The 72089-nt window shown below is 41.2% G+C and overlaps 1 non-coding gene across 1 annotated transcript; it reads left to right on the forward strand.

Moving 5' to 3' along the window:
• The first annotated feature begins 21034 nt into the window (after window positions 1–21034).
• On the forward strand, window positions 21035–21165 carry LOC115029150 (small nucleolar RNA SNORA17). The gene has a single exon (XR_003834717.1). It is a non-coding gene; the product is annotated as a small nucleolar RNA SNORA17 (small nucleolar RNA).
• Window positions 21166–72089: the final 50924 nt, after the last annotated feature.

The raw sequence follows: 72089 nt of genomic DNA on the forward strand, positions 1-72089 counted from the left end.
TCTAGCCTCCTAGGTGGAAATGCAGACTGCTTATTTCATGTCTTTCTTTTGTCTTATATATGTTCCCAATGCTATGAATTCCCCTCTAGGCATGGATTTCAGTCTACACTCCACATATTTGACTCACTTAATTTAAAGTATTTAACATTTATTTTAAGATTATAATATCCAAATAGTTTGGCCAGTTCCAGCTACTTTTCTGCTATTGACTTGTAGATCAATTCACTGTAGTTTGAAAAAATATTTTGCATGGTTGCTATTATTTTAATGATCTTAGGGATTTGTGATCCAGGAGGTGGTCTACCTTGGTATATGTTTTATGTGAACTTAAGAATGTATATTCTGCTCTTGTGTGAAGTAGTAGACAAATGTTAATAAGGTTTAGTTAATTGGTAGTGAAGCTGAGCTATCTATATCCTTACTGAATTTCTGCCACCATGTCTGTTAATTACACATTGATGGAGTTTTGGTCTGCAACTCTCATATCTTGTGGTTCTAATTCACATATTTTTAAACACTACTTGGCCCTGTATGCATCAAGGATTGCTGTTATCTTTGACAACTGGCCCCTTTATTACTCTGTAATGCTGCTTTTTGTCTGAACTAAATACAGATGCTTTGAATTCTTTTTAAAAAGTCTATATTATTTATTTTTATGTATTAGTGTGTTTTACCAACATATATGTCTGATTAACAGATGCACACAAGGCCTAAGGATGCCAGAAAGGGGTGTTGAATCTTCTGGGACTGGAGTTCCAGATAGTCATGAGCAACCATGTGAGTGTTGAGAAGCAAAACCTGAGCCTCTGGAAGAGCAGCCAGTGATCTCATCCACTGAGCCATCTCCTGATTTTTGTCAGCTATCTCTCAAATTTGTTTTCTCTTTTTAATTGTTGTTGTTGTTGTTGTTGTTGTTGGTGGTGGTGGTGGTGGTGGTGGTGGTGTTGTTGTTGGTGGTGGTAGAGGGTGTATGGGTGTGTTTCTAAATATATCAACACAATCTACTCAGTCTATATAATGTTACTTGTATGTATACAACTTCATGGGTGACCACTTGGTATTAGATAACTAATTGGGGGGCTCTTCCCAGAGGAAGATTATATCTCCTAGTCTTAACATTCTTTAGTTGCCTGTTGTTCTTTATCTAGGGTTGGAGTCTGGGTGAGATTGTCTACTACCATGTTAGCATGACTATTGATATTGTCCTGGTTCCAGTCTTTCTTAGCAGCTGTGTTGTTGAGCCTTCTTGGGTCTAGCTGCCCTGTCATTTCGAGGAGACTCAGTTTTACAGAAGATCTCCCATTCTTCTGGCTCTTAGAATCTTTTGACCTCTTTTTCTGAGATGTTTCTGAGCCTTAGGTGCAAGAGATAGGTTGTATTCATTGTGGCTGAACAACACGTGGTAAGGGGTTCTCTTCATTTTATCAGTTGTGCTCTTCTGTCATGGTCTCTGTCTGCTGCAAAGAGGAGCATCTTAGGTGAGAGATGGGAGCCACATGCATTATAGAGGCAAACATTTAAATGCAACTGGGAATTATGCTAGTTTGGTAAGGTACCAGTCACAGAATTTTCTCCAAGGTCCTCCTCACTTGCCCCTGATAGTTGACTAGGTCTCCAGTGTCAGGTACGATTTTACTCTTGAGTACATCTTAAGTCTAATTAGTGGGTGCCACTATTTCATCCTTTTAATATCATGGCAAGATGGTGATTATTGTGATTCATAGACATTGTAGCTAGATAGGCCTACTGCTTGCTTCCCTTCCTTGGAAGCTTACGTGGCATCTTTGGGTATCATGAAAGCTAAGCTCAAGAATGAGGCTTTCAGGTCAGATCTAGCTTCAATCCTCATGGCCCTGGGTTCAAAGTGCATGTATCTTCAGCAATAGAGACTCACCTCTAACCTCTGACAGGCAACCAAGGGGACAACAATGGCCCATAATGGTTTGGGCATTTCTTCTACTTCTCTGAAGAATAACTCAAAAGGTTGTTTTTTGTTTGTTTGTTTGTTTTTTGAGGGAGATTGGGGTTTTTGTTAGATAGTATGCCTCTAATGAGGAGAATTGTCAATCTAGTTGGGTAGATTTTATTTAAAATGTATGTGTAGGTATATGTGTATGTATGTATGTGCATACATATGTATGTATGTGCATATATAGTGGGTTTCTTGTAGATTCAACTAGAGATCTGCCAATCTCAGAAAGACACATGCTAGATGTTTTCTCTTATTTTTGATTCCTAGATTTTAGGTAGCCACATAAAATCAGATATGTACAAATTTAACAAAAATGGAGGTGAAATTGTCAAAAGAACAAGAGAGATTTTTGAAAATGGAGAGTAGGGGGAGAGTAGGGAGGGGTATTCAAAACAAACAATATATACCTTGAGAAAATGTTTTTGAAAATTAAATGGGTTTCTTGCAAATGTACATAGTCAGATCTTAATTTTTGAATTCACTATGGCACCCTTTGTCTTTTGTTTGTTGTATTTAGACCATTTATACTTAAAGTAATTATTAATCTTTGTTATTTTTCCTAACTACATATCCTTATGTTCTTTTCCTTTCCTTCTTTTTCTGCTTATGATTTTAATTGAATATTTTATGAGATTTTATTTTCTAGGCTCTTTTATCATACCAATGATACTTGAAAATGTTTAGCATGTTTCCCAAGAGTTCGCAGTATGTATTCACAACCAATTTAAGCTGGCTTTCATATGTCACCCTACTGTGTCATGAGTGATGCAGGATATCAGAGGGAGTGCTACTGTTTCACTCCTTAGAGCTTGCTGCCACTTTCTGTGCTTACCCATGTTATTATGATCTAAGGCATTGCAGTTACCATTACTTTATGCCAACTGTTGGATATTAGAAATACAATGAAAAGATATTTTATTCTAGCCTCATTTATTTCCACTTTGACACACCTCCTTTCTTGAGAGGTATATAAAGGTGCTCGCTAAAACAATTGCCAAACGAACCTGGGAAGAAAATGGTTTATTTGTCTTCTAGGTAACAGTCCATCATTGAGGGAAGCCAAGTCTGGAACTCTTGGCAGAAATATGGAGGCAAGAACCAAACCAAGAATGTACTTACTGATTTGCTTCTCCTGTTGCTCAGCTACCTTTTTTTTTTTTTTTTAATTTATTTTTTTTAATTAGGTAATTTCTTCATTTACATTTCAAATGCTATCCCAAAAGTCCCTGAGACCCTCCCTCTCACTCCTTTCCCCTCCCCACTCCCACTTTTTGGCCCTGGCGTTCCCCCGTACTGGGGCATATAAAGTTTGCAAGACCAAGGGACATCTCTTCCCATTGATGGGCGACTAGGCTATCTTCTGCTACATATGCAGCTAGAGACACAAGCTCTGGGGGTATTGATTAATTCATATTGTTGTTTTACTTACAGGTTTGCAAACCCCTTTAGCTCCTTGGGTACTTTCTCTAGCTTCTCCATTGGGGGCCCTGTGTCCTATCCAATAGCTGACTGTGAGCATCCACTTCTGTGTTTGCTAGGCCCCAGCATAGTCTCACAAGAGACAGCTATATCAGGGTCCTTTCAGCAAAATCTTGCTGGTGTATGCAATGGTGTCAGAGTTTGGAGGCTGATTATGGGATGGATCCCCGGGTATGGCAGTCTCTAGTTGGTCCATCCTTTCATCTCAGCTCCAAACTTTGTCTCTGTAACTCCTTCCATGGGTGTTTTGTTCCCAATTATAAGAAGGGGCAAAGTGTCCATACTTTGGTCTTCGTTCTTCTTGAGTTTCATGTGTTTTGCAAATTGTATCTTGTATCTTAGGTATTCTAAGACGGTGGACTCCAGAAAATCAAATGACCCCATTAAAAAATGGGGCTCAGAGCTAAACAAAAAATTCTCAACTGAGGAATACCGAATGGCTGAGAAGCACCTCAAAAAATGTTCAGCATCCTTAGTCATCAGGGAAATGCAAATCAAAACAACCCTGAGATTCAACCTCACACCAGTCAGAATGGCTAAGATCAAAAATTCAGGAGGCAGCAGATGCTGTCAAGGATGTGGAGAAAGAGGAACACTCCTCCATTGTTGGTGGGATTGCAAGCCTGTACAACCACTCTGGAAATCAGTCTGGCGGTTCCTCAGAAAATTGGACATAGTACTACCGGAGGATCCAGCAATACCTCTCCTGGGCATATATCCAGAAGATATTCCAACTGGTAAGAAGGACACATGCTCCACTATGTTCAATAGCAGCCTTATTTATTTATTTATTTATTTATTTCCAGAAGCTGGAAAGAACCCAGATGTCCCTCAAAAGAGGAATGGATACAAAAAATGTGGTACATTTACACAATGGAGTACTACTCAGCTATTAAAAAGAATGAATTTATGAAATTCCTAGGCAAACGGATGGACCTGGAGGGCATCATCCTGAGTAAGATAACCCAATCACAAAAGAACTCACATGATATGTACTCACTGATAAGTGGACATTAGCTCAGCTACCTTTATACAGCCCAGGCCCAATTGGCTCAGCATGGGACTGCTCATGATAGGCTGGGCCATCTTACATCAATTAGTACTCAGGAAAATTCCCCACAACCATGCCTACAAGCCACTATGACTGAGATAAACAGAAACAACAGATAGAAAATATCATCAAATTGGAATTTTTTACACTACTTGGAAGACTCAATTGCAAACCAAAGTGATGTCTCCAAATTGCAGACTTACAAACCTCTAGCAAAAATTGACCAGGAAAGTCAGGACTGTGAGTAAGTTTAGAGTGAGCTTTCTCCCCATGGCTGAGCTTCTGGGTTTTTGTTCACATTGCAGTACTTTTGCACTATGGGATGAAAGTAACCTCTGTTGGCAATGGTCACTTTCCAGATTATCTTAAGAAATGAGGTTTTTACTCTTCGGTTGCTCTGCTATTCTTTTTCTCATGGTCATAGGACCAAAGAGTCAACCTGTCCCTGGAAAACAAGCCTTGAATGAGAATTTGAGACAAGCACTTTATGGTCTAGAAAAGGAGAAAGTCTATTCTGCTTTTGGAATGAGCTTCTCAGTAAGCTTAAACAGCATGTTAAAAGTTACCAATAGAATGTATATCACAGCTTCCTACTAAGTCCTTCTCAGTGATTGTGTGTCTTACCCACTTGCATATAAAGCTTTGACTCTGCTTACCAATTTCCATTAAGATTTCCACTAGTATTTTTATTATGTCGTGAGTTAATAGTCGAAGAGAATTAAGGATTTTTCAGTATGTCTTCCTAACAACCAACATGGCTGATCACTGTACTTTTTCAGGCTTTAATTCTTCATGGCGTTTTATAGTTTTCCATAGAGTGCACAAACACATCCGAGATTCATCCCTTGGTGTTTGCTGTTTTGACTGCATCATTTCAATTGCATTTGTATTTGTTGTTGAAGTATAAAGATCCAGTTAAGCATCATGTAGTGACACTGTAGTCTTCTCCTTTCTAATTTTGTTTGTTAATGTCAAGTCTTATTGATATATATTTTTGGATTAAAAAAAATACATGTATGCCTGTGGGACAATGGACCATGCTAGGAAACTTGGTACGGTTGAGCAGTTTCAGAATCCTTGACATCCAGGCACCCACCTGAGACCGTAGGCAGTTCTCTGCTCCCTACTAGATTCCTGGCCTAGAACACTTGCCACATTTCTCACATAGGAAATGTGACCCGTGGTCACATGGTTCTCCACGCTAATGAAGTATCTAGAGGTCCTGGCAGTTTAGCCAATTAGCTTCCCTTCTTGGACATTTTCCCTGCAAAAGGTATTTACTCTCTGATCCCCTGTGAGGGGTTGGTATGCACCCATTTTCCATGATGAACAGTCAATAAGCTGTATGGATAAACATGGACTGTCACTTCCATCGAAACTTCTGGGGAGAACATGGAGAAGACCTTCCCCTACAGATCCCCAGCTTAAGTCTCCTGTAGGACTTAAGGCTTCTCTGTACTCTCAGACAGCCACTGCTAAGCTAAGGACCTTGACTGATGAGCTAAGCCAGAGTTCCCCATTCCCTTAGCCCTGGGCTTGTCTTTATCCTCACCCAGAGGGCCCCCAAGTTGTTTCCAACTCCATGTGACCCAGTGGTGCCTGGATGTCCAAGAATTTGGGAGCTTTTGGTCCAGGCTTCACCATGGTCCCTAGACGCCTGACTCTTCTTTATGGTTTTCCAACTTTTCTGTGTCATTTTCCAGTGGCAACTGGATGCACTGGAGCTTGGGAACCCCAGCTTTGGTCTCCCACATCTTGGACTGCATTTTTCCACACCCTGATTGTCACAGGGTAAATACAGTCAAGCTACACTTGTTCTGCCTCCCCAGCAGCAGGGTGGACCCACGTATGCCATCATGCCATTTGCAAGCAGTGATAATTTTAATTCTCACTATTTCCAATGTGTACAGCTTTTGCTAATTTTCTCCCTTGTTTTTGCAACTTTTAAATATAATGTTAAACAGAACATTAGATTCTGGTAAATTATGCTTTCTGAAATTTTCTCATTCCATTTCTATTTTTCAAGTTGTTATCTGCAAAATTACCCACAATGCTCCCTTCTTCCTGATAATTTAGAAGGATGTTTTTTGCATCCTTGATTCATGAATGCAAGAAAAAAAATTTCAATATTTCACCAATATTTCTAGAGGATTTCTCCTTAATTCCATGATCAGTTTAAGATAAGAATGTTACCTTTCAATCTCACTGTGTTGGATAGTTTTATGTCAACGTGACACAAGCTAAAGTCATCTGAGAGGAGGGAACCCCAATTATGAAAATGCCTTCATATTATCAAACTGTGGGCAAGCCTGTAGGGGATTTTAATTAGTGACTGGTGGAGGAATATCCAACCCCTTGCAGGTGGTGCCATTCCTGGCTGGTGGTCCTGGATTCTATAAGAAAGTAGGCTGATCAAGACAGGGGGAGCAATCTAGCAAGCAGCATCCTTCCAAGGTCTCTGCATTAGCTCCTGCCTCCAGTTTCTCACCTTGCTTGAATTCCTACCCTAATTTCCCTCAGTGATGGTCTATTAATTAGAAGTGTAAACTAAATAAACCTTTAAATTTCCAAGTTGCTTCATTCATGGTGTTTCCTCAGAGCAATTAATAATAATCCTAACTAGGACAGAATTTTGTACCAGGAGTAGAGTATTTCTTTGACAGACCTGACTTTGGGGTGTTTGTTTGTTTGTTTTCATTGTGGAATAACTTTGGAACTTTGGGCTAGAGTTACTGAGTGTTGAAAGCTCATTAAGATGTTCTTTTGGAGCTTGGAAGATAAGAATGTTGAAAGAAAAGTAGATGATAGAGTCCTGGCTTATAAGTTTCAGAGGGACATTATTCTTCACAGACCATTGCTGTTAAAAATCTGTGGTCTCTGGTCTCCTGGAGTTGAAGAATCAGCTGTGAATAACAAAAGATCACAACCACTAAAGTAAAGTTTTGATTTGGTGGGACAATGGATGCTGATCAGCTGGCACTGAAGAATTAGCTGTGATTAAGAAGAGACCAGCATCACTGAGGTAAAATCTTCTGGGAAATATTTCCTGAGAGTCAGCACAAAGAGGCTGAATTCCAGATGCACCCACAGTTGTTCCTTGTGCTGGCAGCCTAATTTGGTTGTGTAAGAGTTATCCAGGTGGTACTGGTTTTGAAGGTGTAAAGAGGTCATGGAGAGTGGCTGACAGTTGTCATTGTGTGGCAATATTAGAGTCCCTGAAGAGATCCCAGGAAGGCTCCAATGGAAGTGCATCTCAGTTGTAGCAGAAGACTCCAGTATTTTGGAGATGCCAGTACAATGGGATGACTACCAAGAATAGTATCAGCTGAAGAATGGAGCCTGCCTATGTTTAGAAGAGAAGCTGTGCATGATACATAAGGTGGAGTTGGTGAAGTGGCCCAAGCCCCTTAAAGGAGCCAGAAGATTGTGAATGAATTCCAGATATTGGATACTGAATTATTTATTCCCATTGCTGGAATTTTGTTTTGCTTTGTTCTAATTATTATTATGTCCAGGTCCTTCTATCTTGAAGTAAGAAAGTTTTTAATTTCTTTTTGATTTTATAGGAGCCCACAGTTGAAAGTCTTTTGATTTAGAAAGAGTCTTTGGATTTTTTAAAAAAGAAACTGAATTTTTAAAGTGTTTGAATTTATAAGATTATGTGGGGTTTTTTAAGTTTATAGAATATGATACGTGGTGTGTGTGTGTGTGTGTGTGTGTGTGTGTGTGTGTGTGTGTGAATGTGTGATCTTGGGGTGAACAATGAAGAAAATGTTATGGCTTTGTAGTGATGTGCGTTTATGTCAAACTGACAAGGGTGCAGTTGTGTTGGATAGTTTTCTCTCAACTTGACACAAGCTAAAGTCATCTAAGAGGAAGAAACCTTCAACTAAGAAAATGCTTCCATAAGATCAGGCTATAGACAAGCCTGTAAGGCATTTTCTTAGTGAGTTGTGGAGGAGGATCTAGCCCATTGTGGATGATGCCATCTTCAGGTGATAGTCCTGGGTTCTAAAAGAAAATAGGCTAAATAAGCCAGGGAAAGCAAGCCAGGAAGCAGCACTCTTCTGTAGCCTCCTTAACAGAGCCTACATCCATGTTCTTGCTCTGTGTGAGTTCCTGCCTGTGGTATTTTGAAAGAAAATGCCCCCTGTAGGCCAATAAGGAGTTTCACTATATCCTTTTGAAGTAGGTACGTGTTTTTGAAGGAGGTGTGTGTGTGTGACTAGAAGGTGGGCTTCCAGGTCTCAGAAGTTCAAGCCAATTCACTTCTGATTGTTGATCCAGATGTAGAACTTTCAGCTTTCTCTAGCACTATGTCTGCTTGCATGTTGCCATGCTTCTCACTATGATGATAATGGAGTAAACCTCTGAAACTAAGCCAGCCCCAATTTAAAGTTTTATTTATAAGAGTTGCCGTAGTCATGGTGTCTCTTCACAGCAATAGAACCCTAAGACACTGACTTCACAGGTTTTGGTAGTGAACTATTTGTGGAACTGTGAGTGAAATAAACTCCTTACTCCCCAAGTTGCTTTGTCAGTATTTTTTTTATCACAGCAATAGTAACTCTAGCTAAGATATTTACTCTAAGAGCTTTCTTTTATGTGATGAATAGCCACTAAATTTTATTGGATTATTTTTCTGTATTTATTTAGACAACTAAATGATTTTCCTTTATTGTCTTATTGTGGTGAATTATATTGACTCACTTTTGGTCACTGAATCAACCTGGTATTGGTAGAATACAGCCAATTCATTTTTGCTTTATTACCATTCTTGCTAGCTCCTAGATTTGACTAGTGATGTTTTATATTTCCCCTTTATATTGTGAGAGAGGTAGAATCATAAGATTTTAGTTTTGTTGTTAATGTTGGCATGGAGGATAGTTTTCCCTGTTACATGAACTGAAAAATGGTTTCTCTTTTTTAGCCACTGGGTGAGTTTACAAAAGATCAGTAATTCATTTCCTTCTTGACCATTTGTAAGACACATCAGCAGAGGATCTGGGACCTGAGGTTTATTTGGGGTAGAGTTAAATGACAGTTTAAATGTCCTTAATACATGTGTGGCGATTTAGATTTTCTACTTCAGGCTGTGTTCGTTTTGGTAAATTATGCTTTCTAAAAATTTCTCATTCCATTTCTATATTTCAATCTATTGCTTGTAAAATTACCCACAATGCTCTTCTTCCTGTAACTTCTGTATTCTTTTGTTGCTCATTTTGCCATTATTTATCCATCCTACTAGCTTTTTTCCCCCAAAAGAAAAGAGTTATTTTTTAAAATTAATGCATTTATATTTCATGTGAAACATATTAAAGCCAATATGCACATCAAATTAAATTATGTTAGAACATTAGGGGAACAAATCAGGACGGAGACTGTCAGCTGGTTCTATTTTCTTGTTCCTGTGTCTAACAGGGTTACCAGGTTTACACACACACACACACACACACACACACTCCATAGTGCTAGTTTGGGCCCATGGCTCTATAAAGCCTAAAAGTTATGTACTTCCTCCAGGAAGGCTCCATCTCTTAAAAGATACACATCTTTCACAGACAGCTGAACCAAGGTTTGAAACACATGAGCCAATGGGGGACATTTCAGCTTTAATCACAACACATTTCATGTGGGCATCTCTGTAAACACCAGCACCAGCAAAATAATGATCACCAAGAGGCAAGAGGGTAACTCGGGTTCAACAAGACTTAATTAGCCAGGTTGGTTCAAACTTGTAGAGTCTGACCTGGGAACAGTACAGTTTGGGGGGAAAAGTTTTCTGAGGGTAATTAACGTAAAGATTTAAGACATGTTTACATTGAAGTTCTTTATAAAGCACACATGTCATCTTCCATAAAGATTGGTTCTGTTGAGTCAGAAACAATGCTCAAGATAAGGGTCTAGGAAGAATGCCTGAGACAAATATCATAGTGTATGAGAGTCCTAGTTGGCATGGCCCTAGAGATAGCGTAAAAGTAACGTAGGCTGTTGTAAAATACAAGTAACATCTCCTATAAAGATGGATTCTATTGACTGAAAAACAATTCGAGGAAGAGTCTGGGATAAACAAACATAATAATCTTGGGATTCAAGTGTAGCCTGGTCCTACAGATAACTCAGATTACAAGGCTATTAGCAACATTCTTTCCCAGCTTTCCAGGTGGAAAATAGGTATACGTTTCCTCCCTTTGACGAGACAACCCTGTGTGTTTAACAGTCATGGTTTCCTTCATGCTTGTGAGCACAAGGACTTCATGTCCTTTACAATTTCAATTCTTATCTTAAATTTTCTACATAGAATTTTAGGTGTCATGGTTTTCAGCCTTTAAATTATCATTTATGCCCCCCCTCTCTGTGTGTGTGTGTGTGTGTAAGAAGCCTTCAGAAGTCAGAAAAGGTATCAGATTCCATTGAATTGAAATTACAGACACTTATGACCCAGTGTGTGGGTGCTGGGAATTGAAACCAGGCCTTCTGCAAGAGCTTTAAGTGCTCTTAACCACTGAGACATCTTTCTGGCCCTACACAGTCAAATTTCCAAATACCCCACTTTTGTGGCTTTAGCCCATACATTTTGGTGCCTTCCTTTCAGGGTAGCTGTTCAAAAAAAAAATCTGTGTTATCTCTTTCTCCTCTGTGAATTATTTAGAAGTATATGAGGCACGTACATTTTTATTTCCTAAATCTATCTTACCCAGAGATTACATTCTATATGGTTTCAATCCTCTGATTTCAAATAATTGAATTATTCCCTTCCTGATCTAGATACTTTTTGTGGCTGTTTCAATTGCAGTTAAGATGTCATGGACTGTTGGTTTGTGGTTCAGATGGGGTTCTCCATCTGTCACTATGCCAACTATCTAAAAGTCATGATGTACAAGACTTTTATATAATTATAGTTTTTTTTCCTTTAACCCTCAAAAAAAAAAAAACCACCTCCCCTGCTGGTTTTTATTGTTTTTCAGTGGTTGTACTAACTATGGGAGATATTAAATCCATTGTGATTATGAATTTGAATAATTAATTTTAATTTCTGACTTACAAATTTTCAACTGTGTTTGAAGTGCATCCAAACTTAGGATTGTTATATATTCTTGAGTTCTTTTATTGTTATTAAAATGTCTTCTTTATTTTAAGTAGGGCTTTCTCAGATAACTGCATAGCATCTTTCATTAAATTCACTTTTACTAGGTTAGTATTTTTGTTTTATTCATTTCCATATTTTAAAGAACTTTAACACATATTAATTGTACAAATAATGTGCTTCATTTTATTTTCAGATATGTAAACAATATATTACGGTCTCATTGGTCCTTACCCCACTGCTCTCATGTCTTTTCCATTTGCTTACAGGTGACCTGCTCTGCTTTCATGGATTTTCCCCTTTATATATAGGTTCTGCATATGAGATAAAAACAAAACAAAACAAACGAAACAAAACAAACAAAATTAGTCTCCCTGAGATTTGAGGTATTACCCAATGTGATCTCAAGTTTCATCAATTTCCCTGCAAATGCCATTCTATTCTTTTTCTGAATTACTACATAATACATAGCTACCATGTTTTCTTTATCTGCTTATCTGCTGATGGACATACAGGCTGATTCTATAATATAGTTATTGCGACTAGTGCCACAATAAACCTCAGTGTGCTGATATCTCGATGAATTTCCCACTTTCACCTTTTAGTGTAAACAACTCAAAGTAGATACAGCTACTGCTTTATGGTAGTTCTCCTCTTAGATTTGAGGACCCTCCATACTATTTTTTATTATGTTTTTTTCAGTGGCCACAATAACTTATGTTTCTGCATCTTGCCAGCATGGGCTGGCTTTGTTTTCTTAATGATATATCATTATGACCAGAGTGAAGAGAAATATTAGTATTGTGACAGCTAAAGATATTGCGTATGCTTTTATTTGCTATTTGCTCTGCTTTTGAGAAATACTAACTTCATTCAACCATTTCTGGAGTATATTAGCTTTTGGCATTTACTTTTTGAATTGTTTATATTCTGGATACTATTCCCCTGTTAGTTAAATAGTTAGAAGATCTGTCACTAATTCTATGGGCTATAGTTTCACTCTTGACATAGTTTCCTTTACTGTCCAGCACCTATTTAATTTGATGTAGTCCCATTTGTCAATTCTGGGTGCTATTTCTTGAGCTACTTGTTTCTTAGAAGGTTGTTACCTGCATCTCCCTGTTCTTGAAGTGTTTTCTTCTAGGGGCTTCAGAATTTCAGGCTTTACACTAAGGTCTATGGGCTGTTTTTAGCTTATCTCTGTTCACGATGAGGAATGGGGATCAAGTTTCATTCTTTGATATGTGGATACTTCTTTTTCCATCAACATTGGTTTAAGAGACTTGTCTTTTTCTCTGATGCATGTTTTTGTCACATTTTAATATCACGAGTCTGTGGATGGGTAGGTTTATTTCTGAGGCCTCTATTTTTAACATGGGTTGATGTGTCTTTCTGTGGCATGACCAAATTTCTTTTATTTGTTTGATTTTAAAATTATTCTTATTATGCCTCTATATTATTTGAAGTCAGGTGTTTTGATACTTTCAGCTTCACTGGTTTTGCTCAAGATGGTTTAGCATCTTTTGTGTTTTTTGCATAAATTTTAGGACTTTGTGTATATTTGTGTGTGTGTGTGTGTTTGAAAAATGTCACAGGGCTTCACTGAATATATAGATCACTTTAGGCAAAATTGTCATTTCACAAGATTGATTCTGCTGATCCTTCCCCATCTCTTAATGTACTGTCTAAGACCTCTGATGTTTTTTTTTAATATTTTTTATTACATACTTTCCTCAATTACATTTCCAATGCTATCCCAAAAGGCCCCCATACCGTCCCCACTTCCCTACCCACCCATTCCCATTCTTTTAGCCCTGGCATTCCCCAATATTGGGGCATATAAAGTTTGCAAGTCCAATGGGCCTCTCTTTCCAGTGATGGCCGACTTTCGATACATATGCAGCTAGAGACAAGAGCTCCGGGGTACTGGTTAGTTCATCATGTTGTTCCAACTATAGGGTTGCAGATCCCTTTAGCTCCTTGGGTACTTTCTCTAGCTTCTCCATTGGGAGCCCTGTGATACATCCAATAGCTGACTGTGAGCATCCACTCCTGTGTTTGCTAGGCCCCGGCATAGTCTCACAAGAGACAGCTATATTTGGGTCCTTTCAGCAAAATCTTGCTAGTGTATGCAATGGTGTCAGTGTTTAGAAGCTGATTATGGGATGGATCCCTGGATATGGCAGTCTCTAGATGGTCCATCCTTTCATCACAGCTCAAAACTTTGTCTCTGTAACTCCTTCCATGGGTGTTTTGTTCCCAATTCTAAGAAGGGGCATATTGTCCACATTTTGGTCTTCATTCTTCTTGAGTTTCATGCGTTTAGCAAATTGTATCTTATATCTTGGGTATCCTAAGTTTTGGGCTAATATCCACTTATCAGTGAATACATATTGTGTGAGTTCCTTTGTAATTGTGTTACCTCACTCAAGATGATGCCCTCCAGGTCCATCCATTTGGCTAGGAATTTCATAAATTCATTCTTTTTAATAGCTGAGTAGTACTCCATTGTGTAAATGTACCATAACTTCTGTATCCATTCCTCTGTTGAGGGACATCTGGGTTCTTTCCAGCTTCTGGCTATTATAAATAGGGCTGCTATGAACATAGTGGAGCATGTGTCCTTCTTACCGGTTGGGACATCTTCTGGATATATGCCCAGGAGAGGTATTGCTGGATCCTCTGGTAGTACTATGTCCAATTTTCTGAGGAACCGCCAGACTGACTTCCAGAGTGGTTGTACAAGCTTTCAATCCCACCAACAATGGAGGAGTGTTCCTCTTTCTCCACATCCTCGCCAGCATCTGCTGTCACCTGAATTTTTGATCTTAGCCATTCTGACTGGTGTGAGGTGGAATCTCAGGGTTGTTTTGATTTGCATTTCCCTGATGATTAAGGATGTTGAACATTTTTTTCAGGTGCTTCTCTGCCACTCGGTATTCCTCAGGTGAGAATTCTTTGTTCAGTTCTGAGCCCCATTTTTTAATGGGGTTATTTGACTTTCTGGAGTCCACCTTCTTGAGTTCTTTATATATATTGGATATTAGTCCCTTATCTGATTTAGGATAGGTAAAGATCCTTTCTCAATCTGTTGGTGGTTTTTTTGTCTTATTGATGGTGTCTTTTGCCTTGCAGAAGCTTTGCAGTTTCATGAGGTCCCACTTGTCAATTCTCGATCTTACAGCACAAGCCATTGCTGTTCTATTCAAGAATTTTTCCCCTGTGCCCATATCTTCAAGGCTTTTCCCCACTTTCTCCTCTATAAGTTTCAGTGTCTCTGGTTTTATGTGAAGTTCCTTGATCCACTTAGACTTGACCTTAGTACAAGGAGATAGGAATGGATCGATTCGCATTCTTCTACATGTTAACAACCAGTTGTGCCAGCACCATTTGTTGAAAATGCTGTCTTTCTTCCACTGGATGGTTTTAGCTCCCTTGTCGAAGATCAAGTGACCGAAGGTGTGTGGGTTCATTTCTGGGTCTTCAATTCTATTCCATTGGTCTATTTGTCTGTCACTATACCAGTACCATGCAGTTTTTATCACAATTGCTCTGTAGTAAAGCTTTAGGTCCGGTATGGTGATTCCACCAGAGGTTCTTTTATCCTTGAGAAGAGTTTTTGCTATCCTAGGTTTTTTGTTATTCCAGATGAATTTGCAGATTGCACTTTCTAATTCGTTGAAGAATTGATTTGGAATTTTGATGGGGATTGCATTGAATCTGTAGATTGCTTTTGGCAAGATAGCCATTTTTACAATGTTGATCCTGCCAATCCATGAGCATGGGAGATCTTTCCATCTTCTGAGATCTTCTAGAATTTCTTTCTTCAGAGACTTGAAGTTTTTATTATACAGATCTTTCACTTCCTTATTTAGAGTCACGCCAAGATATTTTATATTATTTGTGACTATTGAGAAGGGTGTTGTTTCCCTAATTTCTTTCTCAGCCTGTTTATTCTTTGTGTAGAGAAAGGCCATTGATTTGTTTGAGTTAATTTTATATCCAGCTACTTCACCGAAGCTGTTTATCAGGCTTAGGAGTTCTCTGGTGGAATTTTTAGGGTCACTTAGATATACTATCATATCATCTGCAAAAAGTGATATTTTGACTTCATCTTTTCCAATTTGTATCCCTTTGATCTCCTTTTGTTGTCGAATTGCTCTGGCTAGGACTTCAAGTACAATGTTGAATAGGTATGGAGAAAGTGGACAGCCTTGTCTAGTGCCTGATTTTAGAGGGATTGCTTCAAGCTTCTCACCATTTACTTTGATGTTGGCTACTGGTTTGCTGTAGATTGCTTTTATCATGTTTAGGTATGGGCCTTGAATTCCTGATCTTTCCAAGACTTTTATCATGAATGGGTGTTGGATCTTGTCAAATGCTTTTTCCGCATCTAACGAGATGACCATGTAGTTTTTGTCTTTGAGTTTGTTTATATTCTGGATTACGTTGATGGATTTCCATATATTGAACCATCCCTGCATCCCTGGGATGAAACCTACTTGGTCAGGATAGATGATTGTTTTGATGTGTTCTTGGATTCGGTTAGCAAGAACTTTATTGAGGATTTTTGCATCAATATTCATAAGGGATATTGGTCTGAAGTTTTCTATCTTTGTTGGGTCTTTTTGTGGTTTAGGTATCAGAGTAATTGTGGCTTCATAGAATGAGTTGGGTAGAGTACCTTCTGTTTCTATTTTGTGGAACTTGTAACTCTTTAGCAATGTTCTCCTGTAATTCTTTAAGTGAGTTATTAAAGTCCTTCTTGATGTCCTCTACCATCATCATGAGATATGCTTTTAAATCCAGGTCTAGCTTTTCAGGTGTGTTGGGGTGCCCTGGACTGGGTGAAGTGGGAGTGCTGGGTTCTGATGATGGTGAGTGGTCTTGGTTTCTGTTAGTAAGATTCTTACGTTTACCTTTCGCCATCTGGTAATCTCTGGAGTTGTTATAGTTGTCTCTGTTTAGAGATTGTTCTTCTGGTGATTCTGATTACTGTCTATCAGCAGACCTGGGAGACAGGCTCTCTCCTCTGAGTTTCAGTGGTTAGAGCACTCTCTGCTGACAAGCTCTCCTCTTAAAGGGAAGGTATACAGATATCTGGTGTTTGGACCTCCTCCTGGCCGAAGAAGAAGGCCCAAAACAGGACCTTTCCCAGATGCTGTGTTGCTTTGGCAGGTCACAGAAGCTGTCAGCTTCTGTGGTGCACTCTCTCACCTGTGCAGACTAAGTTCCTAAGTTTGGCGGAGTCTCGGATCCAAGATGGTGCTACCTGCTCCTGAGGCAGAGGGCTCCCGTGCAGGGCAGACCACTGACCTCTGGCTGGGAGGGTGCTGGATGTCTGCGGCCCCAAAAGGGCGCTGCCTCAGCGGCTCTGTGGCTCCCGCCTGTCCCAGAAGCTGTCTGCCTCTGTGGTGCACACTCTCACCTGTGCAGATTAAGTTCCTCCTCTGATGTTTTAAACTGTTCATTGTATGGATTTTGAATCCTTGGGGGGGGGGTCTTTGTTTGTTTTAAGGCTTTGTAGATGAGATTGTTTCCATACATTTTTCTTGTATGTTCATCTTTTAGCATATAGGAAAGTACTAATTAAAATATATAGTATCTTCATTTATTCTTTGATAAAAATCCATTCCATTCCTATTCCCTCTTCCAATTCTTCCTGGAGCTCCTGTTCCATGATGTCCCTCTTCAAAATTAATGTAAGCTTTAAAAAAAACCCAATAAGTCCAGTTAGTGCAGTCCATATGTGCAAGGAATATATCTGTATAGGTATAAGTATACAATATACAGGTATAGGTATAGAGCAGTGTATATATATATATATATATATATATATATATATATATATATATGCAGGAGCATGGGCATTCTACCAAGGGTCATTCCTGAAGAAAAATGACTCTCCCCCCCTTAGTAGCCATCACCTTCCAATAGCTCCCCAGATAAGGATGGGATCTTGTGTGCCCATCCCTCATCCCCACTAGAATGTTGTCTGTCTTGTCCTTGTGCATATCTTATTCAGGTAACCAGGTAACCACATCTTCAGTGAGGTCATGAGTGCAGTAGCCCTGCCATGTCCAGAAGACACTGATCTCCCAATCCTTTGGCTCTTACAAACTTTCTACTGCTTCTTCTGTGATGCTCCCTGACTCTTGGTAAGAGGGTAATATAGATGTCTCCTTATGGCTGAGGACTCACTGTCACTGAGATTCTGTACTTTGACCAGTTGAGAATGTTTGTATTAGCTGCTACTAATTACAAAAAAACCTTCACTGATGATGGCTCAGAGATAACACTAATTTAGGAGAAAAGATAAATATTTAGTAGACATTTTGAAAGTATTTCAGTTTAGCAAAATTATAGTGGTAGGTTTCCCCCTAGGGCTTATGAGACACTAAACATGGGTTCCTGGTTTTACAGATCGAGGAATGAGTTCATTACTGTGTAGTGGCCCTTAAGGTCTAAAATTTAAAAAAAATTGGTTATGCATAAAACATCTATACCACTATTACATGAATGAGGCTATTAATTATTGACTATTGGTTTTGTATTTTGCTATTTCACCAAACACATTGCTCAAGTGTAAATGTCTTCCAATGGAGACTAGGATCTTCAAAGGATTATGCTTTTGTTAAAAAAAAAGGAATAATTTTCATTTTTCTTTTCTTATTTGTATGCCTTTTATTTCTTTTTTTCTTGTCTTACTGCTCTAAGACTTCAAGTACTATGTAAAATAAGAATAGAGAGAACAAATCTCTTAGTTTTGTTCCGAGTTTTGAGGAAGACTTTTCACTTTTTTCCCCATTTCAGTTAGATATAGGCTTGTTGTATATTGCCTTTATTATGTTGCTGTATGGCCTTATTATTTCCAGTTGTTTCAGGGCTTTTATCATAAAGAGGTATTGAATTTCATCAAAAGTGTTTTCTTCATTCATTGAGATGAGAGTATGACTTCTGTCCATGATTGGTTTGTGTGATGCATTGTGTTTATTGGTTTGTATATGTTGCAGTTTCTTGAATCCTGGTAATGAAACCACTTGATCATGATGTACTTTATTAAGGTTTTTTTCCACATCTTTCATTAAGGGAATTTCTGTATAATTTTCTTCTTCATGTTTTATCCTTCCACAGTTTTGGAATCAGGGTAATACTGACTAGATAAATTGAGTTTGGAATCCTCCTTCCCCTTTGTCTTATGGAATGTTTTCTTTATAATATATAAGATTTTCCTTTTTTCTATTTATTAATATTTTTATAGACTAAAAATGTAATCTTTTTTGAAAATGTTTGATGGCATATTTTGATCATTACCTTCTCTTACACACTCCTTTGTAAAGAAGAACCCTCTTCTTCTTTACAATAAATGTTCCTCCTTCGTTCATGTCTTCTTCTTCTTCTTCTTCTTCTTCTCTCTCTCTCTCTCTCTCTCTCTCTCTCTCTCTCTCTCTCTCTCTCTCTGTGTGTGTGTGTGTGTGTGTGTCCCATTGAGGTTTTTAGGGTTGATTTCATGAGAATGAGTCAGGGGTTATTTGCTGAAGCATGGACACTTAACCAGTCCATACTAGTCCATTCTTTCACCACTAGAGAAAACAATTCCCTCCCATACCAGTAGCCATATACTGCTAACAGATCCTGGGGGAATATCCAGGCCCCTCCCCATCCATGGTAGAATGTTGATGGACTCACTATTGTGTAGGAAATCACAGCTTCTATGAGTCCATGAGTACAATAGACACGTCATGTCTAGGAGATAGTATTCTTCAGAGCTTTCTTATCCTCCAGGCCTTACACTCTTTCTCTTCCCTCATCTTTCATGTTCTCTAACCCTTGGATGGTGTGATATACATGTCCCATTTTGTGTTGAGCACTCAACAGTTACTCTCAGCACTTTTTTTGGTATGTGTGTGTATATATGTGTGAATACATGTGTATGTGAGCCTTTTTCCCAGGAGATAATGAGAGATGTTGTGTGTGTGGTTCTCTCTCTCTCTCTCTCTCTCTCTCTTTCTGTGTGTGTGTGTTTGTGTTTGTGTATGTATGTGTATGTTAATGCACATGAACACATACAGAGGCCAGATAAAGACACTGAGAAGTCTATTACTCCTAACTACCTTCTTCGCTAAGAAAGGCTTTATCATTGAGCCTAGAGCTATGTATGTGGCTCAGAATATACTCCCGTTTCTACCTACTCTCTAACTGTGCTGGACCTTTAGGTACTGGCTTTTTATATGGATTCTGATGATTTGAACTTGGGTCCCTATCATTTTGCAAAACAGGACCTATCTATGGTCTGATCTGTATTCTCAGCTCTGTTCTCAGAATTTTGATCAGTTATGAGTTTCTATATTTACTACCACCCAGATTAAAAAGCTATTTTCAGACCAAAACTCACATCAGCATTAATTTATAGCTATAAATGTTTCGAAGGCAAATTGATAACATCTGTTTTGCAAAATTAACAGTAGTAGGACGTATGAGCTCCTTAGCCATAGGTTTTGACCAGGTTATAAGACCCAAAAAAAGTTCCTTCTTGTGGATCAAGTCTCTAATCCAATCACAAATCAGTTATTTATTCACATAGCAATATAATCACTATTGTACCAGTGGTTATATCTTGCCTTGCATATCTGTATTGGAGCACAAAGGAGCAAAATCATAATAAGACTATTAATGATATTTCTCTCCCTTTGAAAAATGTTCTCCAAGAAGAAACTTCCAGCTATGTTCTAGGTTTATTTCTCTATGTCCATTTCTCTATGTCCCACAACCAAAGTATATGGCATCAGTAAAATCTTATTATTCAGGTCTGCTAGGAAAAAAATAACTCAGAAGTTTCTTTAGTTTTCTTCTTTGATAGATCAGTTACTAAATTGTACTTAAACTAAAAAAAGTTTAAGTACAATTTGCCACTTCTGTCTTTCAAACAATGAAATTTTTAGATTCCTTCTCTATCCTCTTTACTCTTGGCATTTTAATTATCATCTGATGTAGAGAATTTATTTTCTGGACACCAGAGTAACACCATCAAAACAAACAAGTTACAGAAATATGACAAAATTTGACTAAACTAAAAGCAAACTTAGTACTTAGTCAATAACTGAAAAAGTGTCAAATGATTAAAGAAGGTAACAATAAGAAAAAATAAAGGGAGAGTTTGGGAAAGGGAAAGAAAAAGTTGAAGCAAAGATAAAAAGAAAAAGAAGGAAAGAGAATGAAAATTATGTGTGAGAAAGAAAAGGAGGAAGAGAAATATCTAATTATAAAATAAATGGAAGGTGACTTAATAAAACTATATAAAGATAAAAAGAGAGAGAGAGAGGGAGAGAGAGGGAGAGAGAGAGAGAAAGAAAGAAAGAAAGAAAGAAAGAAAGAAAGAAAGAAAGAAAGAAAGAAAGGAAGGAAGAAGGGAAGACCTGTCCCTGTCTCTGCCCCTGCCCCTGCCCCTGCCCCTAGAAGCATTGAAAGTATGACTGCTGTGTCACATGTTGTATCAGTAGGTGGCAGAGAAGAGAAGGACTGTCTATACTCAGGGTTCTGACCTATAAACATCTGAGTAATTAATAATCTGAGTGTTAATAGCCTAACATTCCCTGAAATGACCACCAGTCTGGCACTAGGAGACCCAGACAAGAAGTTAGCCTGAGATGGCTACTAGTCTGGCGCAGTATAGGCCCAGATGGACTCCTAGGGTGAGGAGCAAGCCAAAGACTAAAAGAATGATGCCTGAGACCATGGAACCCCTGTGAAAGTAGGCCTGAGACAGATTCATGGGACCACTCAGGCAAGCTGGGTGAGAAGTTAGCCCAAGAGCACCACCACACCTGCACCATGGGGCCCATACAAGGAGCTAGCCTGAGATGAAAACCAGCCTGCCACACAAGCCTTGGGTAGCAGAATATACCCAAGTGCTCATCCCAAACCGATCTGCCTCAGCTTAGAGAGGGGTTTCTGAAGAAGGTGTGTTTGGGAGAGGGGAAAAGAATGACTTGAAGTCAATCATGGGTACAAACTGACAGCTGTATTCTACTCATTCTAGCTCTCCAGACAGCTGTGTAGATATCTCAGCTCTCTCAGATCAAAATCCTGTCTCTTATTTGCATATCAAATCTTTGTTTACCCAGGTTCCCTTTTGATTATCCCACAAATCAGTATTTTATGTCCTTTGCCCCTTGATTCTTAGGAAGAGACAGCAAATACATTTTTTAACACAGCAAATGAACTCAGATCTGCCTGTCTTTGTAAGCACAAGCAATAAGTTTACCTGGGTAGGATCCTATCCTGAGATTACCATTCCTACCATGCTTGGATCTAAACTTGCTTTGTCTCAGGCTGAACTCGAACTCAGAATCAGCCTGCCTATATATCTTTCTGATAAGCTGTCTTATTAGTTCAGCTGCCTTTGTTCTTCTAGGAAAATGAAGCCCCTCATACAATTCATATTGCATCCTTACATTTTGCAAAGTTGAGAAATAATACATTCTTGAACTTGTGTTTCCAGAGTTCTTTCCCACAGCTTTAAGGGCTGTACTGAAGGTCACAGCATTTACCATTTTGCTAAGGAACATATTCTCACCTCCCAGACTTAATGCTGTTTCTAATTATCATGGAGTCATTAACCTTAACAGGGAAAGCATTCCCCAAAGGAGGAACATGAAAATATAAACATGATTATATAAACAAGCCCCATGCTCATAGCAACCATCAGTACTTGTGGAAACTCAAGCCCTGATGGCTCTTCTCCAAGGGTGGGGAACTGTGTTATGCTATCCCTTCTGCAGTGGCCATGCAGGACTTGGAAACCAAGATGACCCCTGCCCAGTGCCATAATGCATGAGCAGGGATTAGAACTCACGAGATGACTCCTGAAGAACCTCAGAAACTCAGAAACCCAGTGAGCCACTAAGAGGAACAAGTAAATGGTGGATAAATGGAAACGAAAGAGAAACAAAAAGATGCTAGCACAACAAAGAGAAGCTTAACTGGAGACTTGAAGGTAGTGAGGAACAGCATCATGTGAGTAGCTGGTGATTTCACCTGGGACCATGATGAAGTCCTGGCCTGTGCTGTCACTAAGGACAATGAGTCAATCTGTGTCCCTGCAGTAGAAGAGTCTGTTACCATCAAAGGCTAGGCAGGCATCCCTGGTCTGGGCTGCCGTCCAGAGACATGTTGATCTTTGAGGGCTGTGCAGAACTGGCCACACCCCCTCATCTGGGAATTCTGGGAAAGCTGATTCAGGGAGCATGAGTGCAGGAACCTGACCTACCTTTAGCAAGCAGCAGTATTCAGTAGGTGCTGGTGATGGATCCCCAAGGATACAAACATGGTAAAGCTGACCCTACCACTGTCTTCCTTGAGTTGGTGTTGTCAAGGGACAGATAGCTTCCTCCCCTCTTTCCCATCACCAACTACACTAGGTGTGAGACCTGGCCCTGGGGTTATGAAAGCCATCCCTGCACCTGACCTACTACAGCACTTAGAACAGTGAGCCCTGCACCTCATCTGGGCAGCACAGTAGAACTGGCCCTGGATGTGGGAGTTGCAGTTGAGCCAGCCCTGAGGGCACAAATTCGGGAAAGCAGGCCCGGCCTCTTGTCAGAATGGGTGAGGGTGACATGCCTCTTCCACTTTCTTGTCCCTCACCATGTATGGCAGGTGGGAAATCTGGATGTGGGGTCATGAAAGTGGGAAAACTGACCTTGTCCCTCACCAGCTGCAACACTTAGAAGAACAGGCTTCTACAGACTTGGGCCAATTGGCAGAGTCATTTCTGCTGACACTGACTCTTGCCGAGTTTTGCTAAGATGGACTCTCGTGCTGAGGCAAGACACCAGGTGAAGCAAGATCCATGGAAGATACATGATGTTTGGAGAGAGTATAAATAGAACTCAACAGACAGTGATAGGGGCTTTCGTCGCTAGCTTTGCAACACATCATTGATCTCTCATTTTGGCTGACTTTCCCTTCCTTGAGAGAGGCAAAGCAGAGAACTTCTCCTGGTGACCCTGTTGGTCATAATCACTCCTACTTTATTTGGTTGAGACCTGGTTGTATCTGCTAGGCTGTGCCACCACTGCTGATACATGTTTGCTATCCCAACGCTACTGAACTGGACTGCTGGTATATCCGTGAAGTGTTTGTGAGTGGACTGAACTGCCACTGCTGACTCCTATGAACTGAACTGCTGATATCTGGCGATGCAGATTGGATTTGCTCCAAAAGACAATTTCTAAACAGGTCCACTTCTCCCATATCCTAATAACCTTTCCCCCTCTACCTCTGGTGGGTTGTAGGGTAGAAGGGAAGTTAAAGCATTTCAGAATTATTAAAATTAGATTTAAGAAGAATTTAAGACTACAGAAAGTAATTAGAAAAACAATCGCATTCACAATTGCCTCAAAAAACTATGTAGAAATAAACCTAGCCAAGGAAGATAAATGCTTCTGTAATAAACACTTGAAAACACAGGAGGAAGAAGTGAAGAAGGTACTACAAAATGAAAAGCTCCCATCCTCATGGATTGGAAAAATTCCATCATGAAAATGGCTGTACTGCTAAAAGCAATCTACAAATTCAACATCAACTTGCATCATGCAGCCCCAACTGTTCAACTTCTACCAAGTGACCCAGCTGTATGACTTCTGGACATTACATTGCAGTGATACTTGTATACCAATGTTCCTTAGAGCGCTGTTCATCAGACCTAAGCTATGGGACCAACCTAGGCATCAGTCAACAGAGGGATGAATAAAGAACAGAATATTTTTCCACCATAAAGAAGAACAAAGTTACATTTGTAGAAAAATGGATAAACATATCAAATGGATTAAGTGGATCTCAGAAAACAAATATTGCCTTGGCTCTCATTTATGGGTTCTTGACTTTATGGACTCATAAATTCATATTTGTACAGATAACTTGAAAGAATTTAAAGTGTTTAGGGAAACAAATGGGACTAATGTGAGGGGTAGGAGAGAGAGAATAAGGAGAGAGGGTATAGCACATATGCTCTTATGCTCAAGTACATTATATGCTTGAATATAAATAGCCTTGTGTAACCCTGTATAACAGAAGAAAGAAAAAGCCCCACAATAGCTAGAATATTCGAAGTTAGCTATTAAATAGAAGTATTGATCTGGAGATATATTTCCAGTATTCACTAGACTCTAGCTCAGTAGGGTTAGATATATAACATTCTATTTCCTTCTTCTAACTTTTATTTGTCTTAGGGAAAGTTACAACCTCCCCACACACACTCAACATATTCTAAGTGTGCAGCAGGATTAAATGTGTGATTGTTGCTCCGGAGGAGGCTTGTGGGGAATTTGTTCTATTGCCTGCTCCTGTACTGTAGAACTCCCAAAATCCTCAGGGCATGTTCTCTTCCATCTTCAAACCCAGCAATGGCTGGCTGAGTAAGTTCCTCACAGTCATCTTCTGGCTCTGACATACTCTCTCCGTCTTCATAGTGGGTGTGTTAGGCCTAGGCCAGAGCAGTAAACAGCTCCCTGGTGAAGCAGCTGTATTAATTCAATCTGTACCCTTAATTCCTCTTTATCCTTGAAAATAATCCATTCTCAAGTTCCAGGATTTAAGACCTATAATCTTGGAGGGTGTGGTGAGAGAGTGCCAGATAAGAAAGAAAGGAAGGAAAAAGTAGAAACCTTACACTATGGGACCAAAGCTGCAAAAGGACCTGTAGACCTGTGCCCTCTGGATGAGCCTGCAGCACAGCCTGATTCTCCATGGGAAAGTAATGGCTTTATTAGACCAGTCTCCATTTCCTGTACCCCTTGCCCATTGTTCTCCACACATGCTAGCTTCTCATGATCTGACTTTGCTGCCCCAAATTTCACTTATGTAAGAGAAACTATTCCTGTAAGTGACTCCCCCCAGAACACATTGATGGGTTCTCATTTTTGACAAAGTGATCAATCCTTTGTTGTTCTGTGGTCCACAAAGGACCACCATAATGTCCAAGTGACCTTGGCCATGCAATCTGACATCACTCACTCCTTCACCTCACCAAAATATGGACAGGGGGTTTTCTGTCTGTTCACAGAAAGATTTTGTTGAGAATCGATGATTTTTGAGAATAAATGATAACACCTTTGCTTAACTGTGAATCTGGGCTAGGCCAAATGTGTACACAAACTCTTCTTGACTATGTGTCACGGACACACTGCCCCTCCCTTCTTCTTTGCTTCTTCTGTGCTAGGGACTCTGACAGTGCCTGGCTCAGAACAGCTGTTCAACAGATACTCATAAGGTAAATGCCCACTGACTTCTGCCATGCTTCAGATGGACAATTGCCCAATTTCATTGCTTGGAATTAGAGTCAGAGACATTAAATTATGGCCTTAGACTGCACAGCAGTAAACCATAGAAATCGCATGCACAGCCAGCTCTGCCTCTACACTCCAGACTATCAGTTGTTTCTGAGCTCATCTGTTTCCCATTCAGTTTCTCATGTACTATAATCTGTGCATCAAATGCATGCTTGAAAAAACACCAACCCAGAGAACGAACATGAGAGTCAGATTAAGATGCTGAGGTCAATAAAAGCTGATGCAAAATCACTAAGGTTATTGACTTGTAGCCATGGTTTGAAGGGGACATTAGCAAGTTCCTACTTTTTCATAGGGGAAAAAACATCATAGCATGTACTTTGACATTTCCCCAAAGTTCATGGGTCGGGGGCTTGGTCTCCAGCTGATAGCACCATTGGGAGGGGACAGAAACTTTAGAAGGTGGGTCATAGTAGTCACTGAAAGTGTGTCCTTGAAGGGGATATTGGGACCTCAGCCCCTTGTCTCTTTGTGCTTCCTGGCCACCAAGAGATAAGCTTCATTATCCTACTATGTTTGCCTTAATACAGGCCCAGAGCAATGAAGCCAAGTGACTGTAGATGAATGGAGTCCTCCAAAGCACTCCACCTCAGAGTTAATCTCCTCAGTTATTTTGTCCTAGTGATAACATCAACTAACACAGAACACAAGCCTACCTTGTCTTTATGTGTAGAACACAGATCTCTCTCTCTCTCTCTCTCTCTCTCCCACTTTGTATACACATATACGCATGTGTACATTAATGTATATATGTGCGAGTGTATGTGAGAATGATGTATATGTGGATGGTGTATGTGTGTATCTACATGTATATGAGGACAGAAGCATGTACTTGTGCACATGATGAAGCTGGAGAAGCACACTGGGTGCTGTGCTGTCATTCTCTGCTCTATTCCCTTGAGGTGGGATCACTCACTGAACCCAGAGCTAAACTGTAGGCTATTCTTAGCCCAGCCCTATATCACTGGACTTATAGGCTAGTGCGACCATTGTGTTACAGCTCTGGGTGGGAAAGGCTTCCCCAGTAGAGGGAGGTGTTACAGCTCTGAAGAAAAAGGTGTCCTGGAAGTTGGGAGCCAAGGAATACCACATAACAAACCACACCCAGAGATTTACTGGGAGAGACACAAGAGGATGGCTACCTCTACTCTAGTGAGAAGCAGCAGGGAACTGAACAGAAGACCAGTCTTATATAGAATTTCTTGGAGGCAGAGGAGTAGTCCCAAGGACTCATTAGATCAGTGTTTGGAAGTGCCCTTCATATAGTATTAATACAGTTGATCATTCCTTTAATTGTCTTTGTAAGTGTCTACAAATATCATTGGTGTCTAAAGAAAGGATGTTTTCATTTCTAGAGCTCTGTTCCAACAATGACTCCCACTCCCATCCCCAGAGCATCAGCCAGGGTTCCTGCAGAACGGAAATCTGCAGCTCATGAAACAGAGAGGGAATGAGCCAGTTCACTCTTGTTGTTAAGTTCTTTATGGAAATCCCAACATCTCTCAGTCTTCAGACCCACATTTATTGCTTGTGCTGTGAATGGGAGCTTTGCCACTGAGGCTTTAGATAGCAAAGGAACAGAGTCCCTGCTGCAGCTGAGAAAGCTGTCAGACTGCTAAAGGGAGCTGCCCCAAACAAGTTGTTGGTAAGAAACAGCCTTTGCCTCCATCTATATCCCAAGTGGATGCCTCATAATTGCCTCTGTTTTTGGTGTGGTCCAGTTGTAAAGTGTGGTCTAAGTGTATTGGATTGGTAGGTGGTAGTGCCAATGAAATCAGAGCAAGATTAACATGTACTTTGTACCTGGCCTTTGTAGCATGGAGTGCCAATGGCTTAGACCTAGAATGAATGCCGAAAGAGGTAGTAAACATGTTGTCCACTGCTTGAGACACTTAACATCTGAGTTTACCTTTTTTTTTTGTGGTGCGATTCCTCTACAACAGCAGTGAATACATTCTTTCAATATAATGCCAGCAGTGATCTGCAAATGTGCTTGTCCTTCCTGTCTTCGACATATTATCTCCTAAAGGGCACAACCCTAATTTCTCTCCTAACAGCTTCAGTATCAGGTGAAATTCCATTTCCTTCAGGTCAGTCCCAATCCTTTTTTTAATTTCATGAAGCTCAAATATTGAATTACATTGTTAACTTGTGATAAAAAATACTTATATAATTTAGCAAAGGAAAGAGGACTAGTAAAAAGAGTTGGTCAGTGTTTAGTATGCAGGAACATACACCCAGAAGAAACAAATAAAATACACTTGTAGCTACTATAATACCAGCTTTTAATAATTAGGCAGAAGTCCATATTTGGTGCTATAAATTACTCCCTCTATTGACTATTCCACTGACATCATTGAAAAATCTATGTTCAGTTTCTTTACCTGTAAATATTGCAGAAAACTATGCAAGCAGAGTATGACTTTTGGCAAACCTATATGACCATTGGAGTTTGAATAAAGAATGTCCCCCTATGTAAAACTGGTCCCTGTTACTGGCACTGCTTGGGGGGAACTTATGGAACCTTTAGAACATGTAGGTTAGGTTTGCTAGAGGAAGCACATATCTAGGTTTGGGCTTTGAGAGTTTATAGCCTACCCAATTTCCAATCTGCTCTCTGCTTCTTCTCTGTGCAGTTGATATGTGGCCTCTCAGTTTCCTGCTTCCTCTACCATACCCTCTCCACCATTATGGACATCTAGTTCTCTAGAGCCTTAAGCTCAAATAAACCTTTCCTTATGTTGCTTTTGGTCATGGTATTTTATCACAGTGACAAAACGTAGTAGTTAATACAATGATCCAGTTGCAAACAGCTTTTAAGAATATAATAAGAACGAGGCATGGAGATGGATGAGTTGGCAACTTTCGTGCCATACAGGCCTGAGGATTTGAATTTGGATCCCCAACACCCATGTAAGAACCCAAATATAAGAGCACTCATTTGCAACTTCAGTTCCAGGAAGAGAGTATGGGCAGAGGAGAGACATGTGACCTTTGAAGTGCATTGGCCAACCAATGTAGTCAGTGTGCCCTAAGTTCAGTAAAAAATCATCTAAAAAAAACCCCAAAACCAAAAACCTAAGGCATAGAACAGTTCAAATCAATGTTGTGTGTTGTGTTCTGTAGAAGTGTAGAAATACTTACACAAATACATATCTTGAGACTATCTACTCCAGCAGGGAGGAGACATAGTCTCCTTGGAGATGAGAGGCATCTAGTGTTAACCAGCTTCAAGGCAAGGGGCTTTCCTTGTAGTGCATCCTAGGAGAGAAACTACCTGGCCTTCATCAAGTGGGCCACCCACCCTATCTAACTGTGATGGTTAATGCTAATTGTCACCTTGATAGAATCAAGAATCACCTGGGGGCTGGACCTGGATATGCCCGTGAGGAATTATTTCGATTGCATTAATTGATATGGAAAGACCAATTTTACTTGTAGGAAGGACCATTCCTGGGTAGGAAAAAGCCATCTGAGCAGCTGCTTCACGGTCCTGTCACTTTAACTTCTCTGCCATGATCAAGTGCCACTGGACCTATATAAAACAAACACCTCTCCCTGACATTGCTTTTGTAGATGTATATTTTCACTGCAATAGTCATGAAACTGAGACAGGGTCTCCTAAAATAACTTGTAGTGAGTAACACGTAAGCCACAAACATCATCATCATCTTCTGTAGCCTTTCCTCTACAAACTGCCTTCAGGAACTTTCTGGTTCTAATGCTCCTTGTTTTGAGCTAAACATTTGGTTTAGCTATGTGGCTAAACATTCAGACATTGTTTTCAAATCAGTGCAATTCATCCACTAAATAATTTCCCTTCCAGATACAGTAGAAAAGTCATATGTAACACTCAAAGTTTTGCTTTTCAGATATCTTCTTTTCTTGTCCACTATACTCCAGGGAATATACCTCCAATTGAGGGCATATGTTCCAGTGGTTCCTCTCTGATTGGAATTCACACAGCATACAGAATTATCTGTAGATTAAAGTTGAATTATTTTCTTGTTCAGTCATCTGGTCCTAGAGACTGTAACATGATGACATAAATATAAGCTGAAAGAGAGAGGCAGTACCATGACAGATGATACTGTGGGAGTTTGCATAAGCTAGGAATGCAAATTACTCATACATTCGGGACTTGCTTAGACACAGCTTGTATATGTCACTGAGAGTGATGATGGAATTTCCTGGGTCATGCATGACCAGTGTGTTGGTAGGTTAGATAAAGAGACTCTAAATACAGCTCTCACTTGCAGTCAGACTCAGTTATCATAGCATAGGGCCAACAGTTTGTTCTCAAAGAGACAGACATATATTTAGTCCCCCATGGTTTGTGCTGTATTCCTCCTCTGTTAGGTCTTGGCACACAGTTCATATAGAATCCTGTTCCATCACGGGCATTTTGAAGTACTGGGTCATTTGGCTTGAGTGAAGAATCTGCTTATGTTGCAGCTTGAACCAGCAAAAAGAACATTCTTTCTCTGAGATTCACACAAAGCCAGCTGCCTTGAGGTTTATTCAGTAGAAGACTTTGATCCATACAACCAAATTTACAATGTCATTTCTATAATACAAACATACTCGCTACGCATGAAAAAGTTGTTTTTATTTATACAGCTGTGTGTGCGTACATATGCATGTGTGCACATACATGCCATATGGTCCACATGTAAAGGTCAGAGGACAACTTAGAGAAATTGGGCCTATTTTCCACTATGTGGGTCCCAGAAATCAAACTCAATCCATCAGCCTTGGCATCAAGCACCCTTATCTATTGAGACATCTCACTGGCCCATTATCTTTAATTTCAAAGAATAAATTCTGTATACCCCCATATGCTTAAACAAACTACCAGACTCTAAAGTTCTTAATTTCTCATATATTCTATTTTTCAACATACATATTTCAAGGTGTCTTACATAGTATTACTATCACTATGGTGAAACAGCAAAGGCAAAGCAACTTAGGGAGGGAAGAGTTTATTTGATTTATACTTTCGTATTACTGATCATCACTGAAGCAAGCCTGGGCAGGAACTCAAACAGGAAAGGAACATTAAGGCAGAAGCTGATGCTGAATCCATAGTGTGGTGCTGCTTGTTGGCTTGCTGCTCATGGCTTGATCAACCTGCATTTTTGTAGAGCCTAGGACCTAAATAGGCTGAACCCTACCCCATCAATTATTAATTAGTAAAATGCCCTACAGACAGATATTATGGAGGCTTTTTTTAATTGATATATATCTTTCCATATAACTCTATTTTGTGTCATACTGACATAATACTAGATAGCATACAAAGTATATAGCTATCTTCTATTTCTGGTTCCCAAGTCCTACCAAGGCAAAATTACCAATGCAGCAGACCAGTGGTGAGATGATCTGTAGGCTAAATATGACAGGGTATAGAACTGACATTGTCTTAAGTTATGCATTAAAGTGTACTTCTGTCATTGTCAGGCAAAATAAAAATGGTTTAGGGGTTGTCTCTTTATTGTAGGAGGACACTGTGTGTGTGTGTGTGTGTGTGTGTGTGTGTGTGTGTGTGTGTGTGTGGCGGAGGTATGTGTGGTGCATGTACATGAGTGTGCCCATGTGTGTACATGCAAGGGTCAAAGGAGGACATTTGGTGTCTTTCTTTATCACTTTCTATTTTATTACTGTTTCGAACTGGTGAGTTGGCCAGTGATCTGTCAGAACTCACCTGTTTCTGTGCCCCAATGCTGGGGTTATAAGCATGGGGAATCATGCCTAACGTTTTACTAGAGTGATGGGATTTAAACTCAGTCTGTCATGCTTTCAGAGCAAGCACTCTTACTCACTGAGCCATCTCTAACACCCCCAAAAGTAGGTTTTCTTTTTATACCATAAATATATAACACAGAGCTCTAGGAGTATATTGATTTTTGTCCTTAAAATTTCTATATCTGGAATAGTACCCATAAAGTCCCTACGTGAATTTATGATGATATACAGTTGTTCTCTGTGTATCAGAGGGACTATAGAAATTGTCACTCATCTATCTAGATGTTGATGACAGTCTTAACTCCCTAGATGGTATACTGCCTTTGATTAATTATTTTAGTAGGGAAGGGGCATATGTTTTTACTTATGTCTTCCTTTTGAATGCCTCTCACATCACTACAGATAATTTAAGGTGCCCTTTGAAAAAATGATTAGTTCTTTGAGAATTCCATACACGCTTTGATCATATTTGCCCTCAGCCCCTCAACTCTTCAACTTAGGGAGTCTTAAATGTCATGTAATCTAGACATCAATTCAAGAATTAACACAACAGCTGTAGACAACCTCACGCACATACTGAAAGTTAGTGAGCTACCCATATGCACATCGTGGAAAGTCAGGCTTCACAAATGAGTGTAGAATGGCCTCTTCTTGTAAGAGCTCAGACATTTGATGAACTATACAATATTTTCATCTTTATTGTCCAATATTGGCCTTCCTAAAATAAATCTCTGTGGCTTCTTTCTTTTGACATACCTTGTGATCATGAATGACATCATCTCTTAACATCTGACCTTTTGTTTCTGTCCAAGCATAGATTATGAGCATTGCTCTAAGCAGAAAGAGCTTCTTTAGTGCTTCTATTTCATCAAGAAAAAATTACAGTGACTTATTAAAAAAGGGAGGCTTCATGTTGTGTGCATCTGTTGCTGGGGTAAAATCTTCCTCCAGAGACACTGCCTCCTACTTTGTCTTGTGTCTCTTAACTGACCATGGGAATGGATTGTGACTTCTGCCATCAACACTAGCCTGAGAGCTTGTGACCATTTAGGTCCAGTGAATGGGTGATTGGCTTATTTCATTTGCATATTTCATTTGGTGGTTATGTGAATTGCCTTATACCTTAGAGGGCTGACTAGAGCTGGTTTAGTTCTGAGGTCCTCGAAGTTACATTCCTCTGTAGCAATTTTAAGGTATAATTTATCAAAATGACATACTGATTTGAGCTCTTGAATTTTTTAGTAGCTGGGAATCATTCTGTCTCCTCATTTAGTTGAATGAATGGGTAACCGGTTGTGTGAAACCAAGCTAGTTTATAAGAAAGTAAATCAATGGTTCTCAACTTACCTGATGCTGTGACCCTTTAATAGAGTTCCTCATGTTGTGGTGACCCCTAATTAAAAAATTATTTTCATTGCTACTTCATAAATGTAATTTACTACTGTTATGGATCATAATATAAATAGTTGGTTTTGGTGGTCTTAGGCCACCCTCGTGAAAGGGTCATTCAACCCTGAAAGGAGTCGTGACCTGTTGGGAACAAAAAAATGGGGGGGGGGCAGGGAGGCCAGGGGAGAAGTGGGGGAGGAAAAATATGCCACATCCAGCCAGAGTTCCTGTGCTCTGGGCAGGTGGATGTGGGGAGACTGCCAGGCACCCTGTTACCCCAGGGTTATAGGAGAGAGGGATAAGGGAAGACGTTCCCAACACTGACCAGCGAGAGCAGCAGGTTTTGATGGAGCAGAGACTCTCTATGGTTTAAGAGCTTTATTATAGAAATGCAGGGGGTAGGGGAAGAGAAGGAGAGAAAGAGAGAGAGAGAGAGAGAGAGAGAGAGAGAGAGAGAGAGAGAGAGAGAGAGAGAGAGAGAGAGGTAAGAAGGAGAGGAGAGGAGAGGAGAGGAGAGGAGAGGAGAGGAGAGGAGAGGAGAGGAGAGGAGAGGAGAGGAGAGGAGAGGAGAGGAGAGGAGAGGAGAAGACAAAGAGAAAGGGAAGAGGAGAGAGAAGTGAGAGAAGTGAGAGGTAAAAGAACAAAGGAGTAAGAGAGCAAGGTAGGGGCCTAACAGCCCCTTTTATACTCTTCACTGTTGCTAGGTAACTGGGGAGGAGTTTAGCCTGAAGGTCAGAAGCTTGGGCCATTGCTTACCTGACTACTGACCATGCTTCTCTTATGGGGGCATGGGAGGTGGTACCTTAGGCAGGGGCCAGAGTTCCAGGAGAATGAGGGAATGTCTACTGTGTCATGTAGATGAATTATGACCACCAGGGTTCAGACCTCAGCTTGACTGGAGTCCAGCCTGCAATTCACCACAGTGACCCACAGGTTGAGAACCACAGAATTAAAGAAGGGAACAGAAATTCTTAGATATGGTACACAAATAAGGATTACTAGGAAATTTTTGTAGGTCAATCAAATTTAATAGAGTTTATTTTCACAAAGAATCCCAAATATGACTCAAGGTTCAGGCAGCAACACAAAAAGAACTGAGACTCCTAGCTAAAAACAGGCTTTGGCATCATTTCTAGTTTCTGGCCTGTGGGCTGCACCATGAGTGGCAAACATTAAAGACAACTCGCCATGACAGGAGGTCTGAGTGGGCCCTCTTTCCCTTTCCCACCCAACTTTGCTATAGTATTTCCTCTAGGCCACATTTCTTTATTTATGAGGGTCTTATTTTTTTCTTACATCTTATAATTAACCATGAGTTGCCCATTTTGCCATCATTGACCCCCAGTTACTTTGATATTGTCCCATCATGCTTGGAATTCTTGTCAAACCTTTGTGTCAAAGTTTTCAGTAATGTTCTAGGATTGTATAAACTGACAATAGCCACAGAATTGCCTTTCCAGAAATTGCCAAATTCTGTCTTCTAGCTCCAAACACAATTCCATGTGCAAGTCAGGAAACTAATTTTTTTCCCTGAGGAAAAAAAAATATGACCCATCTATGCTTGTAAATATTTATCACTGCCTTAGAAGTTATTCTTGAAACTTCTACATTCTATCAAGTTCCATTTCAGTCTATAATTTTAATTTTAATTTTATTGAAATAAAGTTATTTTCATATAATATATTCTGACCCCTGTTTCCCCTCTCTCTTCTCTTCCCAGATCCTTCTTACCTCCCCATCCTTCCAACTCCATATCTTCTTTCTCTCTTTTTTTTTTTTTAAGAAAACAAGTCAGTTGTGGTGATGCATGTTAGTAGGATTTTCTGAAGGAGACAGGGGGATCACAATGTCAAGGTCAGCCTGGGTTACACATTTGTGGACTGGAGAGTTGACTCAGTGATTGAAGTCACTGACTGCTCTTCTAGAGAGTCCAGATTGAAAGAGGCACAGGGGGCTTTGGAAGCTGAGTGAAGCTGTACTTCCTTGACCATATATTGTTTTTTCAGAAATATTCAGCTGATGGAGCTCTATCAATGTGTATAGTCATGATTTGCACACACTTTTCTGCATGTGTGTTATTCAGCAATAAAAAATCAAAACCAGCTAATCTAAATAAACCAGCCTGGGCTACAGAACACCCTGTATTACAAAATCCATTTGTTTGTTTGTTATTGTGTGTGGGTGTCTGCATGCTATAGCACACAAGTGGAGCTCAGGAGACACTCATGGAGATCAGTTCTCTCCTCCACTGTGTGGGTCCTGGGGATTAAACTCAGTCACTAAGCTTTGGAGCAAGCACTTTTACCCACAGCACAATCTCACTGGCCCTTGTGTGCATGAAATTTGGAAGCATAGGAGTATATAGCTCTATGTGGTTTGAATGAGAATGGCCCCATAGGCTCATTCATATGCTTAGTCACCAGAGAGTGGTACTATTTGAGAAGGACTACAAATATTAGGAGGTGTTGTCTTATTGGAGAGGGTGGGGCCTTGTTGTCTCAGGGTGTAGGCTTTGATGTTTCAAACGCCCATGGCAGGCCTTCCCTCCCCTCTACATCTCTATTCCCCACCTGCCTGCTTGCCTGTGGATCAGGATATAACCTGTCAGTCCCATATCTGCCTGTCTGCCACCATGCTTTCTGCCATTATTATAATGGACTAGATGTTTGAAAACATAATTGAACACACTGTTTTATAATGATTGCTTACTCATGGTGTCTCTTTACAGCAATAGAACAGTAACTAAGACAAGTTCCTAGGTTCCACTAACAGCATAGCCAAAAACCACAAAATTTATTTGTGGAGGAAAAATACAGACCTAATTTATATCATATATAAGTTGAAAGAATGTTTATCCAAGTACTCATAATACATTTTCAATAAGAAGAGGTTTAAGTACAAACAATCCTATTTCCCGTTGTTAAGAGACTGGTAATCTGAAACTCCTTGCAGCTCTAATTTTTTGTGCATTGAAGAAATAGCTTCTATGAAGCTACTTTACAGAGCTGTTGGTCCAACAGCAACCCCTATCTTTGGGTATCCTAACCTGGGAAGTACCTTCATCAAGCTGCAGTTGTTTTCTGTATAATATACCTCTCCCTGTGCATCTATGTTTGCCTGGCACTCCATCTCAACTCCCTGCTATGGGTCAGGCCATTAGTACCCATGGCTCACCAACAAAGTACTCCAGATGGGTTCTGCAAGGACTCCCTTTCTGGAGAAAGAGGAACTCCCTAAATAACATGAGGGTACAAGAGAGGCAGGAAAAATGACTTTCAAGTAGATTCATTACCTATGCATGTGCATGCTCATACATGAGTCTAAAGTTTCAATAAATGCCAAAGACACACAATTCCAAAGAGTTAGCATATTTACTGCTAGTTCTTTTCTATTGGTTGTGGTCCCCGTCACATTAATGTTATGTCTTTCCAACTGTCGAAACTCTTTTCAAACCCTACTCGTGACTCCTTTAAAAGCCTTTGTAGTGCCATCCCCACCAACCTCATTCTTGTCACAAATGGTTGATGTTTGCTCTGCCCACCACAGCAGTAGTTCTGCAGAAGCCCCAGTTGACTTAGATGGCAATCGTATGTGCATTCCTTGGGATGCTGGCTTATAAGTATGTGATGGCAGGAATGTCTAAAGTAACTCAAGTTCATTCAGTTAATGTTTATCTCCTTGACACATCTATGTAATCATCTTGAGTATGCATTTTACCAGTTCTCCGTATGCCTTCCATTATGGCACATACTGTTGTTTGGCAGGCTGATCTTTTCTTTAAGTTGTAAGCTGGTGGAGGAGATGGTTGCATCTTTTGATTGTTTACATTGCATCATACCTACAGGCTGTTTAGCAGCTCTGTGAAACCTGTAAAACTATTAAGCAAAAATGTGTGAATTCGATATTTTGAGAGAAGGGTGTTTAAGAAATATTTAAAATTAATAACCACTGAACTAAAGACTTTCATGGTGAGTCTGCGTACAGAATGAGAATGTTTGTGATGCACCCTGGCTGGTAGTACTCATCCACTCTTGTCAGTTTTATGATTTAGATCGTTCAGTGTTCAGTATTTGCTGCTCTTGTTATGGGGTTTGAAGACCCAACAACACCCCGTAGCTCTTTCCTTGACTTGTGGGAGATCCCTGGCTTCTTCACTACTTAACACCCAGATCGGAAGGTGGGTTGGGAGAAGTTGAGAGATAGGGCATAAACCATGGAGGAGAGGTGCAATATTAGCAGCTCTAGTGACAGCTGCTTGTGAGGGAAAGTTGAAATGACCAATCCAAATGAGGGTCAGGGTTAGTGAATAATCAGTTATCCATGCCCCTGTGGTCTGCGGTGACTACTGGAAATTTAGCATTGTGTAGAAATTAAGCCATTTATTCTATTTTTTAAAAATATTGTCAAGTTTATAAAGACAATGAGCACCGGGAGTTGTGCTAAGACGCTCTTGCCCGGGCTGGGGAAGAATTTGATTGCCAGGAAGTAGGTAGGACACTTTCATTTTTCTAGACTCTGGTTCATGAATGGTATGGAAATAGTGTAGATAACCTGAGAGAGAATGCATGCTATCCCACCCCAAGCACAGCACTTTCGAAGTAGGAAGTTATGCTGAGATCTCTGTGGAATTTCAGTGGTGAAGGGAATGGGTAAGTTAGGTGTATGGGGTTTGAATGGCATTCTGGGGACTGCCACATGCCTCCCTCCTGATATGATTGATGTAGGCGATGTGGTGATTCTTGGAAGCAACTCCTTTCCTATACAGTTGAACCGCTGCTTCCCATGGGTTCACACATCCCTACCTTGCAGCCTTTCTCAGTCATGTTTGTCTTCCCTGTCTGGCCTACCCACCTTGACCCTTTCATATGTGTGTCTGGATTAAGACAGAAAGTCCACACATTGAGAGCAGAGTGCTATTGTTTCGAATACCGTCTTTCTTGGCATGGGAGAAGTGCTTGGCGGGACATTCTCCTGCTTACCTCACTTTTGCTGATAGTTAAGTAACAAAATGCTGCTGCTTCTTTCTTCACGGAGAGAGAGAGAGAGAGAGAGAGAGAGAGAGAGAGAGAGAGAGAGAGAGAGAGAGAGAGAGAGAGAGAGAGAGAGAGAAACAACCATAAGGATTATTTTTTTTCTTGAAAGTGCTGGTGACTGGGACATCAATGTCACTGGGATAAGTGTGTCCTGAGAATACAGGAGGATTACCAAACAACAGATTTTTTTCCTGTTAACTTTCTGCAAAACCAGACAATATCAGCAACTTTGGCTCTTGATTGAGGCACTTAATATCATCCATGGCCTGATGCTATAGGAGTTTTGTTGTTGTTGTTGTTTGTTGTTGTGGTTTTGTTTTGTTTGTTTGATTTTTAAAGAACTTTTAGAGCTTTTTATATTGTTAGTATATGCAAGCCTGGAAAACATAGAGGTGCTGGAGAATATACACACACATATACAATTATTCCTGATGACAGCACACTTATAAGGAGAATAAGACCTGGAGAAGTTTAATAACTGGCATGAAGTCCCAGACAACACAGAGATGTGGGGGTATTTTGAGTGTATTGTCTTTTTATTAACTTTTTTATTTATTCCCATTACAACCCGATATCAACCCTTTCTCTCCTCCCAGGACCCTCTTATGCAAGTCCTTTCCCCCCATCTCCCCTCTTAAGAAAGAAATTGAAGAAGATATCAGAATCTGGAAAGATCTCCCTTGCGCATGGATCAGTAGGATTAACATAGTGAAAATGGCAATCTTACCAAAAGCAATCTACACATTCAATGAAATTCCCATCAAAATTCCAACACCAGCCTCTACCAATAGTCATTGGGTCAAGGCCAAACAGTCAGGGCAGAGAACCATATTCTGAGAGCTAACTTTGGAGAGCTGACTCCAAGGCCAGCTTAGTTGTGACTCAGAGTGAGAGCTAAGGGACAGATGCCTGAAGAGTCCAAATCTCAGAAATACCTGACAAATGTCTTTTGCCTCTGGCTTTGACAGGGAAGAATCCCAGCAGACCCACTTGGATTGGTCGATGAGGTGATATTTAGAAAGACCACAAGGAAGCTAGAAATGATGCTTCCTGAACCTGGAGCACTAAAGACAGTCCCTGTCACCACTCTGCCCCTGGGAAAGGACAGATACTCCATAGCAGGCTACAAGGTGTGGGGAGTACCAGTGGCAGGAAGGGGAGACAGAACTGTGTGGGGAGAGAACATGGCATCTCCAGTTGGAGTTGATGTTCTGGTGGTCTGTTCTGCCAGAATATAAGTCCAGAGCATAGCCGAGGTCATACAAGATGGAAGATGTCATCTGCAACCCCTCTAAGGTCTGTGCATAGGAAGGTGGAAGCCTAGGCCATCCTGGGCCAAGAGAGAATAGTCCTAGATGCCAGTCCTGCCGTACTGGACTGTGCACTCTCAGTTCTTTACGGGAAATAGAAGGATGGGAGAAATGGTAGAGATCCCTGCCTTTTACCAATTAAAGATCAGCACGTTATCTTCTATGCCTCCTCTGCCCATACATACATACACAAATTTAAAGTATAATCCACCTTCTTCAGGAAGCTATGCTAAAGTCTAAACTACTAATGATCTCTGGTTTGCTTTCTCTTCATGCTCTGAGACTAGGCTCTCCACTCAAAAAGGAATTTCTTTGGAACCAGTCATATATGAGGTCATTACCAACATGGCTGCTGCTAAGGCTAAAGGAGACCCCAGCACTCACAGTTGCAAGGGCACAGCATTGGCTTTGGCTGACTGTAATTCCTAACTCTAGCGCTCTGCCTTTCCCACAGTTTTCATCTGTAAAATGAATATGTCAATGATAGCTGCCTCATGACATAGACAGTCTGATTAAGTGTCATTCTTAGGTATAGCAACTGGCATGCAGCAATTACATGATCTGGAATGAAAGTCACTTTCCTCCTCTCAAAGGAAGTGGCAATGTAATTCAACAGAAGAGAGCGTCTTGTGGGATGTGGATGCAGCTTAATAGACAAGTGCTTCTCTGATACATGCAAGGCCATGAGTTCTGTCCCCAACACCCCCCCCCGAAAAAAACCCAGAACCTTTTAGGGAGCAGTATTGCACATCTGTAAATCCAGCCCTTTCAAGGGCAAGACAGGAGGATACCAAATTTGAGGTCAGCTTGAGCTACATAACAAGAGCATATCCCAGGAAGCAAACAACAAAATAAAACCAAAGAAAGTGTGTAGTGCAAAGCAGCACTGGTGGCATGCAAGTGGCTTTGTGCAGGACAGCAGCATCAGAAGACACAGCTTACAGAAAAGACCTTGAGATGTATAGCCTTGGAGGGAACAAAGGTAGACGTGGTGGGATGGTGTTCAGGTCACCAGAAAAGCACAGGCCAAGTAAGAGTGCCCCAGCAACAATGTGCCCTCTTTGGAACCATCCTTATATGCTAGAAAAATGGAGGCTTGGAGTGGGGCATGAGGAGGGCATGATCTGGGGCAGAGTCTTGGATGGCCCCAGTATCTTCTCAGACCTTCCAGCCCTGTTGGTCAGTCTCTGCATCAGTCATGAGACTGCCTCAAAGCCCTGCACTTAGGAGAAATTGGCTACAGAGCCTGTGACAGCCTCTTCCCTGGCATGTTTGCTACATTTGAGGTTTTAGCTGAGCTCTAGGTCCAAACAGCAGCAACATCCAGAGACCTGTTTAAGATCGTGTCTAGCTATTACTAGGACATAATCCCACACCCCTGGGCCTTAGTCAGACTCTTGTTGGTGTTCCATGTCCAGATTTCAACCGGAGGAGTGAGTTCAAAGATATCAAAAAGGGACAGTAGGGACACAAAAGCAATCAAAGCTGCAGGAGATGGCTGCCTTCATTTGATTTCTGTTGATGTGATAAAACACCAACCAGAACCAAACTGGCTTATACTTCGATGTCACACAGTGCCCCGCTGAGGATGCTAATGTAGGAGCTCAAGGAAGAGTCTGGAGGCAAAAATTGAAGGAGAGACCACAGAGGAACATGTCTTACTATCTTGCTTTTCGTGGCTTGCTCCACTTGTTATCTTATATAAGCCAGTACTACCTGCCCATGGGTAGCATTGCAGAAAACACCCCATGATCTTGCCTACAGGTCAATGTGAGAGAGGCAATTCCTCTTCCCAAGTGACTCTGGATTGTGTCAGGCTTGCAAAAAAAAAAAAAAAAAAAAAAAAAAGAACCAGTGCAATTTTTCTGTCCTAAAAGAAAATAGTCTAGGGAGGAGGCTGAGAATAATAAATGATTCTTTTTTTTTTAACAAAGGGCAAAAAGCATTGCTTTTTCTTGAAGACTAATCTGTGCTGAAGGTGGGCAGCAGAGACTTGAAGATACACATAGTAGGTCCTCAATCTCCCAAATCCTCTGGGCCCTTAAGGGATGTGTTCAAACCCACAGTGCTGTCTTTAAGTTCACTAAGGCTGGACTGGCATACACCCGATCAACCTGCAGTTAGCTCTACTTTGTAAACCAACACATTCACCAGGTTCAAATGAGTTGGTGGCATGGGGCATTTTTTTTTCTTGGACTAGGAAGGACAGTATACAGAGGCTGGAGAACATCTGTCGATATTACTACCTCTGAGAGGGTCCAAAGTGTGGGAAAATAAGAGGAAGACGGTGGGCATTTGCACAATCAGACTCACAAGGGCAATTGCCTGCTGCCTGATGGCTGGAGAAGAAAAGATTACAGAAAGAAAAGAAGGAGAAATTTGGGCCAGAATTTCCATCTGCTACTGTGTTCCCTTTTAGACTCAAGATCACAATGTGGTCCCATAAGCTAAAGGCAGAGAGACAGTAGCAAGGCCCAGAAGCTAATTATGAACCATTGCTGAGTCCTAGACACAGTGAACACTCAATAAATCTGTGCTGGATGAATGGGTTGCCTGAGATTTTTGCTGGAAGTAGCTGTTAAGAATTTCTGTCCTAGCCGTCTGCTTCTTCAGAAAGGATGGAAGAGGCTGTTATGCTACTTCCTACATAGGAGAGACCACATTCCTCACTTTAATCATGTGAGCCTCTATCTTTTAGGCAACACTCAAGGGGCTCATTTGGGAGAACAAGTAGGCATATGCCAAACTAATGGTGTGGAGTGAAAAACTTGATGCATTCTTTTTTTTTTTTTTTCCTTATTTTTTTATTTATTTATTTTTTTAATTTTTAATATTTTTATTACATATTTTCCTCAATTACATTTCCAATGTTATCCCAAAAGTCCCCCATAGCGCCCCCCACTTCCCTACCCACCCATTCCCATTCTTTTGGCCCTGGCATTCCCCTATATTGGGGCATATAAAGTTTGCAAGTCCAATGGGCCTCTCTTTCCATTGATGGCCGACTAGGCCATCTTTCGATACATATGCAGCTAGAGACAAGAGCTCCGGGGTTCTGGTTAGTACATCATGTTGTTCCAACAATAGGGTTGCAGATCCCTTTAGCTCCTTGGGTACTTTCTCTAGCTTCTCCATTGGGAGCCCTGTGATACATCCAATAGCTGACTGTGAACATCCACTCCTGTGTTTGCTAGGCCCCAGCATCGTCTCACAAGAGACAGCTATATTTGGGTCCTTTCAGCAAAATCTTACTAGTGTATGCAATGGTGTCAGCGTTTAGAAGCTGATTATGGGATGGATCCCTGGATACGGCAGTCCCTAAATGGTCCATCCTTTCATCACAGCTACGAACTTTGTCTCTGTAACTCCTTCCCTGGGTGTTTTGTTCCCAATTCTAAGAAGGGGCACAGTGTCCACACTTTGGTCTTCATTCTTCTTGAGTTTCATGCGTTTAGCAAATTGTATCTCATATCTTGGGTATCCTAAGTTTTGGGCTAATATCCACTTATCAGTGAATACATATTGTGTGAGTTCTTTTGTGATTGTGTTACTTCACTCAAGATGATGCCCTCCAGGTCCATCCATTTGGCTAGGAATTTCATAAATTCATTCTTTTTAATAGCTGAATAGTACTCCATTGTGTAAATGTACCATAATTTCTGTATCCATTCCTCTGTTGAGGGACATCTGGGTTCTTTCCAGCTTCTGGCTATTATAAATAGGGCTGCTATGAACATAGTGGAGCATGTGTCCTTTTTACCGGTTGGGACATCTTCTGGATATATGCCCAGGAGAGGTATTGCTGGATCCTCCGGTAGTACTATGTCCAATTTTCTGAGGAACCGCCAAACTGATTTCCAGAGTGGTTGTACAAGCTTGCAATCCCACCAACAATGGAGGAGTGTTCCTCTTTCTCCACATCCTCGCCAGCATCTGCTGACACCTGAATTTTTGATCTTAGCCAATCTGACTGGTGTGAGGTGGAATCTCAGGGTTGTTTTGATTTGCATTTCCCTGATGATTAAGGATGTTGAACATTTTTTCAGGTGCTTCTCTGCCATTCGGTATTCCTCAGGTGAGAATTCTTTGTTCAGTTCTGAGCCCCATTTTTTAATGGGGTTATTTGACTTTCTGGAGTCCACCTTCTTGAGTTCTTTATATATATTGGATATTAGTCCCTTATCTGATTTAGGATAGGTGAAGATCCTTTCCCAATCTGTTGGTGGTTTTTTTGTCTTATTGATGGTGTCTTTAGCCTTGCAGAAGCTTTGCAGTTTCATGAGGTCCCACTTGTCAATTCTCGATCTTACAGCACAAGCCATTACTGTTCTATTCAGGAATTTTTCCCCTGTGCCCATATCTTCAAGGCTTTTCCCCACTTTCTCCTCTATAAGTTTCAGTGTCTCTGGTTTTATGTGAAGTTCCTTGATCCACTTAGACTTGACCTTAGAACAAGGAGATAGGAATGGATCGATTCGCATTCTTCTACATGTTAACAACCAGTTGTGCCAGCACCATTTGTTGAAAATGCTGTTTTTCTTCCACTAGATGTTTTTAGCTCCCTTGTCGAATATCAAGTGACCATAGGTGTGTGGGTTCATTTCTGGGTCTTCAATTCTATTCCATTGGTCTATTTGTCTGTCACTATACCAGTACCATGCAGTTTTTATCACAATTGCTCTGTAGTAAAGCTTTAGGTCCGGTATGGTGATTCCACCAGAGGTTCTTTTATCCTTGAGAAGAGTTTTTGCTATCCTAGGTTTTTTGTTATTCCAGATGAATTTGCAGATTGCACTTTCTAATTCATTGAAGAATTGAGTTGGAATTTTGATGGGGATTGCATTGAATCTGTAGATTGCTTTTGGCAAGATAGCCATTTTTACAATGTTGATCCTGCCAATCCATGAGCATGGGAGATCTTTCCATCTTCTGAGATCTTCTATAATTTCTTTCTTCAGAGACTTGAAGTTTTTATTATACAGATCTTTCACTTCCTTATTTAGAGTCACGCCAAGATATTTTATATTATTTGTGACTATTGAGAAGGGTGTTGTTTCCCTAATTTCTTTCTCAGCCTGTTTATTCTTTGTGTAGAGAAAGGCCATTGATTTGTTTGAGTTAATTTTATATCCAGCTACTTCACCGAAGCTGTTTATCAGGCTTAGGAGTTCTCTGGTGGAATTTTTAGGGTCACTTAGATATACTATTATATCATCTGCAAAAAGTGATATTTTGACTTCGTCTTTTCCAATTTGTATCCCTTTGATCTCCTTTTGTTGTCGAATTGCTCTGGCTAGGACTTCAAGTACTATGTTGAATAGGTATGGAGAAAGTGGACAGCCTTGTCTAGTCCCTGATTTTAGAGGGATTGCTTCAAGCTTCTCACCATTTACTTTGATGTTGGCTACTGGTTTGCTGTAGATTGCTTTTATCATGTTTAGGTATGGGCCTTGAATTCCTGATCTTTCCAAGACTTTTATCATGAATGGCTGTTGGATCTTGTCAAATGCTTTTTCCGCATCTAAGGAGATGACCATGTGGTTTTTGTCTTTGAGTTTGTTTATATACTGGATTACGTTGATGGATTTCCGTATATTGAACCATCCCTGCATCCCTGGGATGAAACCTACTTGGTCAGGATGGATGATTGTTTTGATGTGTTCTTGGATTCGGTTAGCAAGAACTTTATTGAGGATTTTTGCATCAATATTCATAAGAGATATTGGTCTGAAGTTTTCTATCTTTGTTGGGTCTTTTTGTGGTTTAGGTATCAGAGTAATTGTGGCTTCATAGAATGAGTTGGGTAGAGTACCTTCTGTTTCTATTTTGTGGAATAGTTTGTGAAGAACTGGGATTAGATCTTCTTTGAAGGTCTGATAGAACTCTGCACTAAACCCATCTGGTCCTGGGCTTTTTTTAGTTGGGAGATTATTAATGACTGCTTCAATTTCTTTGGGGGATATAGGGCTGTTTAGATCATTAACCTGATCTTGATTCAACTTTGGTACCTGGTATCTGTCTAGGAACTTCTCCATTTCATCCAGGTTCTCCAGTTTTGTTGAGTATAGCCTTTGGTAGAAGGATCTGATGGTGTTTTGGATGTCTTCAGGATCTGTTGTTATGTCTCCTTTTTCTTTCTGATTTTGTTAATTAGGATGCTTTCCCTGTGCCCTCTAGTGAGTATGGCTAAGGGTTTATCTATCTTGTTGATTTTCTCAAAGAACCAGCTCCTTGATTGGTTGATTCTTTGAATAGTTCTTCTTGTTTCCACTTGGTTGATTTCGCCCCTGAGTTTGATTATTTCCTGCCGTCTACTCCTCTTGGGTGAATTTGCTTCCTGTTGTTCTAGTGCTTTTAGGTGTGTTGTCAAGCTGCTAATGTGTGCTCTCTCTAGTTTCCTTTTGGAGGCACTCAGAGCTATGAGTTTTCCTCTTAGAAATGCTTTCATTGCGTCCCATAAGTTTGGGTATGTTGTGGCTTCATTTTCATTGAACTCTAAAAAGTCCTTAATTTCTTTCTTTATTCCTTCCTTGACCAAGGTATCATTGAGAAGAGTGTTGTTCAGCTTCCACGTGAAGGTTGGCTTTCTATTATTTATTTTGTTATTGAAGATCAGCCTTAGTCCATGGTGATCTGATAGGATGCATGGGACAATTTCAATATTTTTGTATCTGTTGAGGCCTGTTTTGTGACCAATTATGTGGTCAATTTTGGAGAAAGTACCATGAGGTGCTGAGAAGAAGGTATATCCTTTTGTTTTAGGATAGAATGTTCTGTAGATATCTGCCAGATCCATTTGATTCATAACTTCTGTTAGTTTCACTGTGTCCCTGTTTAGTTTCTGTTTCCACGATCTGTCCATTGGTGAAAGTGGTGTGTTGAAGTCTCTCAGTATTATTGTATGAGGTGCAATGTATGCTTTGAGATTTACTAAAGTTTCTTTAATGAATGTGGCTGCCTTTGTATTTGGAGCATAGATATTCAGGTTGATAGTTCCTCTTGGAGGATTTTACCTTTGATGAGTATGAAGTGTCCCTCCCTGTCTTTTTTAATGACTTTGGGTTGGATGTCAATCTTATCAGATATTAGAATGGCTACTCCAGCTTGTTTCTTCATACCATTTGCTTGGAAAATTGTTTTCCAGCCTTTCATTCTGAGGTAGTGTCTATCTTTTTCTCTGAGATAAGTTTCCTGTAAGCAGCAAAATGTTGGGTCTTGTTTGTGTAGCCAGTTTTTTAGTCTATGTCTTTTTATCGGGGAGTTGAGTCCATTGATATTAAGAGATATTAAGGAAAAGTAATTGTTGTTTCCTGTTATTTTTGTTGTTAAAGTTGGCATTCTGTTCTTGTGGCTGTCTTCTTTTAGGTTTGTTGAGGGATTACCTTCTTGTTGTTTCTAGGGCGTGGTTCCTGTCCTTGTATTGTTTTTTTTCTGTTATTATCCTTTGAAGGGCTGGATTCGTGGAGAGATAATGTGTGAATTTGGTTTTGTCGTGGAATACTTCGGTTTCTCCATCTATGTTAATTGAGACTTTGGCTGGGTATAGTAGCCTGGGCTGGAATTTGTGTTCTTTTAGTGTCTGTATAATATCCGTCCAGGATCTTCTGGCTTTCATAGTCTCTGGTGAAAAATCTGGTGTAATTCTGATAGGCTTGCCTTTATATGTTACTTGGCCTTTTTCTTTTTTTTTTTTTTATATTTTTATTACATATTTTCCTCAATTACGTTTCCAATGCTATCCCAAAAGTCCCCCATAGCGCCCCCCCACTTCCCTATCCACCCATTCCCATTCTTTTGGCCCTGGCATTCCCCTATATTGGGGCATATAAAGTTTGCAAGTCCAATGGGCCTCTCTTTCCATTGATGGCTGACTAGGCCATCTTTCGATACATATGCAGCTAGAGACAAGAGCTCCGGGGTTCTAGTTAGTACATCATGTTGTTCCAACAATAGGGTTGCAGATCCCTTTAGCTCCTTGGGTACTTACTCTAGCTTCTCCATTGGGAGCCCTGTGATACATCCAATAGCTGACTGTGAACATCCACTCCTGTGTTTGCTAGGCCCCAGCATCGTCTCACAAGAGACAGCTATATTTGGGTCCTTTCAGCAAAATCTTGCTAGTGTATGCAATGGTGTCAGCGTTTAGAAGTTGATTATGGGATGGATCCCTGGGTACAGCAGTCTCTAAATGGTCCATCCTTTCATCACCGCTACGAACTTTGTCTCTGTAACTCCTTCCCTGGGTGTTTTGTTCCCAATTCTGAGAAGGTGCACAGTGTCCACACTTTGGTCTTCATTCTCCTTGAGTTTCATGCGTTTAGCAAATTGTATCTTAAATCTTGGGTATTCTAAGTTTTGGGCTAATATCCACTTATCAGTGAATACATATTGTGTGAGTTCTTTTGTGATTGTGTTACTTCACTCAAGATGATGCCCTCCAGGTCCATCCATTTGGCTAGGAATTTCATAAATTCATTCTTTTTAATAGCTGAGTAGTACTCCATTGTGTAAATGTACCATAATTTCTGTATCCATTCCTCTGTTGAGGGACATCTGGGTTCTTTCCAGCTTCTGGCTATTATAAATAGGGCTGCTATGAACATAGTGGAACATGTGTCCTTTTTACCGGTTGGGACATCTTCTGGATATATGCCCAGGAGAGGTATTGCTGGATCCTCCGGTAGTACTATGTCCAATTTTCTGAGGAACCGCCAGACTGATTTCCAGAGTGGTTGTACAAGCTTGCAATCCCACCAACAATGGAGGAGTGTTCCTCTTTCTCCACATCCTCGCCAGCAACTGCTGTCACCTGAATTTTTGATCTTAGCCATTCAGACTGGTGTGAGGTGGAGTCTCAGGGTTGTTTTGATTTGCATTTCCCTGATGATTAAGGATGTTGAACATTTTTTCAGGTGTTTCTCTGCCATTCGGTATTCCTCAGGTGAGAATTCTTTGTTCAGTTCTGAACCCCATTTTTTAATGGGGTTATTTGACTTTCTGGAGTCTACCTTCTTGAGTTCTTTATATATATTGGATATTAGTCCCTTATCTGATTTAGGATAGGTGAAGATCCTTTCCCAATCTGTTGGTGGTTTTTTTGTCTTATTGATGGTGTCTTTAGCCTTGCAGAAGCTTTGTAGTTTCATGAGGTCCCACTTGTCAATTCTCGCTCTTACAGCACAAGCCATTACTGTTCTATTCAGGAATTTTTCCCCTGTGCCCATATCTTCAAGGCTTTTCCCCACTTTCTCCTCTATAAGTTTCAGTGTCTCTGGTTTTATGTGAAGTTCCTTGATCCACTTAGACTTGACCTTAGTACAAGGAGATAGGAATGGATCGATTCGCATTCTTCTACATGTTAACAACCAGTTGTGCCAGCACCATTTGTTGAAAATGCTGTCTTTCTTCCACTGGATGTTTTTAGCTCCCTTGTCGAAGATCAAGTGACCGTAGGTGTGTGGGTTCATTTCTGGGTCTTCAATTCTATTCCATTGGTCTATTTGTCTGTCACTATACCAGTACCATGCAGTTTTTATCACAATTGCTCTGTAGTAGAGCTTTAGGTCCGGCATGGTGATTCCACCAGAGGTTCTTTTATCCTTGAGAAGAGTTTTTGCTATCCTAGGTTTTTTGTTATTCCAGATGAATTTGCAGATTGCACTTTCTAATTCGTTGAAGAATTGAGTTGGAATTTTGATGGGGATTGCATTGAATCTGTAGATTGCTTTTGGCAAGATAGCCATTTTTACAATGTTGATCCTGCCAATCCATGAGCATGGGAGATCTTTCCATCTTCTGAGATCTTCTATAATTTCTTTCTTCAGAGACTTGAAGTTTTTATTATACAGATCTTTCACTTCCTTAGTTAGAGTCACGCCAAGATATTTTATATTATTTGTGACTATTGAGAAGGGTGTTGTTTCCCTAATTTCTTTCTCAGCCTGTTTATTCTTTGTGTAGAGAAAGGCCATTGATTTGTTTGAGTTAATTTTATATCCAGCTACTTCACCGAAGCTGTTTATCAGGCTTAGGAGTTCTCTGGTGGAATTTTTAGGGTCACTTATATATACTATCATATCATCTGCAAAAAGTGATATTTTGACTTCATCTTTTCCAATTTGTATCCCTTTGATCTCCTTTTGTTGTCGAATTGCTCTGGCTAGGACTTCAAGTACAATGTTGAATAGGTATGGAGAAAGTGGACAGCCTTGTCTAGTCCCTGATTTTAGAGGGATTGCTTCAAGCTTCTCACCATTTACTTTGATGTTGGCTACTGGTTTGCTGTAGATTGCTTTTATCATGTTTAGGTATGGGCCTTGAATTCCTGATCTTTCAAATACTTTTATCATGAATGGGTGTTGGATCTTGTCAAATGCTTTTTCCGCATCTAACGAGATGACCATGTGGTTTTTGTCTTTGAGTTTGTTTATATACTGGATTACGTTGATGGATTTCCGTATATTGAACCATCCCTGCATCCCTGGGATGAAACCTACTTGGTCAGGATGGATGATTGTTTTGATGTGTTCTTGGATTCGGTTAGCAAGAATTTTATTGAGGATTTTTCCATCAATATTCATAAGGGTTATTGGTCTGAAGTTTTCTATCTTTGTTGGGTCTTTTTGTGGTTTAGGTATCAGAGTAATTGTGGCTTCATAGAATGAGTTGGGTAGAGTACCTTCTGTTTCTATTTTGTGGAATAGTTTGTGAAGAACTGGGATTAGATCTTCTTTGAAGGTCTGATAGAACTCTGCACTAAACCCATCTGGTCCTGGGCTTTTTTTGGTTGGGAGACTATTAATGACTGCTTCTATTTCTTTGGGGGATATAGGGCTGTTTAGATCATTAACCTGATCTTGATTCAACTTTGGTACCTGGTATCTGTCTAGGAACTTCTCCATTTCATCCAGGTTCTCCAGTTTTGTTGAGTATAGCCTTTGGTAGAAGGATCTGATGGTGTTTTGGATGTCTTCAGGATCTGTTGTTATGTCTCCTTTTTCATTTCTGATTTTGTTAATTAGGATGCTTTCCCTGTGCCCTCTAGTGAGTCTGGCTAAGGGTTTATCTATCTTGTTGATTTTCTAAAAGAACCAGCTCCTTGATTGGTTGATTCTTTGAATAGTTTTTCTTGTTTCCACTTGGTTGATTTCACCCCTGAGTTTGATTATTTCCTGCCGTCTACTCCTCTTGGGTGAATTTGCTTCCTTTTGTTCTAGTGCTTTTAGGTGTGTTGTCAAGCTGCTAATGTGTGCTCTTTCTAGTTTCCTTTTGGAGGCACTCAGAGCTATGAGTTTTCCTCTTAGAAATGCTTTCATTGCGTCCCATAAGTTTGGGTATGTTGTGGCTTCATTTTCATTGAACTCTAAAAAGTCCTTAATTTCTTTCTTTATTCCTTCCTTGACCAAGGTATCATTGAGAAGAGTGTTGTTCAGTTTCCACGTGAAGGTTGGCTTTCTATTATTTATTTTGTTATTGAAGATCAGCCTTAGTCCATGGTGATCTGATAGGATGCATGGGACAATTTCAATGTTTTTGTATCTGTTGAGTCCTGTTTTGTGCCCAATTACGTGGTCAATTTTGGAGAAGGTACCATGAGGTGCTGAGAAGAAGGTGTATCCTTTTGTTTTAGGGTAAAATGTTCTGTAGATATCTGCCAGATCCATTTGATCCATAACTTCTGTTAGTTTCACTGTGTCCCTGTTTAGTTTCTGTTTCCATGATCTGTCCATTGGTGAAAGTGGTGTGTTGAAGTCTCCCACTATTATTGTATGAGGTGCAATGTGTGCTTTGAGATTTACTAAAGTTTCTTTAATGAATGAGGCTGCCTTTGTATTTGGAGCATAGATATTCAGGATTGATAGTTCCTCTTGGAGGATTTTACCTTTGATGAGTATGAAGTGCCCCTCCCTGTCTTTTTTGATGACTTTGGGTTGGAAGTCAATCTTATCTGATATTAGAATGGCTACTCCAGCTTGTTTCTTCAGACCATTTGCTTGGAAAATTGTTTTCCAGCCTTTCATTCTGAGGTAGTGTCTATCTTTTTCTCTGAGATGAGTTTCCTGTAAGCAGCAAAATGTTGGGTCTTGTTTGTGTAGCCAGTTTGTTAGTCTATGTCTTTTTATCGGGGAGTTGAGTCCATTGATATTAAGAGATATTAAGGAAAAGTAATTGTTGTTTCCTGTTATTTTTGTTGTTAAAGTTGGCATTCTGTTCTTGTGGCTGTCTTCTTTTAGGTTTGTTGAGGGATTACCTTCTTGTTGTTTCTAGGGCGTGGTTCCTGTCCTTGTATTGGTTTTTTTCTGTTATTATCCTTTGAAGGGCTGGATTCGTGGAGAGATAATGTGTGAATTTGGCTTTGTCGTGGAATACTTTGGTTTCTCCATCTATGTTAATTGAGAGTTTGGCTGGGTATTTTAGCTTGGGCTGGAATTTGTGTTCTTTTAGTGTCTGTATAACATCTGTCCAGGATCTTCTAGCTTTCATAGTCTCTGGTGAAAAATCTGGTGTAATTCTGATAGGCTTGCCTTTATATGTTACTTGGCCTTTTTCTCTTACTGCTTTTAGTATTCTATCTTTATTTAGTGCATTTGTTGTTCTGATTATTATGTGTCGGGAGGTATTTCTTTTCTGGTCCAGCCTATTTGGAGTTCCTTAGGCTTCTTGTATGTTCATGGGCATCTCTTTCTTTAGATTTGGGAAGTTTTCTTCTATAATTTTGTTGAAGATGTTTGCTGGTCCTTTGAGTTGAAAATCTTCATTCTCATCCACTCCTATTATCCGTAGGTTTGGTCTTCTCATTGTGTCCTGTATTTCCTGGATGTTTTGAGTTAGGATCTTTTTGCATTTTCCATTTTCCTTGATTGTTGTGCCCATGTTCTCTATGGAATCTTCTGCACCTGAGATTCTCTCTTCCATCTCTTGTATTCTGTTGCTGATGCTTGCATCTATGGTTCCAGATTTCTTTCCTAGGGTTTCTATCTCCAGTGTTGCCTCATTTTGGGTTTTCTTTATTGTGTCTACTTCCCTTTTTAGGTCTAGTATGGTTTTGTTCATTTCCATCATCTGATTGGATGTGTTTTCCTGTTTCTCTTTAAGGACTTCTACCAGTTTGGTTGTGTTTTCCTGTTTTTCTTTAAGGACTTGTAACTCTTTAGCCATGTTCTTCTGTAGTTCTTTAAAGTCCTTCTTGATGTCCTCTACTATCATCATGAGATATGCTTTTAAATCCAGGTCTAGTTTTTCAGGTGTGTTGGGGTGCCCTGGACTGGGCGAAGTGGGAGTGCTGGGTCCTGATGATGGTGAGTGGTCTTGGTTTCTGTTAGTAAGATTCTTACCTTTACCTCTCGCCATCTGGTAATCTCTGGAGTTGTTATAGTTGTCTCTGTTCAGAGGTTGTTCTTCTGCGGATTCTGAGTATCCTCTGTCAGCAGACCTGTACAGACTAAGTTCGGCGGAGTCCCGAAGCCAAGATGGTGCTCCCTGCAGGGCAGGTCTCTGTCCTCCGGCTGGGAGGGTGCCGGAAGTCTGCGGCCCCAAAAGGGTGCTGCCTCAGCGGCTCTGTGGCTCCTGCCTGTCCCAGAAGCCGTCTGCCCCCGTGGTCCCCACTCTGACCTGTAGAGACTAAGCTCGGCGGAGTCCCGGAGCCAAGATGGCGCTCCCTGCAGGGCAGGTCACTGTCCTCCGACTGGGAGGGTGCCGGATGTCCGCGGCCCCAAAAGGGTGCTGCCTCAGCGGCTCTGTGGCTCCCGCCTGTCCCAGAAGCTGTCTGCCTCTGTGGTCCTCACTCTAACCTGTAGACTAAGTTCGGCGGAGTCCCGGAGCCAAGATGGCACTCTCTGCAGGGCAGGTCTCTGTCCTCCGGCTGGGAGGGTGCCGGAAGTCTGCGGCCCCAAAAGGGTGCTGCCTCAGCGGCTCTGTGGCTCCTGCCTGTCCCAGAAGCCGTCTGCCCCCGTGGTCCCCACTCTGACCTGTAGAGACTAAGCTCGGCGGAGTCCCGGAGCCAAGATGGCGCTCCCTGCAGGGCAGGTCACTGTCCTCTGACTGGGAGGGTGCCGGATGTCTGCGGCCCCAAAAGGGTGCTGCCTCAGCGGCTCTGTGGCTCCCGCCTGTCCCAGAAGCTGTCTGCCTCTGTGGTCCTCACTCTAACCTGTAGACTACGTTCGGCGGAGTCCCGGAGCCAAGATGGCGCTCTCTGCAGGGCAGGTCTCTGTCCTCCGGCTGGGAGGGTGCCGGAAGTCTGCGGCCCCAAAAGGGTGCTGCCTCAGCGGCTCTGTGGCTCCCGCCTGTCCCAGAAGCTGTCTGCCTCTGTGGTCCTCACTCTAACCTGTAGACTAAGTTCGGCGGAGTCCCGGAGCCAAGATGGCACTCTCTGCAGGGCAGGTCTCTGTCCTCCGGCTGGGAGGGTGCCGGAAGTCTGCGGCCCCAAAAGGGTGCTGCCTCAGCGGCTCTGTGGCTCCTGCCTGTCCCAGAAGCCGTCTGCCCCCGTGGTCCCCACTCTGACCTGTAGAGACTAAGCTCGGCGGAGTCCCGGAGCCAAGATGGCGCTCCCTGCAGGGCAGGTCACTGTCCTCTGACTGGGAGGGTGCCGGATGTCTGCGGCCCCAAAAGGGTGCTGCCTCAGTGGCTCTGTGGCTCCCGCCTGTCCCAGAAGCTGTCTGCCTCTGTGGTCCTCACTCTAACCTGTAGACTAAGTTCGGCGGAGTCCCGGAGCCAAGATGGCGCTCTCTGCAGGGCAGGTCTCTGTCCTCTGGCTGGGAGGGTGCCGGAAGTCTGCGGCCCCAAAAGGGTGCTGCCTCAGCGGCTCTGTGGCTCCTGCCTGTCCCAGAAGCCGTCTGCCCCCGTGGTCCCCACTCTGACCTGTAGAGACTAAGCTCGGCGGAGTCCCGGAGCCAAGATGGTGCTCCCTGCAGGGCAGGTCTCTGTCCTCCGGCTGCGGCCTTTTTCTCTTACTGCTTTTAGTATTCTATCTTTAGTTAGAGCATTTGTTGTTCTGATTATTATGTGTCGGGAGGTATTTCTTTTCTGGTCCAGTCTATTTGGAGTTCTGTAGGCTTCTTGTATGTTCATGGGCATCTCTTTCTTTAGATTTGGGAAGTTTTCTTCTATAATTTTGCTGAAGATGTTTGCTGGTCCTTTGAGTTGAAAATCTTCATTCTCATCCACTCCTATTATCCGTAGGTTTGGTCTTCTCATTGTGTCCTGTATTTCTTGGATGTTTTGAGTTAGGATCTTTTTGCATTTTACATTTTCCTTGATTGTTGTGCCGATGTTCTCTATGGAATCTTCTGCACCTGAGATTCTCTCTTCCATCTCTTGTATTCTGTTGCTGATGCTGGTATCTATGGTTCCAGATTTCTTTCCTAGGGTTTCTATCTCCAGTGTTGCCTCATTTTGGGTTTTCTTTATTGTGTCTACTTCCCTTTTTAGGTCTAGTATGGTTTTGTTCATTTCCATCATCTGTTTGGATGTGTTTTCCTGTTTTTCATTAAGGACTTCTACCTGTTTGATTAGGTTATCCTGTTTTTCTTTAAGGATTTGTAACTCTTTAGCAGTGTTCTCCTGCAATTCTTTAAGGGATTTTTGTGCTCCCTCTTTATTGTCTTCTACCTGTTTACCAGTGTTCCTTTGTATTTCTTTAAGTGTGTTATTAAAGTCCTTCTTGAAGTCCTCTACCATCATCAGGAGATATGCTTTTAGATCCGTGTCTAGCTTTTCAGGTGTGTTTGGGTGCCCTGGACTGGGCGAAGTGGGAGTGCTGGGTTCTGATGATGGTGAGTGGTCTTGGTTTCTGTTAGTAAGATTATTACGTTTACCTTTCGTCATCTGGTAATCTCTGGGGTTAGTTGTTGTCGTTGTCACTGTTTAAAGATTGGAGCAGAAGCTGTGTTCCACTCACCAGCAGTATCAAAATCCTGTCACGGGGAACGTGGGTAGCTGGCGGGTGTCAGCCGACCCTGCGCTCTAGCTACACCGGTGCTGTTCCGGCCAGATGAGGCCTGTGGCCCTACTCAGGCCGGTTTCTGCTTCCCTAACTAATGCAGTCTCAGGTCCCGCATGCAATTGGATTGGAGCAGAAGCTGTGTTCCACTCACCAGAAGTCTTAAGATGCATTCTTAAAGAGTAATTGCTTCCACCATGAGAGACCTACTAGTGGATGCTTGGGGGAAAGTGACTTGGCTCTGACTCTTAGCCACATAACCCCATAACCACAGCACCAATAACCAGACAAACCAGTGAAGCCAGACCTCACTGGCATTGCTGCCCAGCTGTAACTAGAGAGCTAAACATTGTCAGGCTCAGTTTACAAGGAAAGAAACAAACTCAATGAGGCCAAGCCAGGCCAGGCAGCCAAGACTCCTCAGAGCCTTGACTTAGATGTTCAATTGTTTTTGCTCCAAGCCAGACAAAAAATTGGCATGGCACCAGGGTGTGTACTTCCCCCAGGCAGAGTTCCTGGATCACCACATAGGGATCAACTGATTTTGTCAAAGCTCTGAGTTCCATGCCTGGCTGAGTCAAAACATCAGATAATATGACTGGAAAAAAAAAAAACCCTTAGGAACTTTTTCTCTGTCTAAGGTTGGTGCATGATCTGTTTTTTGGGGTACTGTAGAGCTTGGGCTGTACCTCTGACAGCAGCTGAGAACAATTGAAATTTTCTTTCAAAGGGGCTATGGTGGTTCGAAAGAGAATAGCCCCAGTAGGCTCATGTTTTAATACTTGGTCCCCATTTGGTAAAACTGTTTGGGAAGGATTAAGAGGTGTGGTCTTGTTGGAGGAGGTGTGCTACTGGTGGGTAGGCCTGAATGTTTCAAAAGACTCACATCACTTGGACCTTCTCTCTTTCTCTTTGCCTCATAATTGTATATCAAGATGTGAACTCTCAGCTCTTTCTCAGCACCATGCCAGTTGCTACACACCTCTCCATAATGGTCATGGACTCTAGCACTCTGAAATGCTAAGTCTCAAATTAAACACATTGTTATACAAATTTTCTTGGTCATGATGTTTTATTACGTGGGAAAAAAAAGGGTAACTAAGACAGCAAAACCCAGCCAGGAGTGGGGTATTGCCAACCTTGTTGTGTTTTGGAATGTGGAAGCGTTTGGGACTTTGAAGTAGGAAAGCATCTGAACACTGTAAGCAAGGTTTCAACATGTGTTAATGGGCTGCTGGTGTGGGAGCTTGTATGTACTCACTTATAAGTAGATATTAGCCATAAAGTACAGGATAACCACGTTACAATCCACAGACCCAAAGACCTCAAATAACAAGAAGGGCCAAGGGAAGCTGGTTGAATCTTTATCAGAAGGGGAAATAAACTAGATATTGAAGGTTGAGGGATGGAGGGAACTGGTTGGGAGAGGGGACGGGGAAGGGAGTGAAGCAGGGAAACAGGTGTAAGGGAAGCATGGAAGATAAAGCAAAATCAGTGGTGGGTGGTTGGAGGTATCTCTAGAACGTGGTAGAGACCTTGGCAAGGTGAGGGGGGATGAGTTTAGCTGAGACTTCTAGCAGTGGGGAATATGGATCCTGAAATGACCACTTCCTATAGCTAGGAAGGACTCTCAGTGTAGTGATAAGGACAGCAACTCACTGATAAAACCTGTGACCTAACATGTGTCCTGCTTACAAAATGTGCAGGGAGAAAAATAAAGCAGAGACAGAGGGAATGGCAAGCCAATGACTAACCCAAATTGAGGCCCACCCAACGGGCAAGAACCAATCCCTGAGACTATTAATGATACTGCAAACTGTTAAGTTTGCAGACAGGTGTCTAGCATAACTGTCCTTTGAGATCCTCCACCCAGCAGCTGATTGAAACGGATGCAGAGACTCCCAAGCAAATATTATATGAAGCTTGGGGAGTCCTATGGAAGAGTTGGGGAAAGGATTGAGGGACCAGACAAGGACTCCACAGACTCCACAGGAAGACCAACAGAGTCAACTAGCCTGGACCCTGTATGTGTGTGTGCATGTGCGTGTGCGTGTGCGTGTGCGTGTGTGTGTGTGTGTGTGTGTGTGTGTGTGTGCGTGTGTGTGTGAGCATGTGTGTGATGTCCAGAGAGGGTTCCCCCTTCTCAGAGGAGAATGGAATGAGGGATGGGGAAAGGAGCTGTGACAGGGGGGACTGGAAGGAAATGGGAGGCTGATATTGGGATGTAAAGTGAATTAATTAATTAATTGTAGGAAGCGATTACAAAGGAAAGATTATGCAAATGTAATTGGAGGAGGGGCCAGTCTCCAAGTGGGTAGTCAAATATGACAATGTTGCCTGCTTGGTTTTTGCTTTAGAATTATGAAGAATACCCAAGTAGAGGAGTGGAATTGTCTGCAGGTATGCACTGCAGCTGAGGCCAGGTGTATGGTAGGGAACTCCCTACACAGAGGCCCCGAGAGACTATTGCATGAAGCTGTGAAAGTGAAACCTGGATTGCACTGTAGATCTCAAGATGTTGGAGATGCCAGAGTCATGGAACAACTGCCAAGGAGAGCTGCAGGCAGTAATTGGACCGGCCCAAGAGAGAGCCCAAGTGTGCGGTAAGCAGCAAAGCTGGAAGGGGAGAACAACCTCTAACATCAAACATTGAGCAAAGGATTTAGAGTTTGACACTGCATTTTCATCTTGCCTTATCCAGTATTTCTTCACTACATCCTCACTCCCCCATTTTGATAATGTAGCTTCTTTGCCACTGTATGTTAGAAATAATGTGATCTGCTTTTAATTTTTATTTTACCAGGGGTTGCGATTAACTAATTTCTTTAATCTCAGAAAATACTTTGGAGACTGAAAGATTATAGTGACTCTTAAACTTGAACTAAACACATTTCATATTATGGTATGTTCCAGGGAGTGGAAGTTGTAGTTTGAATGAAAATGACCCCCATAGGCTCATATACTTGCCTCCTCCCTCAATTAGTGGAACTATTTAAGAAGATTTAGGAGGTGTACCCTTGTTGGGGGAGGTTTGTTACTGAGGTCAGACTTTGAGATTTCAAGATTTGTACCATTTAAATAGAATCCTCCCCCCACCCCCCACCCCTAGAGTTATCTCTCATGATATGAGCTCTCAGCTACTGCTCCAGCACCATGCCTGCCTGCCATCCATGATTGTTAAGGACTCTAACACTCTGAAACTGTAAGCACCAAATTAAACATATTCTTTTATAAGTTGCCTTGGTACGGTATTTTTACAGATCAATAAAAGTGTAACTAAGATAGGGGCTTTAAATGGGAGAAAGTTGCTTCTTGAGGGAAAAAAATACAGATTTAAGAAAAGGAAGTATGAATCCTAGGCAAATGGATGGACCTGGAAGGTATCATCCTGAGTGAGGTAACCCAATCACAAAGGAACTCACACAATATGTACTCACTGATAAGTGGATATTAGCCCAGAAACTTAGGATGCCCAAGATATAAGATACAATTTGCTAAACGCATGAAACTCAAGCAGAATGAAGACCAAAGTGTGGACACTTTTCCCCTTCTTAGAATTGGGAACAAAACACCCATGGAAGGAGTTACAGAGACAAAGTTTGGAGCTGTGTCAAAAGGATGGACCATCTAGAACCTGCCATATCCAGGGTTCCATCCCATAATCAGCTTCCAAACGCTGACACCATTGCATACACTAGCAAGATTTTGCTGAAAGGACCCAGATATAGCTGTCTCTTGTGAGACTATGCCTGGGCCTAGCAAACACAGAAGTGGATGCTCACAGTCAGCTATTGGATGGATCACAGGGCCCCCAATGGAGGAGCTAGAGAAAGTACCCAAGGAGCTAAAGGGATCTGCAACCCTATAGGTAGAACAACATTATGAACTAACCAGTACCCTGGAGCTCTTGACTCTAGCTGCATATGTATCAAAAGATGGCCTAGTCGGCCATCACTGGAAAGAGAGGCCCATTGGACTTGCAAACTTTATATGCCCCAGTACAGGGGAACGCCAGGGCCAAAAAGTGGGAGTGGGTGGGAGGGTATGGGGTACTTTTGGGATAGCATTGGAAATGTAAATGAGGAAAATACCTAATAAAAAGTATTTAAAAAAAAGAAAAGGAAGTATGATTCAATGAACAGTTAAACCCAAGTCTATCAGTATACATGCTCTGTGGCCTCTTTTTAAACAAATGTCTTTGTAGTTTATAATCAGTTAGTGTAAGTTATAACTTGACACTGGGTAGTGTATAAGGAAAATAAGGTCATTTTCTCAAAATTTCAACAGTGTGGTGTTGTGGAGGCATCTTTTGGTGAGGCAGAGCAGGAAGCTATGAGGAACTCAGCTTACAACCAAGTCTCTTCCGAGATGGCCACTAATCTAATAATTTATAAATCTATGAATAGATTAGCCCATTCTGGAGGGTTCTGCTTTTTCAAAGGTCCTATTTACAAATACCATTAACATATGAATGTGGAAATTATGCCACAGTGCCAGGTGTGCATGCCTCAGACAAACAGGCAAGCCAGAAGACAGGGACCTAAAGCAGCTTTGGGGAGCTTCCATCTTGCTTCTGGCTAAGTCTTATTTCACTAAACTATTAGTTGAAAGAGGGTCTCTAATGCAGCATGTTGAGTTTCTGACTTAGTTGTCAGCAACTAGTAGAAATCCCTGTCTCACACAGGCCTGTATAAAGCAAATTTTCTCTCTCACCCCATAATAGGTTCTGAAGACTGCTTAATGCAGAAGAGGAGCAGTATCAAAACAAGCCAGATTCTTCCTATCTCATCATGGCAGTATTGGCTTCAACCACAGTCTAATGGCAAAGTAGGCTGCAATAACTGAGCAACTACAGGGCCAGGCATACATCTAAGACCTTTCCCAGAAGTCAGCAGTAGCATTTCTCGGGTGTCTGTCTGGAGTTTGTTCTTTGGGAAGCCATAGTCTAAGCAGCCCCTGGAGGAGACCACAGTCAGACAAGAGTTCTTAGAATCCTGGGGCTAGGGCATTTGGTAAAATGCAGAAGACAGATAACAAGATCAGGATTCCCATCAGAAGGAGAGTGTGGACAAAGTAGTTGTGGCCGATTATACCAGTGTCGACTACATTTACCTTCCCAGAGGTGTCTTGCACAAGTGACAGTGGACCCAAATGGTGTGTAGCAGCCAAGGTGAAACAGGCAAGCATGGGAGATAGTTTAACTTGGGATCTCCATTTGGTTTGGGGTTTTATGAACACACACACACACACACACACACACACACCTTGTATTAATATGGTATTACACACCTTGTAATAACGTGCTATGCAACCTACCTTCTCCTTTCATACCATGCACACAAACCCTTCTCCAAGCAGTGCACCCAGCAACCTCAGAACTCCTAGTCTCCCCATTGCCATTGTTGAACAATGCTATGAGTTTCTCCACCCATGGTAACAACCAAGTTTAAATAGTTTCTATTTGAGGGTATTCCAAACATATCTAGGTATGAATAATAGAAGGGTTGATCAGTTCTGATTTAGTTTGGGGTGCATGCACAGCAAGACAAAGCTATGTCCTTTAAGTAACATTTTCAGAAGAATCTCCTATTTACCATCTTATGCCTATGGATAACAGTGCATGCATATGATTAAAATCAGAGTCATTATGAGAAGGGATATGTACAGTAGAGAAATAATTATATAATCTAATGAATCAAAAGGGAGAACCAAGCAAACTACTTCCTTTAGTAATCAGACCCACCTTCCCTTAGATCTCAAAAAAGGGAATGCCAGGCTGTAGCTTGGGGCTCTTAAGTACTCACTCATGAGGCCCACTGTCAGTCTTGATGGTATATTCTTGTGTAACTTGCACTATTGCAATGCATCAAATAGTCACCTTACTTCTACAAATTTTTGAGTCCCTATTTTTAGCTTGTTAAATAAAAGACTAAGAACCTAGAAATGCCTGGCCCAGCCTTCCACCACTGGTACCATAGTTGGTAAGCCAGGCAAAAGTCCAAAAGGTAAGAAAATAATATTCTCTTTGTCTCATGGCCATCAGGACATGAGAACATTCCAGTTCTCTTTTTCATTCTGATGAAAAATGGTTACTCAGTCTGATTGAATAGAACCATTAGACTGTAATCTGTCCACCCTCCCAAATGAGGCTGGTTGCACTTGGGCATTTTCCACTAATTCTCTTGCTGGGGACATAAATGGCAGCAAGATGGAGGGAACCCAACCACCAAGATAAAGGTCCCCTTCTTCTCTTAATATTATTTCTGCTTTCTGGAACAAAACCCAAATCTTGCAATAGATCGGGATTTTTTTTTAAAGTTTTTTTTTACACACACACACACACACACACACACACACACGTTATATATGTGTATAGATATACATATATATGTGTGTGTATATATATGTATATATTAGATAGTTTATATATATACACACCACACACACACACATATATATGTATATATGTATATATATATATATATATATATATATATATATATATATATATATACAGAAATAACTGTCCAAGCTTTACTATCCTTGAAATTCAAATTCAAACATTAAAGAATGGGACTTATTGCTCATACTATGTTTTACTTGAGTGATTCACAGCTCCATTAAGACTCATCCAATTTGAAAAGCTCCTCTCTCTCTCTCTCTCTCTCTCTCTCTCTCTCTCTCTCTCTCTCTCTCTCTCTCTCTCTCTCCTCATGGGGACTCAACTTCTTCACTATGCTTGCTCAACTATCTGTTTTTAAAATTCTGCTGTCTACTGTCACCAGTATGAATAACATGTGCCTTCCTGTGTTTTAGACTCTGATGAGTACTTTAAACATCTCATTACTAAACTTTGGGAGCTTCATCTTTTCAACTAGTGAAGTCTCTACATAAAGGACTCAAGGGACCCTGCCTTTTCTGTGATATAAGTTGTATTAACCGCCCCCACATCTAGAGAATATTCACCCCCTAACTGAAGCAAGCATATGAAGCATGTGATAGATTATTCTGACATCATTGCTTTCCCACATTCTGAGAAGAAAGAAGATAATTTTAGATCATGGCGCTTCCTTAACTCATTTGATTGATCACGTAACCTGCCAGGACCCTTTTGTGATGAGGATAATAAGTATAATAAGCCATTATTCTTACCTATAGATACAGCTTCTTCCCCAAGGCTCATTCAGGCAGTGACTTGACACATGACTCATTGTCTTTCACTAGGAGGCTCACCTGGCAGGAGACCAAATTCTCCAACTAAAGAATAGTCAAAAGCCAACCCCTGTAACCAGGAGTACTCCAGCAGGAAAGAGGACATAAACGGGGGAGGAACTCAGCACAGTGAATTTGCATAGAATGAATATCTCTAGGTGGGCATGATATGATGGCTTATATAAGCCTGTAATTTCACCTTTCAGGAGGCTGAAGCAGGAGGATCTACTGAGTTTGAGATCAGTCTGGTTGACAAATTAGTGAGGTGCTAAACAATGTGAGGGTCTCTCCCTCTCCTTCTCCCTCTCTGCTTCATCTTCCGGCCCCTATCCCCATCCCTATCCATATCCCTTTCCCTCTTCCTTGCCTTTTTCCTCCCTTTTTCCCTCCTCTTCTCCCTCCACCTCTCCCTTTCCTTCCCCCTCCCCTCCTCCCCCTGTCATGAACAGTCGCCATTCCTGGGTAACATAACCCAAGCTAGAAAACAGAACATGGTCAGCACCTGGGAACTCTCTTGCCTTTTGATCACTGGTCACTCCCTGCTTGCAGGAAAAGCACCACCATTCTTACTTGTGTCAGCATAGAGGTGAGTTTTGCCTGTTTTTGAACTTTGTACGAATGGAATGATGTAGTTATATATGACTTCATGTTTTCAAGTGATTTTCCCTGGGGAGACATAAAGAAACGTTTCACCCATCCACCCCAGATAAGTCACTAGCAGGCTAAGAAAGGGTTCCATGCACATCCAGCTTGGTGAACCAGTGTGTTTATTTTGTTTTGTTTTTACAGGAGTGTTAGTGTCACCCCTAAACTTGTTAGGTGGGTCTTTCAGTAGTTGATTGGTCCAATGCATAGCATCTTCAGACTGAAACTAACCTTCTTTCAAAAAATAACCAGAGTCCTCACCATCAAGGGCATGGTGAGGGAGCTATTTCTAAACTAGGAAGACAGTCCAACCCCCCTGGCCTTCTAGCTCTCCCAGCATCCAGAACTTTGTGGAACAAGTTTCTGGCGTTTTACTTTAAGCCTGGATATAGCCATTTGTCATAGCATCTCAAGCCATTTTGATTCCAGAAGAGACGCTTACAAAGCATCTGCACAGTCCAGCCGCAGTTTCCTGAGCTGTGTTCTCACCAGCAGCTGGCATTGGGTGCCTTGCTCATGCTGGCCATGGTGGAGAAAGACTGGAATCTCCCGAGAATCTTGTGCTGGTGAGTAAGGTTGAATCCCTGTTCATGTTTCTGGTTGTATGGACAGACTCTCTGGTGGGCTGTCTATTCAGATCTTTTACCTTTATTGGTTTTAAATTAAGCCAAAAATGTTTTTGTATTGAACATTGTGGCATGTGTGTGTGTGTGTGTGTGTGTGTTGCCACACATGTGCCAACAGCATGAATGTAGAATTCAGAGGATAACTAGTGGGATTCAGTTCTCTGGTTCCACCGTGGGGATTCTGAGGATTGAACTTAGGCACCGTTACTTGCTGAGCCATCTCACAGGCCATCAAAGGTTTTATTAGATGAAATTATAAGAGCAAAGCCATCAAAGGTTTTATTAGATAAAATTATAACAGCAAACTACAATTTAAAATATCAAATGCAGGAGAGATTTTTTGGTTAGCATTTCTGTTGTGCATAGAAGCCAAGTGTGAGAAGACATCCTGCAATCTGAGTCTGGAGTTAATATTTTTAATTTTCCAGCATGGCAAAGTGGCAAATTTTAAGCACAGTACAAACTTTACTTTTACCAAGTTGTTTTTCCACTTGTATCTGTCAACATATTTTGTAACTATGGACAGACTTATACCACTGAGAACAAAAGTTCCTGCAAAGAACCCCGCCTTCCACTGAACCTGCTGCAAGGCGAGTTGGTTGTGGAGAGACTGGAATGTTGCAAGAGCAAAGCCTAGTTACCATTTTTCTTGGGCTATCCTTAGCTCCCTTAATAGCCATTCCTCCCATGCCTCTTTCTGACCTATTATCCTCTGAGTAAAAGGTGGAATCTTTTGAAATGTATTAACTGGCAAAACACTAAATTCCGCCAACCAAAAGGATAGCAGTTTCATCAGACAGCATCTGAGACCCACAGCAGAGACTCTTCTGCTTCGGTGAAACTCCCTACCTAACACAGGCACACACAAACCTGATGTTTGCATTGGTGTGCTTGAAAAGTGCCCTCATTTGTGGATTCCTTTGTTCTGTGACTATAAATCATCCTGAAATGGCTGACACATTGGAACATGGAACCCAGGTAATCTGATTCTGTGTCCTGGGCCATGGTCATTCATATGTGGTTCCAGAATAAATTTTTTTCCTTATCCCTTTTGTTGAAATAAGAGTTGTGTTTCTATGTTTCTACTCTATCCCATAAACACATAGAAATATAATTTTTTTTTAATTTATCATCCAGCCCTGGAATTGTAGATGTTCAAATGGCTGAGGCAAAGTGATCAAGGTCAGCTTGAAGAAATGAGTGAGACATTGTCTCAAGATTTTAAAAAGGCAGGTGTTTGTCTGCATGTGCGTGTTAGAGAGCTTTCCTTGCATACAGGAAGCTCTGGTTCAATCTGTAAACAAAATAAATGTGAACAGAAAATGTAGCAACTAAGAGACCCACAGAGCCTACAACTAAATAGAGCTGAAATGAAACAGAATCTATTCCAAGCCAACAGAGCATCCTTACAAGTGCTAAAAGGCCCCTGTATTACAGAGACTCATTTCATGGAACATTCTTACTTTTCCTCATTGATGTGTGAGGACTTAATGTGTCTGTCTATATTCCAGACACAAGTCTGAAACGTGTTCCCTATTGCTGGGCTTGGTTTATAATCTCTCTTCTAGCACTGCCTTCTGTCCTCAGAAGTATTTTAGCTGGGTCCATGGGATTCTCCCTTCCCCAAAGGACTTGCTGCTGTGCATCCTGTTGGAGATCTGCCCTCAGACCAGGATGATCACTTCCTGTTGTTCTCACATGCTCTTTGTTTCCTCATCACTTGTAAACGCACAATCCACTGGAAATTTATTCTTCTTCCTGGGAAGAGCCTTCAGGGACTTTAAGTTTGTTTTTTATAAGAAAATATCCTTTTGGACTCTAACCTGTAAAAGCATAAAGCTAGGAGAATCTCATTTTAACGGCATGAGCAGCAGCACACTTCCTGGTGCTCCGTCTCTCGTTAAGCTGTACATTTTGTTCTTGTCCTTGCTCAGTGTGCTTTTTCTCATTGCAAATCTGCATAAAAGTGGTAGTCACTAAGAAGCAGGCAGCACAGACAGTACTAGACTGTCTTGAAATCTCTGCCAAAAGTCTGTAAGGGCTAGCAAACTGTGTACTGAAGGTTTGCAGAGCTTTCTAGAATTCATTATGGATTGAAGACACCTCTCTCTCTTGTACTTTTCTTCTTAGTTATTTTTCTGAAAGCAAGCCTGGACATAAAGACTTTCCTATTGTCTGGCTCTAGAACTCCTTCCTGCAGTTCTTCATGGAACCATGGGTCACTGACCTGCTATATAGTCCCTGAAGACTGTGTTGCTTCTGGCCAGGGACAGCCCATCTCTGGGCAGATTATTTACTCACTGGGTTATAAAGCTCTCTTCTGCATAAGATAGGAAGTTCAGCTTGCCTCTCAGCCATCCAGCATAGATCTCAGCAGCTGAACTGGCTGTGTGTCTCTGAGGAATGAAGGGCTGTTCTCAATATTTGTCCCCTTTCACCTTTCTTCTCAGCCCTGCTTGGACTATTCTCTGCAATGATGCCCACCTTCTTTGTTATTCTGATGGATCTGGCCATGAGGGGTTGTTGGAAATTTTCCTTTGACATGTAGTTGTTGTAGTTTGTCAAGAGGCTCTTGCTCACAAAGACCACAGAAACCACCATTGTTGCAAAACACATGAGAATTTTACTTATCCAACATGTTGGGGAACCTTTCTGCCTCATGTCTCTTTTTATGTCAGTAAAATGTAAACTTCAGTGGCTTTACTGGACAGCTGTTTTGAACTAAAATACCTCTGTTCATTTTAAAAAAGTAGATTTATCATTAAGCTTGCTGATTGAAGTGGAAATAATTGTGTCATGTGATGCATTTCTGGAGACTGTCTTATGAGATGTTTTGTTGAAGCAGACATGTAAGAGGATATTTTGTTGAGAATAGACAAGTGGTGTTTTTCTGGAGGCTGTCTGGTGAAAAGGTATGTAATGTTTTGCTGGCATTGACATTTGAGAAGACATGTGATACTTGGAAAGAGTATAAGTATAACCCAACAGTCTTTGACAATTGGCATTCATTCATCTTATTGGTCTTCTTTGGGCTTCTCTGACACTAGTCTTCCCTGCTCATGTTCTGGCATTGGTTCTGCTTGATGGTCTTTGTTGGACTTTGCTGATGCTGCCTTCACTGACAATGTCCTGGCAGTGCTTCACCTAGTTTTCTTCACTGATCTTTGCTTGTTGTGATTTCATGGTGAGAAACACACCAAAGAACTTCTGGTGGTGTTCTGGCTGCTTCTTGCTGCTCCAGCAAACTCATGCAGATCAGCAGAGCCTCAAAGTTTCTTCTGGATCAAGCTGCTGCCGCTGCTACTGATTCCTGTTTAGTGTTTTGTTAGTGGAGTGGACTGTAGACAATGAAGATTGTAATTGCCTCAATGGAGCTACTTTTAAATAGGTCCATATCCCTCTTGTTCAATTAGCCATATTCCTCTTCTACCTTTGGTTGGTGGCCTATAAGGGAGGTTGAAGCATTTAAGAACATTTATTAAAGTAGGTTTTGGAAAATATAAACCTACAGGTGGTGCTATGGGTAATTCCAGTACTGGGGAGCCTGAAGTAGAAGGATCATGAGTTTGATGCCCCAGCCTGGGCTACATGGCCAGACCCTTGTCTTCACAGTAAGAAAGTAGGCTTACTTTTAAGAAAATATGTCAGAGTTTTAGGACCTTCTTGCTTTATTTGGAGATATGGTGTCTTGGTCACTGTTCTATTGCTATGAAGAGACATCATGATCAAGGCAACAACAGTAAGAGAAAATATTTAATTGGAGGCTTTATAGTTCCTGAGGTTTAGTCAATTATCATCATGGTAGGAAGCATAGTGGCATGTAGGCAAATGTTGGAGAAGTAGTTGGATACTGAATCCTAATCTGAAGGCAGAGACTCTGAGCTTGGCTTGGGCTTTTGAAACTTCAAAGCTCACCCTTCCTCCAACAAAACATTTCAAATAGTGCCACTTCCAGGTGACCAAGCACTCAAACCTATGAGCCTATGGTGACCATTCAAACCAATGCATTCTACAACTTGGCCCCTATAGGTTTGTAGGCATACCATGACACAAAACTGCATTCAACCCAAGTTCAAAAGTTCCCATAGTCTATAATGGTCTCCACACTTTTTTAAAAATCCAAAGTTCAAACTCTCTTTGTAAGACTCATCACAGTTTCTTCATTGTAACCCCTATAAAATCAAAATAAAAAAGTAGAATTACATACTTCCAACATACAATGGGACACTGAATATACAATATCATTACACAAGAACCATAGTGAGAAACTACTGGGCCAAAGCAAGTCCAAAGCCAACAGGGCAAATCCCAAACTCTGTATCTCTATGTCTGGTATCAAAGGACTCTTCAGCTCTCCAACTCCTTTTAGCTTCGTTGACTGTAACATACTTCTCTCTCTCTTCAGCTGAATCCATGAGTTCTTGGTAGGTATCCCAGGACTTTAGCATTGCCAGCATTTTGGGGTCTCCAAGGTAGTCTAGACTTCAACTTCAGAGCTTTATACAATGGCCTCTCTAAGCCTCCATGAAGGGACACCCCTGCTACTTACCTGGCCTCGGTGGGTTTCCTTAGCCACAAGGGGAGATTTCATAACCACTTCCTTGTATCCTTGACTCTGAAGACAGAACCATGTGACCAAAGATGACAAATTGTTCTGCTTGCTAAACCTGGAACTTGGCTCCCATACTCAGATGCATTTTCATCAGCTTTCTCTTTTAGATGGTGTCCTTCACTGCTTAAACTTTTTTTTCCCCACAATTTGGAAGCTTGGTTAGATGGGTTCTTGCCCTGAGGTCACCACTGCTTTTGCTCCAATTGCAATCAGTCTTCTCTTTAAACTTATATCTCCTTGAGCATGGAGCTTAGCTCCATTATACTTCCTGGTGCTCCTCTATCTCCTTAAACTCTACATATTGTATTTTTTCCTGCTCTACTTGCTCTTTTTCATTATAGATCTGCATAAAAGTGGCCACTAATAATCATGCAACACATGGGGCGCGGGTCTTAAAGTCTCTGCCAAAAGTCATTAGTCCAAAACTCTTAAATTTAATTTCAGGGAGATTTTTTTTTTAATTTGAAAAGGGCAAGAAGTAACCACATATCCTTTGCCAAAATATCACAATGATCTCTAGGACACTTATAAATGTGCTTTCCCACTGAGAAGTTTTGAGCTGAGCCCCTACAGTTTAATTCCCCCTCAGTTCTGTCTTCCATGCCCCTACTAGTATGGCCCATTAAACCAATCTTAAACCATCCAGTAGTTTTCCTAATTCAGAGTCCTCAAGTCCACATTTCACCAAGTAGCATGGCCAGGTCTGTCAAAGCAATGCCCTGATCCCTGGTACCAACTTCTGTCTTGGCTGCTGTAGTATTGCTATGAAGAGACACTATGATCAAGACAACTGTAATAAAAGAAAACATGTAGTTGGGGACTTGTCTATAGTTTCAGAAGTTTAGTCCATTATTGCACAAAGCATGGTGTTATGCAGTGAGACTCTGGAGCAGAAGCTGAGAACTATATCCAGGTCTGCAGGCAGAGAGAAACTCTTGGATTGGCTTGGGTTATTGAAATTTCAAAGTCCACCCACGGAGACACACTTCCTCCAATAAGGCCTGACCTCCTAATTCTTTCAAATAAAGCCATTTCCTGGTGACTACCCATTGAAATCTGTGAGTCTATGGAGGCCCTTCTCATCCAAACCACCGCAGTGACTTTCTCCTATAATGAAAGACAAGTTTTATAAAGCTTGCTTCCAAGGAGGAACTAGAAATTAACTGGGTTGAGGTGAGATAGAAAGGCAGGGAAAATTCCTGAGCCATGGGAAGGGAAAGAAGCCCCTCACTCCAGTGTCTGGTCTAAGGCTCTCCCAGAACTCCACCAATTAGAAACATTTGCTTCATGCCCTTTGAAGTAAATTGGCATATCCTAACCCCTGTAAAAACCTAAGGGCTCCTGGTTCTATCTTACCACACTGTAATCCCTTTCAATCCCAGGATAACTCTAGAAACTCAACTGCCAAAAAGAGATATACAAATAGAGGCAGAGAGGGTTGCTTGTAAACTGGTTAAACAAAGAAATTCCAAAATCTTTCAAACTCCTATAATCTTCAAAAATCCTACACACAAGCATCAGGACATTGAAGCAGACTGGACTTTGGGATGGCTACACCCATACTATCAGGTTTGTATTTCTTCCTTTAATTCTCCTGCTTAAAATCTATTAAAAATTCTCTTTCAATAAACTCCATCTCTGCTTCATACTGGTTCATCCTGAAATCTTCTCTCTTGGAAACACAAGGATTCTACTCTGCTGGAATACCCTACCCTTAGATATCAAGGGAACTCCTTGAGCTGTTACTAGGGCAGCTTGGGGCCACAGTTTCACCCTCACAGAAAAAGTCAAAGAGCAGTCTGTGCTACCCCAGCACAAAAGCAGGAGAACAGCCCTGGGATGATTCTGGTCCCAGCCCCCTTCACAACCATGTGACCTGGATCTTACCAGTGAACAGCACAGCTACCTTGTAAGTTAGATGAAGAGACAAGGTAGCTTGAATACTGAGAGGATGGATAAGCAATGCCAGGTGGCAGCACTGTATGTCATTACCTTACTGTATTTTCACATGCACATTTCACAGAAGACTGTACAATGTGTTATAACTGGAAGAATAGTACTTTAGCATCAGTGCTACACAAAAGACAGTACAATGTGAATGCTTGCCTGTTTCTCTCGGTGCTAGTAATCAGAAGAATGTTTTTTAGTATTCACATGTATTGTTATATTAAACATAGTAGTCTACATTATAACTGTGTTTTTAAAAAGAAAACAAGACTGTTTCTCACAGTACACGTCATGTTCTAAATGCGATAAGAAAGATCTAATTCGTATGTTATTTTCTTTAGACTGCAACAATGTGTGTCATTATTTTAATGTATTTTCTTTTTTTTAATTAGGTATTTTCCTCATTTACATTTCCAATGATATCCCAAAAGTCCCCCCATACACTCCCACCCACTCCCCTACCCACCCATTCCCACTTTTTGGCCCTGGCGTTCCCCTGTACTGGGGCATATAAAGTTTGCAAGTCCAATGGGTCTCTCTTTCCAGTGATGGCCGACTAGGCCATCTTTTGATTCATATGCAGCTAGAGTCAAGAGCTCCGGAGTACTGGTTAGTTCATATTGTTGTTCCATCTATAGGGTTGCAGATCCCTTTAGCTCCTTGGGTATTTTCTCTAGCTCCTCCATTGGGGGCCCTGTGATCCATCCAATAGTTGACTGTGAGCATCCACTTCTGTGTTTGCTAGGCCCCGGCCTTGTCTCACAAGAGACAGCTATATCAGGGTCCTTTCAGCAAAATCTTGCTAGTGTATGCAATGGTGTCAGCGTTTGGAGGCTGATTATGGGATGGATCCCTGGATATGGCAGTCTCTAGATGGTCCATCCTTTTGTCTCAGCTCCAAACTTTGTCTCTGTAACTCCTTCCATGGGTGTTTTGTTCCCAATTCTAAGAAGGTGCAAAGTGTCCACACTTTGGTCTTCGTTCTTCTTGAGTTTCATGTGTTTAGCAAATTGTATCTTATATCTTGGGTATTCTAAGTTTCTGGGCTAATATCCACTTATCAGTGAGTACATATCATTTGAGTTCTTTTGTGATTGGGTTACCTCACTCAGGATGATGCCCTCCAGGTCCATCCATTTGCCTAGGAATTTCATAAATTCATTCTTTTTAATAGCTGAGTAGTACTCCATTGTGTAAGTGTACCACATTTTCTGTATCTATCCCTCTGTTGAGGGACATCTGGGTTCTTTCCTGCTTCTGGCTACTATAAATAAGGCTGCTATGAACATAGTGGAGCATGTTTCTTTTTCACTAGTTGGAACATATTCTGGATATATGCCCAGGAGAGGTGTTGCGGAATCCTCTGGTAGTACCATGTCCAATTTTCTGAGGAACCGCCAGACTGATTTCCACAATGGTTGTACAAGCTTGCAATCCCACCAACAATGGAGGATTGTTCCTCTTTCTCCACATTCTCGCCAGCATCTTCTGTCAGCTGAATTTTTGATCTTAGCCATTCTGACTGGTGCAATTCGACAACAAAAGGAGATCAGAGGGATACAAATTGGAAAAGATGAAGTCAAAATATCACTTTTTGCAGATGATATGATAGTATATATAAGTGACCCTAAAAATTCGACCAGAGAACTCCTAAACCTGATAAACAGCTTCAGTGAAGTAGCTGGATATAAAA

This window comes from Mus caroli, unplaced genomic scaffold (genome assembly GCF_978045245.1).
Source record: "Mus caroli unplaced genomic scaffold, Mus_caroli_1 scaffold_15, whole genome shotgun sequence".
NCBI classification, from domain to species: domain Eukaryota; kingdom Metazoa; phylum Chordata; class Mammalia; order Rodentia; family Muridae; genus Mus; species Mus caroli.